Consider the following 72,089-nt stretch of genomic DNA (forward strand, 5'->3'; position numbering starts at 1 on the left):
CGCAGGACAGACAGCACAGGATCACCTTCAAATCGTAGGCCCCAGTCAGGACAACTGGGCCTACCTGGCAGGAACGCAGCCTCGGGCCAACATGGCCCCGAGGACAAAAATCATGCAGCACATACCTCACGCCAGGAGGGCCACAAGGCGAAAAAGGACCCCTGAAAATGGCGTCTGCCCCTTAAGTATCCTTCCCCAGCATGCCCAGCGGGAAGACCACTCCCACTGGGCTGTTCCCGGAGAAAGACACCCAATACACCCTGACCTGCTTGATTTCCAACATTGGCCTGTGGTGGTAACGCCACCTATAGGCAAACAAAGGGAAATCCCTCCAAGCACAGCCAAAGCCGGAACAGAGGCTCATTTAGCCTTAATTAACAAAGTCTGAGCTAATTATCAGCTCAGACACCCCCTAAATTTGAACATTGCGCCTGGTCATAAGGAGCAGGGCGCTACACAACATGCAATAGAAATCAATAAACACCCCAAATAAATGAAAAAAATAAATAAAATAATGCCTTCCCTCCGAATGGATCTCAAACCTGAAGGATTCACTGTGAACTCATGGTAGAGGAAAACATGAACCTCATAAGCAGGGGCGGACTGAAAACTCATGGGGCTCTCGGGCAATAGGAGATTATGGGGCCCCCTGGGCAATAGGGGATTATGGGGCCCACAGGCAATAGGAGGTTATGGGGCCCCCGGGCAATTGGAGATTATGGGACAACACAGTACTGTATACACACACATACAGTATACATACACAGTATACACACACAAGAAAAATATACACACACAGTATACATACACACATAATACACATCAAGACACACACAGTATAAATACACACACTGAGAAGGTACTGGAGAGGAGGGGCAGCTATAATCTTGGTATTTTTAGACCAAAAGGATGTCGGTAAGGGATATTTCAGAGACAGATGTAAAAAAACACAGATTTTTACATACTGTCCCTGGTTTTACTGAGGCTGGCAACCCTGATGGGGCCCCCTAGTGGCATGAGGCCTTTGGGCAGTGCCTGAGTGCCCAAATAGTCAATCCGCCCCCTGCTTATTAGTATTTGTAGCACCTAGTCTGTATCCTCATGAGATATGATGGAAAAATAATAATAATAATAATAATAATACTAATAATAATAATATGTGATTTCAGGTTCTGGTATCTCGATGTTCAGATCCCTGTTTACCCGGCAGCAGAAAAAAGTTTGGATCTTCAACACATAAATGCTGCTATGATTGTGTCCCATGTTCAGAAGGAGAGATCTCCAACGTTTCCGGTACAGTTTGTATTTATTAGTAAATTATTGTTGGACTGGGAAAATGTTGCCACTGTGGTTAAAGTGTATGACTAAGACATATGAAGTACATCTCTAAAATGTGTGCACATTGCTCCATGTTTTATCCTTTTAACCGCTTGCCGACCGCCGACCGCACTTTTACGTCAACAGATTGGCACGGCTGCGCAAACAGACGTATATATACGTCCCCTTTAAATTGCCGCCGTGTGGTCACGTGCGTGACCCTGCCGCGAGCTCCGTGACCGTGCCCGCGGGACCCGCGGACTCTATGTCCGCTGGTGTACCGCGATCGTGTCACGGAGCTGAAGAACGGGGAGATGTCAGTGTAAACACAACTGGAGAGATCTACAAAGAGAGTACGCTGGCGTATCTAGTGATACGCCGGCGTACTTTCAAATTTCCCACGTCGTATCTTTGTTTTGAATCCTCAAAACAAGATACAAGGGCATCTGGGTTAGATTCGACAGGCGTACGTCTTCGTACGCCTTCAGATCTACGATGCAATTCTTCCGGGTCTTCGGCGTCCGATGTGGCTGCCATAATGTCGCAGTGATAATAAAAATCGCTGATCGCCGCCCTTACTAGTAAAAAAAAAATAATAAAAATGCCATAAAATGACCACCTATTTTGTAGACGCTATAACTTTTGCGCAAACCAATCAATAAACACTTATTGCGATTTTTTTTCCAAAAATATGTAGAAGAATTTGTATTGGCCTAAACTGAGGATTTTTTTTTTTATTTTTTTATATATTTTTTGGGGATATTTATTATAGCAAAATTGACGCTCTATTTTTGTTTATAGCACAAAAAATATAAAATGCAGAGGTGATCAAATACCACCAAAAGAAAGCTCTATTTGTGGGGAAAAGGCTCCCCCTGAAAAATGTCAAATGTGACACTGGGGGGGGGGGGGGGATTTCGGAAAAGCGGAAGTTCCATTTTTGGGTGGAACACCGCTTTAAGGTTTTATTAGAAGGAAAGTATAGTAATTTTTGATTTATCTTATTTTATTTATAGGTTTCTATGTTTTATAAGCAGGTGTGCTTTATATACCCTGATCAACCATAACTTTATAGCTACCTATCTAATATTGAGTAGGTCCCCCATTTTCCATCAAAACTGACCCTTTAGCCAATAGCCACCATAACAGCCCTGACCCAAGGCATGGACTCCACTAGATCTCTGAATGTATGTTGTGGTGGTAACTTGAACCAAACCATAAATAGCAGATCTTTTAAGTCCTGTAAATTGGGAGGTGTGGCCTCCATGGATCGTACTTGTTTTTTAAGCACATCCCACAGATGCTCAATTGGATTGAGAAGTGGCGAATTTGGGGCAAGTCAACACATGAAACTTATTGTTGTGTTCTTCAAAATATTCTTGAGCTATTTTTGCAGTGTGGCATGGTGCATTATCCTGCTAAAAGAGGCCACTGACATCAAAGAACAACGTGTACATGAAGGGAGGGTACATGGTCAGCAACAATGTTTGGGTAGGTGATGTGTCAAGTAACATCCACATGAAACATGAATAGAAGGATCTGAGGATTCCCAGAAGAACATTGCCCATAGCATCACAAGCCTCCACCATCTTGCCCTTTCCCATACTGAATCCTGGTACCATCTCTTCCCCAAGAAGCCAATGCACACACACCCGCCAATCCACAAGATGTAAAAAAAAATGTGGTGCATCAGACCCAACCATCTTCTTCCCACATAACCCACATAAGCTGACTGCATTGTTCACCCTGCAGTCACAGTAACAAAGGCAAGATAGCGCCGGCACCACTATGTCTCAGGCAGGCAAAATCGCAGCATAGTGCTGCTCCACACTTCTCCTCCCCATGCCCTCATACTCTTTACTCAGGGAGCACAGAGAAGGAAGGTTTCTGGCTGGATGATCAGAACAGCTCACCATATGAGGTAATATCCATGCATGGCTCTCAGAAAGATATCAGGGATCAGCCAGACTCCATTAACTCTTCCCCCACCATGAACCAACCAGTCCTAGACACAACATGGAAGCACGTGCTGGTTTCCCTCAGGAGCTCATAACAAACAGACATAATGGCATGTAAGCGTGTATTTAGCTCAGAATTACATGCATTAGGGGATACAAGTGACCACATTGAATGCAAAATGATGGAATATGCTTTAACAATTAAGGATTTGATTGATGCTAAAGATGAGCGCAAGAATGAACAGAAGTGGATGAATGCAAAACTGGCTGATCTTGAGGACAGATCCAGGCTCAATGGCATCATAATCAGGAGAATATCTGAAACAGTGCAGCAATCAGATTTACGTAGACGTATTACTGAGTTGCTAACTCCCTTACTACTAATCCAATATCAGTAGAATATCAGGAGAATATCTGAAACAGTGCAGCAATCAGATTTACATAGAAGTGTTACTGAGTTGCTAACTGCCTTACTACTAATCCAATATCTCCTGAAACCGTCTCACTTACCAGATCACGTTCCTAGTAAAATGATCCTAAATATTTATTTCCAACACATAAAGAAGCAGCTTCTGCTCATAATACAGGGGGCCATCGATATTACCAATACCTTACGCAGACCTTCAGTTGTTCACTGAATTGTCACAATACCCTGTGCAAAAGTCTTAGAAAACCTCAACACCATCACCAAGACGATATGGAACCACGGTATCAACGACAAGTGGGGATGCCATCATAAAATTCTCATATATAATGATGATACCACTCATGTAATAGATTTTTTGTCCAAAGGATTACATCTGTTGAAAGATTGGAACACCCAGATAAACTGGATCCTGGATGGCACCACTTCTACCATAAATCTGCTCCCTGACCATGATGCCACTTCTGCAACTTACCATCAGTTTCCACATTATTCCCCTGGGCACACCAATGCCTTTGTTAGCTGGTCTTACACCCTTCTTTTCCTGAGTGGCACAGTGCTGCACGCGAGTCATAATGATCCACTTTTTCACATGCTTGTTGGCCTATCTTTCCCGGTCTTTCCCAGTGACCTACGAGGGTGCGTCAGAGGGGGCGGGGTCACGTTACGGGTGGCCGCTTCCCCTATATAAGAAATGTCACAGCTCCAGCGCGTCATTCCGCTGGGCTGTGTCCAGCGGAGAGTGGAGCTCGCCTGCTGCGCTCTGGACGGATGGATCTTCTCATCGCTGGACCGGACCGCTGATCACCCGTCGCTGGAGAGATCATCCGTCGCTGAATAGAAGACAACATTGGAGTGGGGGGCCGGGCCGAGAGTGGATTCACATCGCTGGATTTTTATTTTTATTAATAAAGGATTTTTTTCTACGGTGTGTGTGTGTGTGTGTGTTTTTAATAATTTACACTTCCTTCGTGAAATGGTAGAGGTACAGTGTACCCCATTACCAATTCACATAGGGGGGGCCAGGATCTGGGGGTCCCCTTTGTTAAAGGGGTCTTCCAGATTCTGATAAGCCCCCCGCCCGCAGACCCCCACAACCACCGGGCAAGGGTTGTGGGGATGAGGCCCTTGTCCCCATAAACATGGGGACATCCTCCCCATGTTGAGGGCATGTAGCCTGGTGTGGTTCAGGAGAGGGGGGGTGCACTCTGTCCCCCCCTCTTTTCTGCGGCCGGCCAGGTTAACGTGCTCGGATAAGGGTCTGGTGTGGATTTTTGGGGGAACTCCACGCCATTTTTTTTTATTTGGGGTGGAGTTCCCCTTAAAATCCACACCAGACCTGAAGGGTCTGGTATGGATATTTGGGGGAACCCCACATATTTTTTTTTTAAATTGATGGCGGGGTTCCCCTTAATATCCATATCAGACCTGAAGGGCCTGTTAATGGAATTTGGGGGGACCCCCAGCTTTTTTATTTTTATTTTTTATGAATGAATCATCTCTGTAATTGCCAGAGCCGACAATTCATTAGAGCCGCAAAGCCGGTTTTAAATGCCTTTTTTTCTTTTAGAAATGACACTTTGTGCAGGGACAGTTCTATGTACGGGAAACATGCGATATTTCACATGCTGACTTTACACCCCCCCTAGGTACGAAATTTAAAGTAATATTACACTTTTATTGTTTCACTTTTAGCATTATTAAATTCACTGCTCCTGAAAAAACAGAAGTTTTTAAAACTTTTTTTGCATTGATACATGTTTCCTGGGACAGGACCCAGGTCCCCAAACACTTTTTAGGACAATAACTTGCATATTAGCCTTTAAAATTAACACTTTAGATTTCAAATGTTCGAGTCCCATAGACTTTAACAGGGTTCTAAAGTTCACACGAACATTTGGTGTGTTCGCAAGTTCTGATGCGAACCGAACAGGGGGGTGTTGGGCTCATATTTAGTTAGAAGGAGTACGGTACAATCCACCACCCATTTGAAACTGATATACAATAGATAATTTCTTATAATTACTAGATCTTCCAAAATTATCTGCGTCTCAACACCAGGCTCTAAGGACCCCATTCTCTTTGGAAGAAATGCAAAAAAATGTTAATTCCCGGCCAAAATAACAAATCCCCCGACCCAGATGGCCTCACTGGAGAATATTTTAAGCAACGTAACCATGTACTTGTATGCCATCTCCAGAAGATGTATGTCGCTGCTGCTTCCTCCTCCTTTCCTTCAGAAATGTTGTAAGCCTTAAAAATCACATTACCAAAGCCAGGGAAAGAGCCTAACAAACCACAACACATTTGTCCTAGATCACTTCTCACTAATGATGTGAAACTTTATACTAAGCTTTTAGCTTCCAGATTGGTCAATGTCTTACCAGATCTGATACCACCTGACCAATCTGACTTTACCAGAAAGAGACAAACCTCCAAAGTCACCAGGCAACTTATTAATATCACTTATCTTGCGGCCCTCTCTAAAATGCCTTCTCTGCTCCTAGGCTTGGTTGCAGAGAAGGCATTTCACAGAGTCCACAGGACATTCCGAGCAAAGGTCCTCACAAAATTTTGGATCCCTGGGCTTTTCTTTTCAGCCATAATGGTGCTTTATTCATCACCATCTGCCTGTGTGTACTTGTCTGGTTTATTATCCTGATCCTTTCAAATATTGAATGTCATGGGCCAGGGCTGCCGGTTATCTCCCCTGATTTTTAAAATAGTAATGGAGCCCTTGACAGCTTTAATTAGAGTGCACCCTAAAATTATTTTATGTGAAGTACTAATGAGCTACTAGAAGTGTTAATGATTAAAATTAGTGAAAGATCAAAGTGTATAAAGCTGCTGAACTTCTAAAGTGTGACCAGCACCAGTAGATATGTATATAGTAAAGTGAAGCAGCGCTAAATACTGTAACCAGTACAAGTAATATAAAGTGTGTAAAGTTGGGGGTTGTCAGCTCAAGTGGGATATGCGGTTTTAAGTGATTCACGCCAGCCAGGAACTATGTTTAAGGGCCTGGTAGCCCATTTTTTTTAAAAAAAGGCAAAAATTAAAGTCCAAACAAAATAATGACTTCAGCCTCCTGGCTCACACATGCAAAAGAAAATGCCCAGCCACCTGGCTCTCTTCAACAGTAGCACCACTGCTCAGGCTCCAGCATGAAGCCCTCCTGACGCCTGTCAGCAACCTCAGATTTAGGTCTCTGGGTTTCAAAGTGCACACCTGCACTCTCCAGCTCTCTAGCTACTTCAGTGCTCACCTGCACTCTCTGGGTTCTCCCTTCCAAGCCTGGACTCCTCGGGAGGGTGGAGCCCAGAATGCTGGTCCTAAGTCTCCTATCAGGCCCACACACACCTGCACAATCAGTGTGCTGATCAGCTTTAAAGCCTGAACCCAGGACTGGGGATTTCATCCCACCCAGATCTCTACAAAATCCCCGGGCTCCAGGCCCCAAAGTGGATTTTAGTAAATACAGAGGAAACTGAAAAGCCAGTTTCCTCCCAACCCAGAAAATACTCTGGAGCCCCTCAACCTGCCTGGTAGATAATCCTGGGTCATTACGCTTTTGGGGTACCACACTACTACAAGTGCTAATAAATATTGCAAATGCAGATAAATGAATCGTATCTCAATGTCAGGTCACCTGAGGCCAGATGACAGATGGACACCATTGGGGTCAGGAGTGCACCGCTAAGGTAGTGGACCCTATGGATGACTGCTGCAAATGGAACTCTAGGTGGTTAAGGAAGGCAGGACCACTGGAGCACCGACACGGATCCCACTGGGAGCTAGAGCATAATATTCACCAGGGTGCGGAATCTAAGAGCCAGCAGGTGTTCACCAGAGCCTCTAGTGGTGAGGATGGACTGTGCTGCAACTGGCTCCAGGTTGCGGCCCCCAGATTCTCCCAGCTCATGCTCACAGTAGGCTACAGGAGGATAGAGAGGAAGCAGCAGCCCAGGATAACAAGGGATAGTAAGGGGATAAGCCAAAGGTCGGGGCGACTAGCAGACAAGGATAAACATAGAACACGCCAAAGGTCAGGGTCACAAGCAGGCAGGGATAGTCGAGAACAAGCCAAGATCGGTAACTGGAATCAGACGCAGAAGGCACAGCAAGTCACACACGAAAGCTAACACAAAATGTTGATCAGCAGGGCTGGCTTGCAGTGCACAGGTTAATATAGAGTTCTCTGATAGGGGCTGGGGTGGAGCCATGCTTTGAGGAGAGATTACTTAAGCAGCCAGGTGAGAGTGGCTGGCCTCTAAAGGTGAACACATGGAGGAGAGGTAAGCTGACATATAAATATTACTGCATATCCATGACACTTAATGTGCAAAAAGTGCAATCAAATTGCATCAAAAAAAGTCCAATAGTAGTAAAGTGCATCGAAATTCACAATGATGATAAGCCTCTTCAAAAAAAGTAAAGTAAGTGCAAAGAATCATGTGCAAAAAAAATTCAGAAGGGGAAAAGAGAAGGGAAATAAAGTGTCCAATTGCAGATCAATAGGATGAAATATGATGATAGCCTGTAGATAGCTTTCCACAATCCACACCCAGTGTGTTCTAGCCTCTCACACCAATGGCTCGAGTCATGCATCCAGATTTTAGATCCCGGTAAACTGTGCTGTCTTCCTCCTCAATTGAGATATCCTAGCAGGACAATGAACCACTGCAGCCTCAAGGGATAGATGGATATTTCCCCATGTAATCCAAGCTCCACGCTCCACGACAGACTCTTCCAATATTGTTTCCAGATCCAAGGTATTATATTTTAGCAAAAAAATTGATAAACATTACCCCAAATATCACAGGGCCTAAACAATTCAGTAGCACCTGCCTTTTATTCTAATGGTCCTATGCTTTTAGAAAATATAATTTTTTTTTTGGGGGGGGGGCATTCCACAAAAGCTGTAAGGGAAAAAAAAGCAATGGAAAAATTGAAAACATGAAAGTGGAGTGCAGGGCCTGGCAGCAAAAGGGTTACTATGATTGAAATGTATTCTCGCCACCATATCTTTGGGTAGCCTGACTGGCAGGAGTTCCCGTTTCAACAATCTGTGTATTTGGTCTAAAATCAACTCAGCTGGAGAGGAGTCGGAAAGAAAGTTGGAAAGTAGCTTAGTACAATAGTTTCTAAATTCCCCTGGCTAAACGGTTTCTGGAATGTCACAGGTGTTAACATTGTTACATCTAAAGCATTCCTCCAGGTCTGACAATTTTGCCTTGATCCACTCCATGTCCTCCTCTCTTTCAGTGTCTAAATCATGTAGTTCCCCCTTAAACTGGTGGACCAAAGAAGTGAGATCTACTAAAATAGAGCTGTGTAAAGACACTTATTGATAAAGCATGGGTAATACAGTCATGGAGGAATGAGTTGCACTAGAATCTCCAGAAGTACAGGCATGTGGCTTCATCTCAGTAGGTGCCATTCTGGGTCTACACTTGGCTGGGCTGGTAGAGGGAAAGGAGCCCTGTGAACCCTCCCTCCCCCAGGATGCTGGTATGCCATCCTTCTCCTCTCTCCCTTCCACACTGTGATGTGCTGCTGCCGATCCTGAGACGGCGCCATCTTGGGTGAATGAGTGGTAAGGAGGAGGGAGAAGCTCTGCAATTTTCCTAGGCTTCCCCTACTACTTTCTGTTCCTCGACATCTCCCTGTGTTGCTGCCACTTCAGTGAAGCAGGATCACTAGGGAGTCCTGGTCTCTCTGTCACATATCAGGTGAAACCAGACTGTGTGGACTGCACAGAGAGAACCAAAATTAATGTAAAGTGAATAGTGATTTTATTAAGGAAAGTGAATAATAATCAATACACCACCAATAACAAATAGAATACAATAAACCCACAATAAGACAGTGATTCAAAACAGCAACAGACAAACAAACAAGAATAATAGAAGGGGTATACCAGGATCATTAACGTTAGCCAGGCCAGGATCATCAATGGGAGATCAGTAGATGGGACAGGGAACAAACAGGGCCGAAAGAGAATGGATGGATCAGGCAGCAGGGTAGAGGTAAGGTAACAGGGTAACAGGAGGAACACTTTCAGGATAGGCTCAGAAACAGGTACAGGCTCAGATTCAGGATCAGGTACAGATAACAGGGTCGCAGGTCAGGGCACAAGGAACAACACCAAGGCAACTTGTGTGTGTTAGTTGCCAGGTATTTATACACACCTCCTGCAATCAGGCTCAGGTGACGCCTGACCACAGGAGGTAATGAATTAATGGAAATTAAATTGCTAGCTATGAGACAATTTCTTTTCTCAGAAGCTCTGACCCCGATGTTCATTGTGTTCGTATTGTTCTTCCTGCAGACAGTGAAAACTGCATGAAATGTCCTGATGAAGAATGGCCAAATGAGAAGAAGGATCGATGTGTTCCAAGAGTGGTGGAATTTCTCTCCTACACTGATGATCCCATTGTTGGAGTATTCTCAGCTGTCTCCATCCTCTGTTGTCTTCTGACTGGTTTAATATTGGGGATATTTATACATTACCAGGACACCCCCATTGTTAAAGCCAATAACCGGGACCTGAGCTTTCTTCTCCTGGTCTCCATCATGCTGAGCTTCCTCTGTGTCTTCTTGTTCCTCGACCATCCAGTAGATGTGACCTGCATGCTGCGTGTCACCTCTTTTGGTGTCATCTTCTCAGTTGCCGTCTCTTCTCTACTTGCCAAAAGTATCATGGTGTGTATTGCTTTTAAAGCCACCAAACCTGGGAGTCTCTGGAGGAAATGGATGGGAGCCAAACTGCCCAATTTTATCATTTGTGTCTCCTCATTGGTTCAAGTCATAATTTGTGTCACTTGGTTGTCTATTTCTCCCCCCTTCCAGGATCGGGACACTCACTCTTATCAGGGGAAGATCATCATTCAGTGTAATGAGGGTTCAGTTATCGGCTTCTACTCTGTCCTGGGATATATGGGGCTTCTGGCAGCTGTGAGTTTCATTGTCGCTTTTTTAGCCAGGACATTACCGGACAGTTTTAATGAGGCCAAGTACATCACCTTCAGCATGCTGGTGTTCTGCAGTGTCTGGATTGCCATGATCCCGGCCTATCTGAGCACCAGAGGGAAATACATGGTGGCTGTGGAGGTTTTTGCTATAATAGCCTCAAGTTCTGGACTTCTTGGCTGCATATTTTTCCAAAAATGTTACATAATTCTGTTCAGACCTGACCTGAATACAAAAACAGTTCTCCACTAATATGTATGGAGCAACACTGGGTTACCAGTTATAACGTTATCTCTTTTATTGTTAATGTTAGTATTTTGTTCTTGAGAATGAACATTGTTAAATTTAAACATTTGATACTTGCCTCTCTTTTGGACGGTGAGTTCATTTTTTTGCTCTGGACACCATTGGTATCGGAAACTTTGGGTTTGTTGGAAAGCTTGTCCCCTGCTGGGTGTAGTGGTTCCTCCCACCAGCCGTTCCATTAATACAGAACAATGTAGTCACTTAGTGAGGAGGAACCACAGTGACCAGAGGGGGACAAAGTATCCAAATCATCCTAAAGTGTTAGATATACCAGAGACACCCATCACTCTTCCAGAGAGGGAAGATTTCACTCACTGCCTTCCCGGGAAATAAATATTAAAAATATTCTTTTATAAGCTGCTTGTAATGTATTTTTAGTGTCAGGGCCACTTTAATTATATTGTATGTAGATGATTATGTCCATAACAATAAATACATTTTGTATAAAAAATTCTAAATTGGCCCTCCTATCTTAGCACAGCTCAGCGCTCAGGGGGTTAAGGTATGCATGATAAAATAAGTATAGTAAAAAAATGTGATATAAATTAACACTCTTAATCACACTTAAATGTGTAGCAGCCACTTAAAATGTAAAGGGATATATACAAAACAATAAGTAGAGAGCAATGAATGTCCAATAAATATTGTAGTAGCGCTTTTTGTTCGAGATGAAATGAAGAAAACTTCTTTGGCCCGGATTCACATACATTGGCGCATATTTATGCCGGTGTATCGCAGAAAGGCAAGCAACGAATTCACAAAGCACTTGCCTCCCAAACTGCGCTGGGTTCCCTTGACGTAAGCCGGCGTAGGTGGACGTGGGCGTGAGCCATGCTAATGAGGCATGACCCCATGCAAATGATAGCCCGAGTGCCATTTAAGTACTTAAAACGAACGGTGCATGCGCCGTCCTGTGGACGTATCCCAGTGTGCATGCTCAGAATCATGTCGGAACTACTCCCTAAGATACGACGGATCACTGCCTACGACGTGAACGTAACCTACGCCCAGCCCTATTCACGTACTACGTAAACTACGTAAAATACGTCGGCTTGTGTTCCCTTTGCATGGATGCTGCTGAGTTACACCTCCTTTATGGGGCATAACTTTGTGCCGGACATATTACTTTACGCGCACTGCGTCGAACGGACGTACGTTCGTGAATCGGCGTATCTCCCTCATTTGCATATGTGAATAGAAAATCAATGGGAGCGCCAAATACGACCAGCGTAAATATGCACCCACGATACGCCGGCGTAGACAAGTTACGTCGGTTGTAGGAAGCCTATTTTCAGGCGTATCTAGTTTTGTGGGCACGGCGCACAGATACGACGGCGCATATTTGCACTTGCGCGGCGTATCTTGAGATACATCGGCCTAAGTGCTTTGTGAATCCGGGGCTTTATGCATTAATCCTCATAAAGGAAATCAAGAGAAAATGAGATGAAAGTGAGAGGTGCTCAGAAAGTGAAGTTCATTAGTGAAAGCAATGCGAGGATCTTCTTCACAATCCACCTCGTGAGCACAGGAAGCCCCTCTCGGGGATGCACTTACCCCAAGGATAAGCGTATAATGGCTTGATATGACAAAAACCTTCCTTCTCCCCTTTGAACCACCTTACACCGTCATACAGGGCACATATATAAAAAGGGTCCAGTGGGCTCATGCAAACGACATCAGAATAAACACCATAGCTTAATATTGTAATATAGAGAGCGATACCCGGAAGTGGCGATTGGATCTATGTTTTTTTGCACAGACGGCTGCCCAAAACGGTATTTAAGTCTCTTGAACGATGAGCATCAAAGCACACACACTTTAATTATTGCTGCATTGAATATTGTATAAAGTACGTATATATTGAAAGGGGGCGCATGTGGGACATTAAAGTTTTAAACAAAATTACGCTATGGTGTTTATTCTGATGTCGTTTGCATGAGCCCACTGGATCCTATCTATATATGTGCCCTGTATGAGTGAGTGAGTGAGTGAGAAATTTATATAGCGCAACACAGGCAAACTGAATCGCCTCTGGGCGCTTAGTATCCGTTCTCTACTGTCCTTTTGCCTTCAGAAAATATGGGTTTTGAGTTTTTTTCTGAAGGCCAGGTGATTCACCTCCATTCAGATGTTGGTTGGTAGAGCGTTCCATAGTCTAGGTCCTTGGACTGCAAATCTTCGTTCTCCTTTGGACTTGTATCTGGCTTTGGGTATCTGGAGTAGATTTTGGTCGGTGGATCGGAGAACGTGATTGGGGTTGTGACTTTAAAAATTTTCGCATAGATATTGGGGGGCGTTTCCTTGAACACACTTATGCATCAGACAGAGTGCCTTACAAGTAATTCTGTCTTTTACTGGCAGCCAATGAAGGGCTCTCAGTGAAGGTGAGATTGATTCCCATGTTTTTTTCCCAGTCACGAGTCACACGGCCGTATTTTGAACGACTTGCAGATGAGAGATTTGGTATTTTGGGAGTCCGAGGTAAAGGGCATTTGCATAGTCGAGTCTGGAGTTGATAATTGTTTCCACCACGACTGCTATGTCTTTTTTCGGGATAAAGGGAACGAGTCTACGTAGTAGGCGCAGCAGATGGTGAGATCCGCTGACTACTGACCCTATTTGTGCGTCCATTGTCATGTGGGTGTCAAAAATGACTCTGAGACTTTTGACTTTGGTGCTAGGGGTGATGGTTTGTCCCTGAATGGGTGGCGGTGTCCATGTTGGTGCGGGAGATCTCTTTCAGTTGGCGTGAAACAGAAGAAGTTCTGTTTTTGAGCAGTTGAGTTTAAGGTAACTCTTCGTCATCCAATTTTCTATCAAAGTAAGGCATTTCTCTAGTCCGAGATAATGATCCTTATTGTTGCAGATGCGAAAATATAGTTGCGTGTCATCCGCGTAGGAGTGGTAGAGTAATTTCTGGTTACTGATGATTTCAAAAAGAGGGCGGAGATAGATATTGAACAATCCAGGCGACAGAGGGGATCCCTGAGGGACTCCGCATTACACCATGCGTTGTAAGGTGTAAGGTGGTTCAAAAGGGAGAAGGAAGGTCTTTGTGCTATCAAGGCATTATATGCTTATCCTTGGGGTAAGTGCATCCCCGAGAGGGGCTTCCTGTGCTCGCGAGGTGCTGTATGGGTGAATGGTGGATTGTGAAGAAGATCCTTGCATTGCTTTCACTAATGAACTGCACTTTCTGAGCACCTCTCACTTTCATCTCATTTTCTGTTGATTTCCTTTATGAGGATTAATGCATAAAGCAGTTTGTTCATTTCAACTCGAACAAAAATCGCTACTACAATATTTATTGGACATGTATTGCTCTCTGCTTATTGTTTTTTAAATAAATACATTTTGTTGGTATATTCAAAAATAATTTTTAACATTTATTAAAGTTTGATGAGAACACACGTTCCCAGGAAGTTCACATTTTAAGTGATAAGTTGATTTATTTGAATGGAGATTTTCATTAGAGGACCTAATTAAAAAATCCTTCTCCTTGTATAAATGTATTTGTAAACGGTTGCCACAAGGAAGTATTTGGCTTCCCCATACAATGCTGCAGAGACAACATGCCCCCCAATATCTATGCGAAAAAATTAAAAGCTCACAACCCCATTCGCGTTCTCTGATTCACCAACCAAAATCTACTCCAGATACCCAAAGCCAGATACAAGTCCAAAGGAGAATTCAGATTTGCAGTCCAAGGACCTAGACTATGGAACGCTCTACCAACCAGCATCCAAATGGAGGTGAATCACCCGGCCTTCAGAAAAAAAATCAAAACCCATCTTTTCTGAAGGCAAAAGGACAGTAGGGAACGGATACTAAGCGCCCAGAGGCAATTCAGTTTGCATGTGTTGCGCTATATAGGTTTCTCACTCACTCACCCCTACCCCACACCTTGCTAGATCCTGATAAGAACGTCCAAAGCTAAAAAAAAGGTTACATAGGTTTTATTCTGAAGAAGACATTAAACAATAGAATTATGTTGGCTTAATATGTTTAACCACTTGCCGACCGCCGCATTTACATTTATGTCAGCAGAATGGCACGGCTGCGCAAAGGGACGTACCTATACGTGAGCGTTCCCACAGGTCCCGCGGACCGGATGTCTGCCGGCTATCCGCAATCGTCTCACGGAGTTGCAGAATGGGCATTTCCTTGTTCTGCCTAGTGACATGACAGGAATCTACTGCTCCCTGTCATCGGGAGCAGTGATGGCTGTCATGTCAGTGATAGCCCATCCCCCCCACAAAGTTAGAATCACTCCCTAGGACACACTTAACCCCTTCATCGCCCCCTAGAGTTTAACCCATTCCCTGTCAGGCCTCGTACACATGATAGGTTGACCAGAGGACAACGGTCTGAAGGACCGTTGTCCTAGGTTAACCTATGAAGCTGACTCATGGTCAGTCGCGCCTACACACCATCAGTTAAAAAACGATTGTGTCAGAACGCGGTGACATAAAACACAACGACGTGCTGAAAATTCTTCCAAGCATGCGTCGACTTGATTCTGAGCATGCGTGGATTTTTAACTGATGGACGTACCTACTAACGATCGTTTTTTTCCCATCAGTTATGAATCCATAGGTAATTTCAAAGCAAGTTGGCTTTTTTTTAACCTAAGGTTAATTAAACCTATGGGGCCCACACACGATCGGTTTGGACCGATGAAAACGGTCCATCAGACCGTTGTCCTCTGGTTAACCTATCGTGTGTACGAGGCCTCAGTGTCATTTACACAGTAACCAGTGCATTTTTATAGCACTGATCACTGTATAAATGACAATGGTCCCAAAACAAAAGTCAAAAGTGTCCGATGTGTCCGCTGCAATGTCGCAGTCATGATAAAAATTGCTGATCGCCACCATTATTAATAAAAAATAAAAATGCCATAAAACTATTCCTTTTTTTGTAAACGCTATAACTTTTACGCAAACCAATCAATAAATGCTTATTGCGATTTTTTTACCAAAAATATGTAGAAGAATACGTATCGGCCTAAACTGAGAAAGAATTTTTTTTCGTTTTATATATTTTTGGGGGATATTTATTATAGCAAAAAGTAAAAAAAAATACGCTCCTTTTTTGCTTATACTGCAAAAAATAAAAACCGCAAAGGTGATCAAATACCACCAAAAGAAACTCTATTTGTGGGGAAAAAAACACATACATTTTGTTTGGGAGCCACGTCGCACGACCGTGCAATTGTCAGTTAAAGTAACGCAGTGCCAAATCGCAAAAAGTGGCCCCCGGTCTTTGATCTGCAAAATGGTCCGGGGCTGAAGTGGTTAAAATCAATGTTTTTACTCATAAGGGTCCCATAATAGGGTATTAAGAAGTAACAATCACCCCGATCCCTTCATATAAGTATTCTCATCCTACACACTAAGAAAAATGGTGCATAAAAAAAAAAAAAAAAAAATATATATATATATATATATATATATATATATACAGTATATATATATATATGTATATAAATTCCCCAAATATTATATATTATTTATCATTATTCCTCAAACAAATATAATTGTTCTTACACAAATCATATTAAATATAATAAAGTGCCAAACAGTGTAAGATGAATACATAGATCTCCAAAAATGTAACATACAAAATCTCATCCCACAATAAAAGTGCCAAAGAATGTGTAAAATGAACAAATTCCCCTAAATCATGTACAACATGTGATAATCAATTCCCCCCAATACTAAGCACAATCTGTCCTCTACTTAGGCCCCATACACACGGGAGGATTTATCCGCGGATACGGTCCAGCGGACCATTTCCACGGATAAATCCTCTCGAGGATTTCCGCGGATTTCTATGCGATGGAGTGTACTCACCATCGCATTGAAATCCGCGCCGAAATCCTCTGGCGATGACGTGTCGCGCCGTCGCCGCGATTATGATGCGGCGACGTGCGCGACGCTGTCATATAAGGAATTCCATGCATGCGTCGAATCATTACGACGCATGCGGGGGATCCCTTCGGACGGATGGATTCGGTGAGTCTATACAGACCAGCGGATCCATCCGTTGGGATGGATTCCAGCAGATGGATTTGTTTAGCATGTCAGCAAATATTTATCTGCTGGAATCCATCCCAGGGGAGAAATATCCGCGGAAACAGATCCGCTGGAACGTACACACCATAGGATCTATCCGCTGAAACCCATTTGCTGGGATTTTTCAGCGGATGGATTCTATCGTGTGTATGGGGCCTTAGGCCTCGTACACACGACAGAGTTTCTCGGCAGAATTCGGCGAGAAACTCGGTCGGAGCTGGATTCTGCCGAGAAACTCTGTCGTGTGTACACTTTCGGCCCGATGGAGCCGCCGAGGAACTCGTCGAGAAAATAGAGAACATGTTCTCTATTTTCTCGTTGTTCTATGGGAGCTCTCGGCCCGCCGAGCTCCTCGGCGGCTTCAGGGCTGAACTGGCTGAGGAACTCGATGTGTTTGGCACGTCGAGTTCCTCGGCCGTGTGTACGAGGCCTCAGAGACATGGAAGGAGCTCCTTTGTGTTCTTAAATCTCTTCATGAACCCCCCCAATCCGTCATCCACTCACCTTATAAGTCTGACCTCTTCAATGAATTTTTTGGTCAATAAAGAGGGGAGACACTCACACTGCCAAATCCGTAAATAGGAGAGGAAACACAAAAATGGTACTCAATAGTAACCATGGGTCGGACTTTAACCACTTCATTACTGGGCACTTAAACCCCCTTCGTGCACAGACCAATTTTCAGCTTTCAGTGCTGACGCAATTTGAATGACAATTGCGCGGTCATACAAAACGGTACCCAAATTATATTTTTATAATTTTTTTTTCACAAATAGAGCTTTCTTTTGGTGGTATTTGATCATCTCTGCGATTTTTATTTTTTGCGCTATAAACAAAAAAAGACAGAAAACTTTGAAAAAAAACCACAATATTTTTTACTTTTTGTTATAATACTTCTTACTCCCCCCTCCCCCTCTCACCCAGGTGTCCCCATCAGAGCCCACCCCACAGCAGATATTCCCATCACAGCCCCCCCCACAGCAGGTGTCCCCATCAGAGCCCACCCCACAGCAGGTGTCCCCATCACAGTCCCCCCAACAGCAGATGGTGTCCCCATCAGAGTCCCCCCCACAGCAGGTGATGTCCCCATCAGAGTCCCCCCCAAAGCAGGTGTCCCCATCAGAGTCCCCCCCCACAGCAGGTGTCCCCATCAGCGTCCCCCCCACAGCAGGTGTCCCCATCAGCGTCCCCCCCACAGCAGGTGTCCCCATCAGAGTCCCCTCCACAGCAGTTGGTGTCCCCATCAGAGTCCCCCCACAGCAGGTGTCCCCAGCAGAGTTGGGGATGAGTGGCTGTGTTGATGGGGGGTGGAATGAGTGTCAGTGGTGGGGGTAGGGATGAGTGGCAGTGGCGGGGGGTAGGAATGAGTGTCTGTGGTGGGGGTAGGAATGAGTGGCTGTGCTGGTGGGGGGTGGGATGAGCGTCAGTGCTGGGGGGGTAGGGATGAGTGGCTGTGGTGGGGGGGACTGACTGGATGGAATCAGCGGTGGTGGTGGTGGGGACTGACTGGGTACTTTGGCAGCGCTGGGTTCCGGGATCAGAGACACTAACTTTCTGTCAGTGTCCTCTCGGTTTCCCCTGCATGGCTCCATGTCTCTCTTGGCTCCCTCTGCTCCACATGTCTCTGCAGCTCCTCCCCCACGACCTACTCTCACTTTGTGTCAGCAGTGTCTGCCCACAGTCTCAGGCTGCTTCTGCCTTCTCTCTCTCTCTCCCCTCAGCAAGTGAAAGCCCAAATCCCCACGGCGGAACAAACCAACACAAATGCCGCCCTTGCAACAGCAGCCAGAGTGGATGGGTGAACGGGCGTGCAGGCTCCTGCTTGGGGGCCCCAGGCCAGCTCGGGGCCCAAAGCAGTTGCTTGTTTTGCCTGTCTTGTTCCAAACGGGCCTGACTGGGAGTGAGGTGGCAAAGAAATTCTGGACTGGTGGAGTTGGCATGGGCTCCGCGGTGTCCCTCCTAAATGCAATATACAGAAATGTGTGAAGTAACACAGGACAGCACTCTACGGAAGGACTTTGTAGTTCATTACTGCACACAGTGTACAGCTCATCTTTAAGTCGTGGAGCCCCCATAATGTTCAATCCTCACATGAACTTGCCCGGCCTCTGGGATTGATGATGGCACACATGTGAGAAGGTACCCCCTCGTGCAGGGCGAGTGGCCCCGCCCACATATACACTTACAACCCTTCCATGTAAAAATTGCATTTACCCAGAATTACCCAGCATGTTATTTTTGTGTGGTTTATATGGAAAATGAGCATCTTTATCATACAACTTAAACTGAACCGAACATGAAATATAAGAATAAATCATCTTTATTAGTCACAATGCCCATTATAAATTTTATTTTCTGAGATTGATGTTACCATTACGGAATCAGTTCTTTGTTCTGCAGCTGAGTCTGTAGATGTAAATCAGTGTCACTTCATGTATATAAAGTGCTGGTGACTCCGTCTCTTCTCCGGTGCTGAGGATGTGAGGAGCTGCCGGTGACCACACTGTGTGAAGCCATAATCTGGTGTCTGCCATGGATTGGTCTCCTGCCCACTCCGCCTGTTACCTTCTGATTGTCCCCCTTCTAGTCATATATAATGGAGTGAGGATGTCCTGGAGCTCAGACTCCCAATGTAGACTCGACACCACAAAGCTTGTTTTTGAGTATGAGTATTACCAAGAGGGAGACGTCATTATCTGAGGATTGATCTCTGCTCACTCTTTAGCCGGATTAACTGATCATAATTCAAGGTCTTATTACTGTTATGAGTAAGTCTTTGTTATTCGTTTTTTTTCTCTCCACATACATTTCTGAATTAGAGGGGACTTGTCAAGGTATCTTTATACCTGGCAGAGATCAGGGTCTCATCCGGGGCTGGAGGCTGTGATTGCCCCACTTCAGGAAGCCGAGACGGTGTTGGGGCAGAGCACATTTATGGGGCATATATGTCTGTCCTGAGGCTAGCATTGCTTTTGGGGCAGAGCTGAAGGATCCTGCAACCCTGATTGTAGGGTTGCCACTTTTTCTTCAAGCCAAACCCGAACACTTTAGCAGCGCACCAAAGATATTTTTTTTTATATACACTATAGGATAACAGACCTGGGACATCTTTGGGTGCGCCAAAGACAATAGTAATGCAGCTCACATAGTGCCCCCTCACCCTTCTGTAAGGCCCTGTTCTGAGCTACATTCATGTATGAATAATGTGTCTGGGTTTCAGGGGGGCTGAAACCCGGGACTGTCTGGGTGAATTCCAGACAGGTGGCAACCCTACCTGGATGAGAAGCCCACCACTAAGGCCTCGTGCACACGATAGGTTAAACAGAGGACAACGGTCTGATGGACCATTTTCATCGGTCAAAACCAATCGTGTGTGGGCCCCATAGGTTGTTAACCATCGGTTTAAAAAAAGCCAACTTGCTTTAAATTTAACCGATAGATTCATAACCGATGGGAAAAAAAACGATCGTTAGTAGGCACAACCATTGGTTAAAAATCCACACATGCTCAGAATCAAGTCGACGCATGCTTGGAAGCATTGAACTTCGTTTTTTTCAGCACGTCGTTGTATTTTATATCACCGCGTTCTGACACGATCGTTTTTTTAACCGATGGTGTGTAGGCGCGACGGACCATCAGTCAGCTTCATCGGTTAACCGATGAAAACGGTCCATCGGCCCGTTCTCATCGGATGGACTGATCGTGTGTACGCGGCATAACAGGATAGAGGGCTCACAGGTTATGTATTTAAAAAAAAGCCCAAGCAAAGCATAATCTATATATCTATACAGTGGAACATAATCCATTCCAGGAGAATGCTCGTAATCCAAAGTACCCGCATATTAAAGCGAGTTTCCCCATTGAAGTCAATGGAAATGAAAATAATTTGTTCCACATTGAATTCAATGGCATGCAATACCGCATGCGGCCAGAGGTTGGGGGGGGCACCGGAGAGCCTCAGAAAGGGCTGGAAAGGCTGACCTCGGCAAACCTCAGAAAGGCTCGGGAACTAAGTATTTCCGTGTCTTTCCAAGCATTACCGAACGGTGCCGCCCCACCTCAGGCAAAACGTGGTACTGCACACCACTTTGGCCTGAATCCTGCTTGTTTTGCGAGACAACCCTAGGATTTTTTTTAAATACAGCGCTCGTATTGCGAAACGCTCGTTAACCGCATTACTCGCAATCCGAGGTTCCACTGTATATGGTAGGAGGAAGCAAATAATATTTATCAAGTTTTAGAAATAGTAATGAATATTGAAATAAAGGCTGTCTAAGCCATCATGCATTTTCTGTGTTGTCATGCCCTTCCACAAATAAAACCTTAGCTACAAGGATCATACAGCTCTTATAGAAAGTCAATGGCAATTTATTTATTTTTTAACATTTCAGAGTTTATTAAGCTTCAAAAACAGTACAGAGAAGTTTACAGTCAAGTATCCAAAGTTGACATATGCGACAGTTACAGTTTTTCGACAAGCATAGTATTCCTGCAACCAATTTGTTAAACAGTAGATTCACGTGTCAAGGTAAGGAACCTGATCTCTAATGCCGCGTACACACGATCATTTTTCGGCATTAAAAAAACGTTGTTTTTCCAACTTCATCATTAAAAACGATGTTGCCCACACACGATCATTTTAAATGACGTTTTAAAAAACGTTGTTTTTTTTTTTCATGCCGAAAAACGACCGTGTGTACGCAGCATAAGTCTCAGTAAAATAACATCTCTTAGTTATTCAGAGATGAAGATGTCTGTATCGGAATCACAAGATATTATAGTACTCAAAACGTATCTAGAACTTGTGGTAGATACTCAAACAAATCTATTAGCCATATTCACAAAGAGTTAAGCCGGCGTATCAGTAGATACGCCGTCGTAACTCGGAATCTGCGCCGTCGTACATTTAAGTGTATTCTCAAATTGAGATACACTTAAATGTAGCTAAGATACGACTGCCTGCGCCGTCGTATCTTAGCTGTCTAGTTCCGCCGGCCACTAGGGGCGTGAACGCTGATTTATGCCTAGAATGCGTAAATCAGCGAGATACGCCTATTCACGAACGTACGCTTGCCCGTCGCAGTAAAGATACGCCGTTTACGTAAGGCGTTTTCAGGTGTAAAGTTAGTCGAACAAATAGCTGGCCTAGCCAATGTTAAGTATGGCCGTCGTTCCTGCGTCAAAATTTTGAAAATTTTACGTTGTTTGTGTAAGTCGTCCGTGAATGGGGCTGGCCGTAATTTACATTCACGTCGATAAGTCCTTGCGGCGTACTTTGGAGCAATGTACACTGGGATATGTCCACAGACGGTGCATGCGCCGTTCGTTAAAAACGTCAATCACGTCGGGTCATGGTTTATTTACATAAAACACGCCCACCTATTCACAATTTGAATTCAGCGCGCTTACGCTACGCTGCCGTAACTTAGGAGGCAAGTGCTTTGTGAATACAGCACTTGCCTCTCTGACTTATGGCGGCGTAGCGTAAAGACGATACGCTACGCCGGCTCAAAAATACGCCGCCCTACGTGAATCCACCTATATACCACTATACTTAAGCTTACCAGAGTAAAAAAAAAAAAAACATTATGGAAAGGGTGTCAGTAATGAGAGGATATTAGGAAAGGCCTCTGGTTCAGACGATCGATAAAGCTTTGTGCTCAGCTACGTGACATTTATCTTAACCCCTTCCATACCAGGCACTTACGCACCTTCCTGCCCAAGCCAATTTTCAGCTTTCAGCGCTGTCGCAATTTGAATGACAATTGTGCGGTCATGCTACACTGTACCCAAATGAAATGTTTATCATTTTGTTCCCAAAAATAGAGCTTTCTTTTGGTGGTATTTGATCACATCTGCGATTCTTATTTTTTGCGCAACAACTAAAAAAAGACCGAAATCTTTGAAAGAAATGAATAGCTAGATTCATGAAAGGGCGGCGTATGTTTCAGCCGGCGTAGCGTATCGTATTTACGCTACGCCACCGTAAGTTAGAGAGGCAAGTGCTGTATTCACAAAGCACTTGCGTCCTAAGTTACGGCGGCGTAGCGTAAATGTGCCGGCCTAATTCAAATTGTGAAGAGGTGGGCGTGTTTTATGCAAATGAATCGTGACCCGACGTGATTGACGTTTTTTACGAATGGCGCAATAAACAATGCAATTTAAATGCATTTTTTGCTGTGAAAATTACAATGGTCCCAAAAATGTGTCAAAATTGTTCGAAGTGTCCGCCATAATGTCGCAGTCACGAAAAAAATCGCGATCGCCGCCATTACAAGTAAAAAAATAATAATTAATAAAAATGCAATAAAACTATCCCCTATATTGTAAACGCTATACATTTTGCGCAAACCAACCGATAAACGTTTATTGCGATTTTTTTTACCAAAAATATGTAGAAGAATACGTATCGTCTGAAACTGAGGAAAAAAAATGTTTTTTTATATATTTTTGGGGGATATTTATTATAGAAAAAAGTAAAAAATATTGAATTTTTTTCAAAACTGTCGCTCTATTTTTGTTTATAGCGCAAAAAATAAAAACCACAGAGGTGATCAAATACCACCAAAAGAAAACTCTATTTGTGGGAAAAAAAGGACGTAAATTTTTTTGGGAGCCACATCGCACGACCGCACAATTGTCTGTTAAAGCGACGCAGTGCCAAATCGCAAAACCTGGCCGGGGCCTTTAGCTGCATTTTGGTCCGGGGCTTAAGTGGTTAAACACAATTTTTTTTTATTTAAGAATATGTCTGTGAAGGTTCTCATTTGTCCAAGTCATCGAATATCTAGTGGTAGAAAGTCACATTCAAGTGGACTTGTTCTGTAATGGTAAAGACATTTCACAAATGTTATGCCCCGTACACACGAGCGGTTTTCCCGTGGGGAAAAACTGCGATGAGAGCTTTTTGGTCAGGAATCCCGACCGCGTGTATGCTCCATCGGACTTTTTCCCACAAGGAAAACTATCGGGGAAAAAAAGAGCAGGATCTCTTTTTTCCCATCAGGAAAAAATCCTAGCAAGAAAAACGTTTGTCTGTATGCTTTTCCGACAGGAAAAAAAAAAAAACCTGCATGCTCAGAATCAAGTCGACGCATGCTCAGAAGCATTGAACTTCACTTTCTTGGTTTGTCGTAGTGTTGTACGTCACCGCGAACTTGGCAGTCAAAAGTTCACAGAACCTTTGTGTGACCGTGTGTGTGCAAGGCAGGCTTGAGAGGAATTCCGTCAGGAAAACCATTGTTTTGTTTCTTTTCGATGAGAAAACAGCTTGGGGCAGATCCACAAAGATCTGCCCCGGCGCATCGTATCTGAGATACGCTATGCCGCCGTACCTTTCCTGGCTTTGGTTTGAATCCATAAAGATTTTGCGCCGTAAGTTACGGCGGCGTAGTGTATCTCAAGCGGCGTAGCAGCGCGGAATTCAAATTGGGCGGGTAGGGGGCGTGTTTCATTTAAATGAAGCGCGTCCCCGCACCGAACGAACTGCGCATGTGCCGTCCCTAAATTTCCTGCCATGCATTGCGCAAAATGACGTCGCAAGGACATCATTGGTTTTGACCTGGATGTAAATTACGTCCATCCCGATTCACGAACGGCTTACGCAAAAAAAAAATTGAAATTATACGCGGGAACGACGGCCATACTTAACATTGAGTACGCCGCAAAACACCAGCTTTAACTATACGCCGAAAAAAGCCAACTAGAGACGACGTAAAGGAATGCGCCGGCCGCTCGTACGTTCGTGGATCGTCGGAAATAGCTCATTTGCATACTCGATGCGGAAAACGAAGGGAACGCCACCCAGCGGACGCCAAAGTATTGCATCTAAGATCCGAAGGCGTACAAAGATGTACACCTGTCGGATCTAACCCAGAAGCCGTTGTATCTTGTTTTGAGGATTCAAAACAAAGATACGACGCGGGAAATTTGAAAGTACGCCGGCGTATCAGTAGATACGTCGGCGTACTCTCTCTGTGGATCTGCCCCCTTGTGTTTACTTGTTTCTATTCATCTGTTAGGCTCCATTCACACTTCAAAGTTGCGCCGACTTTTGAGTTCAATTTTAATGCAACTTAGATAACGCATTGGCTTTGACCAGTGATAAAGGACAACTGTTGCACTGTATAACATTCAGGTACGACTTTAACCGGTTAAGACCCGGAACAATATGCAGGTAAAGGACCTGGCTGCTTTTTGCGATTCGGCACTGCGTCGCTTTAACTGACAATTGCGACGTCGTGCGACGTGGGCTCCCAAATTGGCGTCCTTTTTTCCCACAAATAGAGCTTTCTTTTGGTGGTATTTGATCACCTCTGCGGTTTTTATTTTTAAACAAAAATAGAGCGACAATTTTGAAAAAATGCAATATTTTTTATTTTTTGCTATAATAAATATCCCCAAAAAAGATATAAAAAAAAAACATTTTTTTTCCTCAGTTTAGGCCGATACATATTCATCTTCATATTTTTGGTAAAAAAAAATCACAATAAGCGTTTATCGATTGGTTTGCGCAAAATTTATAGCGTTTACAAAATAGGGGATAGTTTTATGGAATTTTTATAAAAAAAAAAATTCTGCTGTGTTCCCTCTCTCATCCCGGAAGGACCTGAAATAGAACGTCAATGATTGCCGGTGTGAGTAGCACACAATAGAGGGGAGGGGGAGAAGGGGGAGCAGTGAGATCAGCTGTGTTCCCTCTCTCATCCCGGACGGACGGGAAATAGAACGTCAATGATTGCCGGTGTGAGTAGCACACAATAGAGGGGAGGGGGAGAAGGGGGAGCAGTGAGATCAGCTGTGTTCCCTCTCTCATCCCGGATGGATGGGAAATAGAACGTCAATGATTGCCGGTGTGAGTAGCACACAATAGAGGGGAGGGGGAGAAGGGGGAGCAGTGAGATCAGCTGTGTTCCCTCTCTCATCCCGGATGGATGGGAAATAGAACGTCAATGATTGCCGGTGTGAGTAGCACACAATAGAGGGGAGGGGGAGAAGGGGGAGCAGTGAGATCAGCTGTGTTCCCTCTTTCATCCCGGATGGATGGGAAATAGAACGTCAATGATTTCCGGTGTGAGTAGCACACAATAGAGGGGAGGGGGAGAAGGGGGAGCAGTGAGATCAGCTGTGTTCCCTCTCTCATCCCGGAAGGACCTGAAATAGAACGTCAATGATTGCCGGTGTGAGTAGCACACAATAGAGGGGAGGGGGAGAAGGGGGAGCAGTGAGATCAGCTGTGTTCCCTCTCTCATCCCGGATGGATGGGAAATAGAACGTCAATGATTGCCGGTGTGAGTCAGTGTTCAGCCTGACGAGGAGGAGGAGGCGGCGCTTGGTTACACTGCACGGCCACCGATCACACTGAATGTAACCCAGCGCCGGGGGATTAGGCTACAGACACAGACTCGAGTATAAGCTGAGAAGGGAATTGTCAGCACAAAAAAATGTGCTGAAAAACTTGGCTTATACTCGAGTATATACAGTATATTTTTTCAATTTCCTCTTTATTTATTTTTTCATTTCATACTCATTTGCTCAATGTTACTATTGTATCTGCAAAACTTATTTGTATCTCTTTTTCACATAAAGCTTCAAATCAGACAGCTAAACTTCCGGTACCTGTGTTCCTTAAAGGGTTTGTAAAGGATTATTTTTTATCTTAATAGCTTCCTTTACCTTAATGCAGTGCTGTTTTCATGTCCTCATTGTTCGTTTTTGCTCTCAATTTGCTGTAATTCTTCTCTGATCTCCACACTTCCTGGTTGTCTGTTTCCTGATAACCACAGTGCTGGGAGCTTTATCTCTGTGGTCACTAATCAAGGAGGTGTGATTACTGTGCGTCTAAAACCCCACAGCACCAATCAGTTTTGTTTTCCAAACTATCACCTCCCTTTATTGGCTCTGTACATCACAGAAGCAGGAAACAACATGCAAAAACGAAACTAGAAACTGCAGGTACATTATATGATTGATGTTTATCTATTTTTAATCATTTTTAAAAGGAATCAGTTAACCACTTAAGGACAGAAGGTGTTTTTCAGATTCAGTGTTTACAAGACTAAAACATTTTTTTTGGTAGAAAATTACTTAAAACCCCCAAAAATTATATATATTTTTTTATAACACCCTAGAGAATAAAATGGCGGTCATTGCAATACTTTTTGTCACACCGTATTTGCGCAGCGGTCTTACAAGCGCACTTTTTTTTTAATAAATTCACTTGTTTGAATTAAAAAATATGACAACAATAAATTTGGCCCAATTTTGTTATATATTGTGAAATATAATGTTACGCTGAGTAAAATGATACCCAACATGTCACGCTTAAAAATTGCGCCCGCTCGTGGCATGGCGTCAAACTTTTACCCATAAAAATCTCGATAGGCGACGTTTAAAAAATTCTATAGGTTGCATTTTTGAGCTACAGAGGAGGTCTAGGGCTAGAATTATTGCTCTCGCTCTAACGATCGCGGCGATACCTCACTTGTGTGGTTTGAACACCGTTTTCATATGCGGGCGCTACTCGCGTATGCATTCGCTTCTGCGCGCGAGCTCGTCGGGACGGGGCGTTTTCTAAATATTTTTTTTTGTTTTCTTATTTATTATTATTGATTTTATAATTTTTTACACTGAAATAATAAAATAAAAAAATTATCACTTTTATTCCTATTATAAGGAATGTAAACATCCCTTGTAATAGAAAAAAGCATGACAGGTCCTCTTAAATATGAGATCTGGGGTCAAAAAGACCTCAGATCTCATATTTGGGCTTAAATGCAAGAAAAAAAAATGGAAAATGTTGTCATTTAAAAAAATGACAACAAAAAAATTGTCTCTTTAAGACGCTGGGCGGGACTGATGTTTTGACGTCACATTCCACCCAGCAAAGCTATGAGGACGGGTGGGGGCCATCTTGCCCTCACTTGAGTCCTCACTGATCAGGCAGCAGCACCCGATCTCCTCCGCCGCTACCGACGGCTCCGGTAAGCGGCGGAGGGCACAGGAGAGCGGCGGGAGTGGGGGGCCCTCTCTCGCCACCGATAACGGCAATCTCGCGGCGAATCCTCCGCGGAGACCGCCGTTATCGTTTACCGGACCGCCCACTGAAAAGATGGATACCTGGGTTGTGGCAGCAGCTGCTGCTGTTACCGAGATATCCATCTTTAAAAAGAGGACGTACATATACAGTGGGCGGTCGGTAACTGGTTAACTATAATGGCCCGGATTCACAAAGCACTTGCGCTGACGTATCTCGATATACGCCGCGTAAGTGTAACTATGCGTCGTCGTATCTGTGCGCCGTGTCCACAGAACTAGATACGCCTGAAAATAGGCTTCATCCGACCGATGTAACTTTCCTACTCCAGCGTATTGTGGGTGCATATTTACGCTGGCCGCCTCATTGCAAATATGCAAATGAGGGAGATATGTCGATTCACAAATGTAGTTGCACCCGGCGCATAATATACACGGTTTGCGTAAGGCTTACGTCCGGCGTATAGTTATTCCCCATCTATGAGGCGCAACTCATGCAAAGGTATGGACCAGGGAACACAGCCATCGTATTTTACACCGTTTACTTAGTAGTACGTGAATAGGGCTGGGCGTAGATTACGTTCACGTCTTAGGCAGTGATTCTACGTATCTTAGGGAGTAGTTTTGACGTGATTCTGAGCATGCGCACTGGGTTGCACCCCTGGGACGGCGCATGCGCCGTTCATTTTAAGTACTTTTCTGTCACTGGGCCCATCATTTGCATGGCTCACGCCCACTTCCACTTAGGCCCCGTACACACGAGAGGATCTATCCGCTGGTATTTATCCGCGGATCAGTTCCAGCGGATAGATCCTGTGGTGTGTACGGCCCAGCGGATATCTATCCGCGGATATTTTTCGGGCCGATGGATTTCCAGCGGATAAAAATTTCTTAGCATGCTAAGAAATCTATCCGCTGGAATCCTGTCCAGCGGATTGATCCGGTGGTCTGTACAGACTCACCGGATCAATCCGTCCGATCCCCTCCCTCGCATGCGTCGTAATGATTCGACGCATGCGTGGGAAGTCTTTACCTTCCAGCGTCGCGCACATCGCGTCATCATCGCGGCGACGGTGCGACACGTCACCGCGGATGGATTCCGCGCGGATTTCGATCTGATGGTTAGTACAACCATCAGATCAAAATCCGCCAGAGGATTTATCCGCGGGAACGGTCTGGAGGACCGTTTCCAGCGGATAATCCTCTTGTGTGTACGGGGCCTTTACGCTGGCTTACGCCGAGGAAACCCAGCGTAGATTTGGGGGCGAGTGCTTTGTGAATCCAGTGCTTGCATCTGTGCGCTGCGTCGGCGTAGCGTACATTAGATACGCTACACCCGCATAAATATGCGCCGATGTCTGTGAATCTGGGCCTATGTCTCTATACCCTGTAAACAGTCATTTCAGCAAAAAAAAATCCTTTACAACTCCTTTAAATTGATAAAACGGGAAAAATACTTTGAAAAGGGAAAACCGGTGCTCTCCACGGTACCAAGACCATTCCATTGTCGTTTGTAATAGTTCTTCATTCCCCACAGCCTTGACATTGAAGAGTACAAGAGCATCTTGGTGATGATCTTTGCTGTTGATGAAATAAACAAGGACCCCGATTTTCTACCCAACGTTACTCTGGGTTATCATATATTTGATACTTGTGGACACCCAAAGAGAACCTTGGGATGTGTCCTGAAGATATTGTCTGGAAAAACCAAGGAGGCTCCTAATTATTCCTGTAGGAGACACGGGGAAGTGGCTGGTTTTATTGGTGACTCCAGTCTACATTCAAGTCAAGCCATGGCCCAGCTACTTAGTCTGTATCGGTACACACAGGTAAGTGGTCCATTCATTTTTTTTTGAAGGTTTACCATCAATCTGTTTTTTTAACCACTTCAGCTCCGGACCATTTCTCTGGCCAAAGACCAGAGCACCTTTTGCAATTCGGCACTGCGCCAATTTATATGGGAATTGCGTGGTCGTGCGACGTGGCTCCCAAACAAAATTGGCGTCCTTTTTTTCCCATAAATAGAGCTTTCTTTTGGTGGTATTTGATCATGTCTACGGTTTTTATTTTTTGCGCTATAAACAAAAATAGAGCGACAATTTTGAAAAAAAAAACAATATTTCTTACTTTTTGCTATAATAAATATCCCCCAAAAATATATAAAAAAACGTTTTTTTCCTCAGTTTAGGCCGATACGTATTCTTCTACATATTTTTCGTAAAAAAAATCACAATAAGCATTTATTGATTGGTTTGCACAAAAGTTATAGCGTTTACAAAATAGGGGATAGTTTTATGGCATTTTTATTAATCTTTTTTTTTTACTAGTAATGGCGGCGATTAACGATTTTTATAGTGACTGCGACATTATGGCGGACACTTTTTGCGCTATTTTGGGACAATTCACATTTACACAGCGATCAGTGTTATAAACAGGGCTTTTTTTAAGGGGAAACTTGGTGGAACTCAGTTCCACCACCTCTGGCTCAGACCCTTTGGTGCCTGCTCACCACAATCACTTGTAAACACAGAAGTCCGGTTTTTGTGTTTACAAGTGACAGCTCTGAACTCTGCACTCTGTATATAATTCAATCCTGGTATTTAATGCCCCTGTAAGACCCTCCTACTGATCGTGAAATTTGACTGACCACACCCACTATTTGATGTGATTTGGTGTGTGTGTGTAGGGGAGGGGTTTTGTGGGGTCTTGGTTAAGTACCAGCACCTATTGTTTAAGAAAAGAATCCCCGGCTATAAATATTAAATATGCACTTATTACTGTGTAAATGTGACTGGCAGTGAAGGGGTTAACCAGGAGGGGGCGCTGAAGGGGTTAAGTGTGTCCTAGGGATATGTTCTAACTGTAGGGGGGGGCTACATGTGACACAACACTTATCACCGCTCCTGATTTGATTACAGGGAGCGGTGATCAGTGTCCTGTCACTAGGAAGAATGGGGGAAATGCTTGTTTACATTAGCATTTCCCCCTTCTTCTTCTCCGTGAGACGATCGCGGGTATCCTCGTGGACATCGAGTCTGCAGGACCCGCGATCACACTCACGGAGCACGCGGTGGGCGAGCGCGTGCCCACAACGCTGCTCCTTATAGGCGACGTACCGGTACGTTAATGTGCCTGTACGTGCGTGCCAGTCTGCCGACGTATATCGGTGTGACCCGTTTGGCAAGTGGTTAACATCTTCTCCAGTAGAAATGCAAAAGTGGAAGTGGCGGCACTACAAGAATATAACAGCTTCTTTATTAAGCTATTCCATGAATTGCAAAAAGAAAAAAACATACACACAGTCCACAGATGGCCACTAAACGTGTTTTACATGTCTGTGCTTATTCATTGTGGATCTCTCTCACAGACTGCCTCAGAGCAATGTGTGCCCTGTGTGCTTTTCATTTACACCTGCCCATCCAGCCTATAGTAAAATTACATCCTATCAGAACACGAATCTGGCGCCACTGCGCAGCGGCACAGTCTGTCACAGCCAATGACTGATCGCTACACCTGCCAGCTGCAAGTGTCACGTGATTGCTGTGACCAGTCACGGCAGATCACATTAGAATTGTAAACAATAGATGGCCTCTCTTTCATGCCACTGATTGTATACAATTGTGTTGCTAGCTGTGATTGGTCACAGTGATCACATGGTACAGGGCCAATCACAGCCCATCTGTACCATGTGATTAGATTTGACCAATCACAGCTAATCACAACAAAAGACACTGAATGAACCAGGTTTATTCAGTAAAAAATGGTTGCTTATAACAATAAAAATGTATTCCAGGCTGGAAGTAAACAATGGCCCGGATTCACAGACATCGGCGCATATTTATGCCGCCGTAGCGTATCTTTTGTACGCTTCACCGACGCAGCGCAGAGAGGCAAGCACCGAATTCACAAAGCACTTGCTCTCAAATCTGCGCTGGGTTTCTAAGGCGTAAGCCGGCGTAGGTGGAAGTGGGCGTGAGACATGCAAATGAGGCATGACCCCATGCAAATGGTGGGCCGAGTGCCAGACAGATACATCTAACGAACGGCGCATGCGCCGTCCTGTGGACGCATCCCAGTGCGCATTCTCACAATCACGTCGGAACAACTGCCTAAGATATGCCGGATCACTGCCTACGGCGTGAACGTAACCTACGCCCAGCCATATTCACGTCCAACGTACACTACGTAAAATACGTTGGCTTATGTTCCCTGGTCCATACCTTTGCATGGGTTGCGACTCGTATATGGGGAATAACTTTACCCTGGACGTACGACTGAGGCCCCGTACACACGATAGAATCTATCCGCAGATAAATCCCAGCAAATGGGTTTCTGCGGATAGATCCTATGGTGTGTACACGCCAGCGGATCTGTTTCCGCGGAGAAATCTCCTCTGGGATGGATTCCAGCAGATCGAATATTTGTTGTGCTGCACAACATATCCATCTGCTGGAATCCATTCCAACGGATGGATCCGCTCGTCTGTACAGACTTACCGGATCCATCCGTCCAAAGGGATTCCCCGCACGCGTCGTAATGATTTGACGCATGCGTGGAATTCCTTATATGACAGCGTCGCGCCCGTCGCCGCGTCATAATCGCGGCGACGGCGCGACACGTCATCGGCAGAGGATTTCCGCGCGGATTTCAATGGGATGGTGTGTACACTCCATCCCATCGAAATCAGCGGATTTCTTTGAGAGGATTTATCCGTGGAAACGGTCCGCTGGACCGTATCTGCGGATAAATCCTCTCGTGTGTATGGGGCCTTACGCAAACCGTGTATATTATGTGCCGGGTGCAAATACTTTCGTGAATCTGCGTATCTCCCTCATTTGCATATGTGAATAGAAAATCTATGGGAGCGCCAAATACGTCCAGTGTAAATATGCGCCCACTCTACGCCGGCGTAGGATTGTAGGGGGACCCCCTACGTCGATTTTTCGGCGTAGGGGGGTCTCCTTACAACCCATACCAGACCTAAGGGCCTGGTATGCTCCTGGGGGGGAACCCATGCCGGTTTTGTTTTTACAAATTGCCGTGGAGTTCTCCCTCAGGAATGCATACCAAATGCCGTCGCTGGAATGGGCTTTTACATGGTGTGACTAGTTTACACTTTGTAACACCAACCCTAGTTTTACACTTGCAAAATAAAACTTACGGCGAAAAAACGAAGCTGGAAAGCTTTGTGGATCGCCTTAAGTGCTAATTTGCATACTAGAAACGGCATTTCGACTCGAAATGCCCCCAGCGGCGGATGCGGTACTGCATCCTAAGATTCGGCAGTGTAATTCAATTACACATGCCGGATCTTCTGCCTAACTTTGGAAAACTGCTTCTGTGGATCAGTTCCAAAGTTAGGACAAGGGATACGATGGAGTAACAGCAGTTACTCCGCCGTATCTCTTTTGTGGATCTGGCCCATAGTTTTTCAAAAAACGTCATTTAAAATGATCATGTGTGGGCTGCACATAATTTTTCAGGTTCTGAAAAACGCCGATTTTTTTTTTAACATGCTGCATTTTTTAACCACTTAACCCCCGGACCATATTGCTGGTCAAAGACCAGAGCACTTTTTGCGATTCGGCACTGCGTCGCTTTAACTGGCAATTGCGCGGTCGTGCGACGTGGCTCCCAAACAAAATTGGTGTTCTTTTTCCCACAAATAGAGATTTCTTTTGGTGGTATTTGATCACCACATCGCAATAAACGTTCATTGATAGGTTTGCGCAAAAGTTATAGCGTCTACAAAATAGGGGATAGTTTTATCGTATTTTTATTAATATTTTTTTTTTACTAGTAATGGCGGCGATCAGCGATTTTTTTTCCGGTACTGCGACATTATGGCAGACACTTCGGACACTTTTGACACATTTTTGGGACCATTGGATTACTATAAAAATGCCACTGGCAGGGAAGGGGTTAACACTAGGGGGTGGGGAAGGGGTTAAGTATGTTCCCTGGGTTCTAACTATAGGGGGGGGTGGCCTCACTAGGGGAAATGACTGATCGCTGTTCATACATTTACACACACAGCTCCCGGTCCTCGCTCTGTAACGAGCAATCGCGGGTGCCCGCCGCGCACAGGAGTCAGGGACGAGTGGGGGGTGCGCCTCCGGCGGAACGCACGCGCCCCTAGTGGCCACTTCGAGAGCCCGACGTATAGCTACGGGCTCTCGCGCAGGGTAGCCGACCTGCCACCGTATAACTGCGGCGGCTGGTCAGCAAGTAGTTGACGTTGTTTTAAACAATGTTGTTTTTTGGGTTGTAAAAAATTATTGTGTGTGGGCTAAAACAACATAAAAAACCTGTGCATGCTCAGAAGCAAGTTATGAGATGGGAGCGCTCGTTCTGGTAAAACTACCGTTCATAATGAAGTAAGCACAGTCATCATGCTGTACCCGACAGAAAAGGGCAAATCGTCTTTAACTAACACGGAATCAGCTAAAACAGCCCAAAGGCGAATGGAACTTCCCCTTTATAGTGCCGTCGTACGTGTTGTATGTCACCGCGCTTTGCTAGAGCATTTTTTAAAAATGATGGTGTGTGGGCAACGTCGTTTTAATGATGAAGTTGGGAAAACTTCATTTTTTGGACATGCTGAAAAACAAAGTTTTTTTTTTCATGCTGATAAATGATCGTGTGTATAAGAAGCTTTGATGGTAAGGGCGTCTCTGTCTCATGCCGCGCCACGGCGAGAGAGATAGAGAGCAAAATGTATATGTCAATTAAGATAAGTAATGATTAACTAAACTAAACTAAACATAAGTAATAGTTGGCCTGTAGGGATAAGCCCGATGTTCGAGTAGAACTTAAGACTTAGAACATTATGGGGCGTTCTCTGGAAATTTGCGGGAAATTTGACGGTGCAAATTTGACAGCTGCTGATTGGCCAAACCATGCACCTGACCTGCATGCTTTGGCCAATCACAGCATGCTTTGCTTTGAGAGTCATGTTTGGCCAAAGGCAGGGTGCCTTTGGCCAATCATGGCTCAGGGGGCTGAGTCCACGGACCACACTATGTAAGGTTGAAATGAATGAGAGCAGCAAAATTACATTTCTAAAGGGAAAAATGTAATTTAAAACTGCTTGTGGTTGTAATGTATTGCCGGATCCCGGTAATATACAGAAATATAATTGAAAAGAATGGCATGAGTTCCTCCTCCCCAGTACATTACAAGGTCATTCAGATCTGATATGGATATTAAGGGGAACCCTGTGCCAAATTAAAAAAAATGGTCCCCCCAAAATCCATACCAGACCCTTATCCGAGCACGTACCCTGGCAGGTCGCAGGAAAAGCGGGGATGAGAGAGCGCCCCTCCCCTTCTTAACCTGCCTTCAACATGGGGAGGGTGCTTTGAAGTCCCCCCCAAAACACTCTGTCCCCATGTTGATGGGGACAAGGGCCTCTTCCCCACAACCCTTGCCCAGTGGTTGTGGGGTCTATGTGTGGGGGGCTTATCGGAATCTGGAAGCACTCAGATGCGGCCCTCCCCCGCCTATGTGAATGGGTATCGGGTACATTGTACACCTTACCCATTCGCCAAAAATAGTCTGCAGTCGCAGGGACGCCTCCCATCGAGGCAGAGTTTTTCCTCTTTTTTTTTTCGGTCGTCGGCGAAGTGATTGAAGATGGATTTACATCACGGGACACTTTTTTTTTTAATAAAGGAATTGTCAAAAACGTACTCCTGTCATTATATTTTTTTTTACAATTTTTTGGGTGAATGAGTAGGGGTACAATGTACCCGATACCCATTCACATAGGGGGGGCCGGGATCTGGGGATTCCAATAAGCCCTTAAGATTTTCACATCAAAAGCATGTCGGTTTCAGACATATCGGGGACATATCTAAAAAAAAAACATATAGCCAGATTCAGAAAGACTGGCTTAAGTTTTTGCGGGCATAGCGTAGCGTATATCAGATACACTACGCCGCCATAACTTAGAGAGGCAGGTACCGTATTCACAAAGAACTTGTGTCCTAAGTTACGGCGGCGTAGTGTAAATGGGCCGGCATAAGCCCGTGTAATTCAAAGTAGGCTGGTAGTGGGCGTGTTGTATGGTAATGAATCGTGACCCCACATAAATGACGCGCCTAACGAACGGCGCATGCGCCGTTCGTGGACGTATCCCAATGCGCATGCTCAAAATCACGTCGCAAATAGTCAATGCTTTCGACGTGAGCGTAACCTACGCCCAGCCCCATTCACGTACGACTTACGCAAACGACGTGAAATTCGACGGCTGTTCCAACGTCCATACTTTGGTGGTTTATCTTTACGCCTGAAAACGCCTGACGTAAACGTTGTATCGTACTGCGACGGGCGTACGTACGTTTGTGAATCGGCATATGTTGCTCATTTACATATTCTAGGCGTAAATCCACGTACACCCGCCTAGCGGCCAGCGTAAATAGGCAGCTAAGATACGACGGCATAGGAGACTTATGCCGGTCGTATCTTAGCAACTGAGAAGCGTATCTCATTTTGAGAATACACTTAAAGATACGACGGCACGGATTCGGACTTACGACGGCGTATCTACTGATACGCCATTGTAAGTCTTTCTGAATGCGGCTAATAGATTTTTACATACTGTCCCTGGTTTTACTGAGCCTGGCAACCCTGATGGGGCCCCCTAGTGGCATGGGGCCCTCGGGCAGTGCCGGAGTGACTCAATGGTCAGTCCGCCCCTGGGTCAAGGACAATGTTTTTCCCCTGATCAGAGAGGCAGTATCAGGAGGTGATGTGTAGCTGAATAGGCAAAGTATAGGATCCTTAGGTAATCTCAGGTTGGTGATTGGCAACTCGTTTTTAATTTACAGATTATTTATCAAGTCACTGACCCTCTCCTGAGTGACAGAAAATTGTATCCAACTTTATACAGGATGACATCAAATAATCGTGTTTTTTATGCTGCCATCATAAACTGTTTGCTGCACTTCGGATGGAATTGGGTTGGGTTGGTGGCACCAATCGATGGCAGTGGTGACCAGGAGATAGAAGAACTGAGTAAGATGATGAGCCAGCATGGGATCTGTATTGAGTATACAATATTATTTGCTGATCACCTGGATAATACGATAGAGATAATGAAAAATATTCAGAAATCATCAGCTAAGGTTGTAATCGTAATTGGCCATTTATCAAATTTCTTTTTTTTATTTGATAAACTGCAGATTATTAAGGAAAACATTACTTTAGTTCTCCATGAGTCCTGGAATAATATAAGATATGGATTAGAGTTCTACTTTTCAGCAATAAACTGCAGCTTAATTTTTCTATGGCCCCAGAAATTAATCCCGGGGGTGAATGCTTTCATTAATGGAGTCACTTCATTTACCCGTCCAACTGACCCCATACAGGAAGAGCTCTTGTTTTACGTATTTAACTGTCTAACGAAGAACCCCACCAAAAATGGGTTTTTAGAAAGCTTCCAGAATGTTGCCGCAGTAAACTGCACAGAAGAACTCAATATTTGGTCTACCCTTTTCGGAATACAGGACAGGAAACCTTCCCTTGCCTACACATCGGTGTATGTTCTGAGTAACGCCCTGCATAGCTTGATGGAAGTTAAGTCTGAGGCCTTGTACTCACGGCAGGACATGTCCGATGAAAACGGTCTGCAGACCGTTTCCATCGGACATGTCTGGCCGGGGACTGCCCGGGGACTTCTGTTCGATGGCTATACACACCATCGAACAGAAGCCCGCGCGTAAACATTACGCGGGGCGTGTCCGCGGTGTCGCCGCGTCGATGACGCGGTGTCGCCGCGACAATGACGCGGCGACGTGGGCGGGCCGCCTTAAATATGCTTCCACGCATGCGTCGAAGTCATTCGACGCATGCGAGGGATGCGGGCGGCAGGACATGTACGGTAGGTCTGTACAGACGACCGTACATGTCCGGGCGGACAGGTTTCCAGCGGACTGTTTTAAAACAAGTCCGGGAAACAGTTGTCCGCTGGAAACCTGTCCGATCCGTCCCAAAATGGTCCGCTCGGGCCAACACACGGCCAAACATGTCTGCTGAAACTGGTCTGCGGACCAGTTTCAGCAGACATGTTTGGTCGTGAGTACGGGGCCTGGGAGTTTTGGAATAAGTCCAGTAGTAAGTTGTATTTTTATCATTAGAGATGAGCAGAGCTTTTTTTCTCAGAAAATAGGTGCAGGAACTCAACCACGACCCCATTCAGATTTCACAAACAGTAGAAGGGTCTTAAAGGGGCATTAAATACCACGATTGCATTACATACAGAATGCTGAGTTCAGGGGGCTACACACAGGGGCAGATTCACGTACATCTGCGCATATTTGCGTCGGGCGTAGCGTATCTAAGATACGCTACGCCGCCGTAACTTACTTTTTTTTCCGAGTCCTCAAAGAATCCGCGCCGTAAGTTACGGCGGCGTAGTGTATCTTTGGCGGCGTAAGGGCGCGCAATTCAATTCGATGTGATGGGGGTGTGTTTTATGTAAATACGTTGTGACCCGATGTAAACAATGGGCCATATTCTCATACATTTCAGGCGGCGGAACGTATGTACTTTACGTTACGCCGCCGCAAGTTTAAGTGGCAAGTGCCGGATTCCCAAACCACTTACCTGTAAACTTGCGGCGGCATCGCGTAAAGTCCACCCGCGTAAGCCATCCTAATTCAAATGATCCAGGCAGGGGGCGTGGATCATTTAAATTAGGCGCGCTCCCGCGCCGATCGTAATGCGCATGCTCCGTCGGGTAAATTACCCGACTTGCATTGCGCTAAATGACGTCTCACGGACGTCATTTGTTTTGACTGTAACGTAAATGGCGTCCAGCGCCATTCACGGACGACTTACGTAAACGACGTTTAATTTTGAAATTTCGACGCGGGATCGACGGCCATACTTAACATTGAGTACGCCACCTAGGGGGCATCTTTATCTTTACGCCGCGTATCGCTTACGGAAACGACGTTAAAACACTACGGCGGGCAAGCGTACGTTCGAGAATCGGCGTGACTAGTCATTTGCATATTCTACGCTGACCGCCACCTAGCGGTCAGCGTAAATATTGCAGCCTAAGATACAACGGCGCAAGCTGTCGTATCTTAGGCATGTTTAAGTGTATCTCAGTTTGAGAATACACTTAAACATAGGAAACGGACTTACGTAGGCGTATCTGTTGATACGCCTACGTAACTTGTTTGAGAATATGGCCCAATGTTTTTTTTGAATGGCGCATGCGCCGTCCGTGGGGGTACCCCAGTGCACATGCTCAAAATTAAACCGGAACAAGCCAATGCTTACGACGGTGACGTCATTCTACGCAAATCCCTATTCGCGAACAACTTACGCAAACGATGCAACATTTTTTAAATTCGACGCGGGAACGATGGCCATACTTAACATTGGCTGCGCCTCATATAGCAGGGGTAACTGTACGCCGGAGAAAGCCGAACGCAAACGACGTAAAAAAAATCCGCCGGCCGGACGTACGTTCGTGGATCGCCCTATCTAGCTAATTTGCATACTCGACGCGGATTTCGACGGAAACGCCACCTATCGGCCAGCGGAAAAATGCACCTAAGATCCGACGGCGTACTAAGACGTACGCCTGTCGGATCTAGCCCAGATGCAGTCGTATCTTGTTTTGTGGATACAAAACAAAGATAAAACGCGGGAACTTTCAAAATTATGCGGCGTATCAATAAATACACCGGCATAATTTGTTTGCGGATCCGGGCCACCGAGTGCAGAGCTATCACTTGTAAACACAGAAACCAGACTTCTGTGTTTACAAGTGATTGTGGTGAGCAGGCACCAAAGGGTCTGAGCCAGAGGTGGTGGAACTGAGTTCCCCTAAGTTCCCCCTGAAAAAAAGCCCTGGAGATGAGTGAATTGATCTGCCAAGTTGCCTAATAGCTAGTGTTGAGGGCCACCTGGGATGGGGAGCAGGCAGTAGGATTAAGGCTGCATTCACACCTTGGTGTACCTAATCGCGGCGTTTTGTCCCGCAAATTGTGGCGACAAATTGCGGCGTTTTGTACCGCGATTGTGAATGCAGCTGTACCCCCTCTATGGAGATGGTTCACATCTCCTATGCCGAATGCTGAAAGCCGCCTGAAAAAAAGGTCTGGGACTTGTTTTCAGGCGGCAGGCGTACGGCGTTCGGCGTGGAGATGTGAACCATCTCCATAGAGGGCAATGTGAAATCATCCCTCCAGCGTCTCAGGGGCTGCTGCGGCGTCGCACTACAGGCATATATACGCCTAGGTGTGAACAGAGCTTTAGGGAACGAGAAGAAAACATTTTTTAGTAAGGGAAGATTTCATCTTACTGATGGTACATCCTGAGGATGAGGCTTGGCATTGAGGTATGAGGCTACAGAATTTTGCAGCCTTATGCCGCGTACACACGATCAGATTTTCCGTCGGAAAAACCTTGGGTGTTTTTTCCCGACGGAATTCCGCTCAAGCTTGGCTTGCATACACACGGTCACACAAAAGTTCTGTGAACTTTCGTCCGTCAGGCCCCATACAGACGACCAAACATGTCTGCTGAAACTGGACTGCGGGCCAGTTTCAGCAGACATGTTCGGTCGTGTGTAGGCCCGAGCGGGCAGGATTCCAGCAAACATTTGCCCGCCGGGCCATTTTCCAGCAGACAAATATTCCTGGACTTGTTTTAAAACAGTCCGCTGGAATCCTGCCCGCTCGGACATGTTCGGTCGTCTGTACAGACCTACCGTACATGTCCGAGCGCCCGCCATCCCTCGCATGCGTCGAATGACTTTGACGCATGTGTGGAAGCATTTAACTGGCAGGCCCGCCCACGTCGCCGCGTCATTGTCGCGGCGACACCGCGTCATTGTTGCGGCGACACCGTGGACACGCCCCGCGTATTGTTTACGCGCGGATTTCTGTACGATGGTTAGTACAGCCATCGTACAGAAATCCCCGGGCAGACATGTACGGTGAAAACGGTCCGGCCTCAAGTTCGCGGTGACTTACAACACTACGATGAGCCGAGAAAATTAAGTTCAATGCCTCTGAGAATGCGTCAAATTGTTTCCGAGCATGCGTCGGACTTTTGCGCTTCGGGATTGCTACAGACGATTGGATTTTCCGTCGGAAAATTTCAGAACCAGCTCTCAATCTTTTCTTGGCGGAAATTCCAACAGAAAAAGTCAGATGGAGCCTACACACGATCGGAATTTTCACTCAAAAGCTCACATCGGACTTTTGCTGTCGGAATTTCCGATCGTGTGTATGGGGCATTAGGCTCAAACAGCTTGGTTGCCAAAATTAATTCTTGCTTGTGTTTAGAACAAGAAGCAGTGACGGATGATGCTCCAGCTGTGGGAGGGGGGGTCGTTGTGGCAAACAAACCATCAAACCCCCCCGGACCCACCCGCAGTTGGTACTTACGCAGTCGGGCTCTCAATTGGCGCCAATGCAGAGCACTGATAGATCGCTCTGGGTGGCCATCTCCCAAGTCCCGAATCTTGACTGTACATCCTCCCCCCTGCCCGGCCAATATGATCGCTTCTCATCTCAGCCAATCACACTTCTCCAGCTTCCTGATTGGCCATGGGGAGAAGCAGGAAGAAATGGTGAATATTAATTTGCTATTGTCACACAAATGTATGGACTCAGGCTCAGTGCTCTGTGCCCCAAGCCCACTCTATTTTAAGCAAATTAGAGCATCAGGCTCTAATCCCATGCTTCAAAAAAAAACAAAAAACATTGGAATCCATGGCCTGGATTCAAGAAGCAATTGTGCCTGTGTAACCATAGTTACACAGCGCAATTGCTTACTTGCCCCGGCGTAACGAATGCTCCTGATTCAGGAACCTTGTTACGCCGACTGCAGCCTAAGATATGCGCGGCATAAGTCTCTTATGCCCGCATATCTTAGGCTGCATTCTTGCGATGGCTGCTAGGTGGCGTTCCCGTTGTGCTCAGCGTATAGTATGCAAATTGCATACTAACGCCGATTCACAACGTTGCGCGAGCCCTGCGTACGCAATTTACGTTGTTTCCGTACGATGTTTTTTGCGTAAGGCTAATAGCAGGGGCAGCCAATGTTACGTATAACCGTCGTTCCCGCATCGCGAAATTTGAAATTTACGTAATTTGCGTAAGTGAATCGTGAATGGCGCTGGACGCCATTCACGTTCACTTTGAAGCAAATGACGTCCTTGCAACGTCATTTGCCGCAATGCACGTCGGGAAAGTTTCCCGACGGAGCATGCGCTCTACGATCGGCGCGGGAACGCGCCTAATTTAAATGATTCCAGCCCCCTACGGGATCATTTAAATTGCGCAGGGGTGGGGCCGGGCATTTTACAGGCGCGCCCACGCAATTTACGGAGCTACTGCTCCGTGAATCAAGGGCAGCGCAGAAAATTTGCGGGGGCGCAGGGCAAAAACGTTGCCCTGCGCCTCCGTAAAAAATGTGCAATTCTACCTGAATCCAGCCCCATGTGTTTGGCATTAGGGGGGTGTCACCCCTGCGTCCCATATGGAGCGTCCCCCACTGATAAGAGTATAACAATGCCTAAGACTGTTGCCTAAAAACCAAACAGCAAAACATAGACACAAGATTGGTGTTGTGTGGCAACTGATCAGTTTTCACATTTTATTGCTTCCTCCATTTTTCAAGGAATAGTCCCTCCTTACCGACATGTAGCAAGTCCAAGGAGCTGCTTGATATCTTATCTGGGCTTATCTCTGTTATATTTCAGTACATTTTACAGGTTTATTGCTTTGACAGTCTGTGGATCTGAGGCAAGAGAAATACACAGAGCAGCTATGCCGTCCCTCCCCTCTGCTGCCCATTCACAGAAGCCTTGGTATTTTGTAAATGTGTTCACATAATACCAAGGCTTCTGTGATTGGGCAGGATGAGAGGAGGGACAGGCATAGTAGCTGTAGCGACTCCAGTGTTTAAGATGGAGAGCTCAGAAGGTTCAGGGTCGCTCTTCCAGAACTACAGCGATAGCTGTCTTCCAGGAGTACTATAAAGCTGTTTGTAACGGCCACCACCGTTTACGATATTCCCATTCCATCGCCCTACGACAGCTTATCCGATAGTCCGACATACATCAGACACGACCCATTTCATTTCCCAGAATAAACGAGACATACGCTCTGTTCTCTGGTTTCAAAATGTATGAATGAATCTTTAATGGTACATAGGGTTGAGCGATCCCGAACTGTAAAGTAATAATTTGCTGAAAGTTCGGGTTCGGGTTCGGAGTTCGGCTATGTAATGGCACTGCACAAAGTGTCATTTCTGAAAGGAAAAAAAGTCATTTAAAACCGGCTTTGCGGCTATAATGAATTGTCGGCTTTGTGGCTATAATGAATTGTCGGCTTTGCGGCTATAATGAATTTTCGGCTTTGGCAATTCAGACAGGATTCATTCATAAAAAATAAAAAAAATAGCGTGGGGGTTCCCCTAAATTCTATTACCAGGCCCTTCAGGTCTGAAATGGATATTAAGGGGAACCCCGCCGTCAATTTAAAAGAAAAATGACGCGGGGTTCCCCCCAAATATCCATTCCAGACCCTTCAGGTCTGGTGTGGATTTTAAGGGGAACTCCACCCCAAATAAAAAAAAAAATGGCGTGGAGTTCCCCCCAAAATCCACACCAGACCCTTATCCGAGCACCTTAACCTGGCCGGCCGCAGAAAAGAGGGGGGGACAGAGTGCGGCCCCCCCTCTCCTGAACCGCACCAGGCCACATGCCCTCAACATGGGGAGGATGTCCCCATGTTGATGGGGACAAGGGCCTCATCCCCACAACCCTTGCCCGGTGGTTGTGGGGGTCTGCGGGTGGGGGGCTTATCAGAATCTGGAAGACCCCTTTAACAAAGGGTACCACCAGATCCTGCCCCCCCATGTGAATTGGTAATGGGGTACACTGTACCCCTACCATCTCACGAAGGAAGTGTAAATTCTTGTAAAAAAAACCACACAGACACTGTAGAAAAAAGTCCTTTATTAATAAAAAGAAAAAAACTCCAGCTGTGATAATCCACTCATTCCCGGCTTCCTGCTCCAACGTTGTCCTGATCCAGCGACGGGTGCAGGTGATCTCCGGTCCAGCGACGGATGCGGGTGTATCCAGCGACGGGTGCGGGTGATCTCCGGTCCAGCGACGGATGCGGGTGTATCCAGCGACGGGTGTGGGTGATCTCCGGTCCAGCGATGAGAAGATCCATCCATCCAGAGCGCAGCATCACCGACCTCCTCTCACCGCTGGACACAGCCCAGCGAATGACGCGACTGAAGCTGTGACATTACTTATATAGGGGAGACAGGGCCACCCGTCACATGACCCCGCCCCCTCTGACGCACCCTCTGCTACGTCACTGGGTAAGCCCAGTCTTCCCCCTTCCTGGGCTTCCCCAGTGACCTGCGAAGCCAGACGTTATGACTCTCACCTGCTATTCACAAAACACATTCCTTTACTAAACATAATTGACATGCTAATTCCCTACCCCTGAAAGGAGACATCTGACCTTCCAGACTTAATCAGCACAATAGACACAACACAGTATTAGCATCACACAATGGAATGTCTAGGAGCAGACGCAATTAACACCTCAAAAGCATGTGTCCCCCATTGAATGAAAACACTCCATTTGGAGTCAGACTTTAACAACTTGTAATATTCCAAGATATCCTGCAAAACATGAATTATCAGTAATGTCCCATCTCATGTAATTTATAATTAATATTTCTCAGTCCCCCTACTGTATGCCCAAAAGGGGCACAGGATGACTCTAGATCCAAGAGTCATTAGTGACGCTGGCACAGGAGTACCCCCCATCCTTCAAAAGTCTCTGGGTGTCACAGGCCATTCCGTTACACTGTTGTTATATATAAATAACAGAGCTAAGCCCAAGAAATGTCATGCACCTCGTTGGACTTAACTCATAGTGTGCCTGAACCTTTTTTTAAGAAGGAGCTGGGTTCTCGGAATTCCGCATTAATATTGCTTTTAAGAACTATTGTAACTGTTTATATGTGTCTCCACCCTCCTTGGAAAGCTGCGCCATTTTATGAAAAACATTCATTACACCGACCCAACCGGAGAAGAAATCTTCTTTACCAATGAGGGAGAAGTCCAATCCTGGTTGACTTTAGCCAACTGGATCATTCATAAAACAGGAGAAAGTTATGAATCTGCTTTCCAACCGCTGGCCAGCTTTGATGACGGTAAAGGCGTAGATGAAATATTTAACATTAACCCAGAAGACATCGCCTGGAAGGGCGGCAGAGTAAGAAATTCTAAAACATTTTTGTTTTTGTATGCACAGAGAAATAAATTAAAGAAGAAAGTTTTTTTATGTATTTTTACACAATTGTGTACATTTGTCAGCTTATAAATAAAAATGTATGCCTTATATATTCTTTAAAAACATGTAAATATTATTTAGGCAATCTATTGTGATCCTTTGTTTGTAATAACCTTAAGGGGTCCTTAAGTTTAACCACTTAAGGACCCCTTCACGCCGATATACGTTGGCAGAATGGCACAGCTGGGCACAGGCACGTACCTGTACGTCGCCTTTAAGAGCCCAGCCGTGGGTCGCGCTCGCCGCCGGCAGCGTGCTCGCGACCAGGCCCTAAGCACCGTGACCGCGCAAGCGGGACGCGCGGACCCGATCGCCGCCGGTGTCCCGCGATCGGGTCACAGGAGCTGAAGAACGGGGAGAGCTGTGTGTAAACACATCTTCCCCGTTCTTCTCTGTGGCTCGTCACTGATCGTCTGTTCCCTGTTATAGGGAACGAGGATCAGTGATGTCACACCTACAGCCATGCCCCCCTACAGATAGAATCACTCCCTAAGGGCAATCCCTACAGCGCCCCTAGTGGTTAACCCCTTCACTGCCATTGTCATTTTCACAGTAACCATGCATTTTTATAGCACTTTTCGCTGTGAAAATGACAATGGTCCCAAAAATGTGTCAAAAGTGTCCGATGTGTCCGCCATAATGTCGCAGTCATGAAAAAAATCACTAATCGCCGCTATTAGTAGTAAAAAAAAAATATTAATAAAAATGACATAAAACCATCCCCTAATTTGTAAACGGTATAACTTTTGCGCAAACCAATCAATAAACACTTATTGCCATTTTTTTAACCAAAAATAAGTAGAAGAATACGTATCGGCCTAAACTGAGGGAATTTTTTTTTTTATATATATATATTTTTGGGAGATATTTATTATAGCAAAAAGTAAAAAATATTGAATTTTTTTCAAAATTGTCGCTCTATTTTTGTTTATATCGCAAAAAATAAAAACCGCAGAGGTGATCAAATACCACCGAAGGAAAGCTCTATTTGTGGGAAAAAAAGGACGCAAATTTTGTTTGGGAGCCACGTCACACGACCGCACAATTGTCAGTTAAAGCGACGAAGTGCCAAATCGCAAAAAAGGGGCCCGGTCCTTAACCTGCATAATGGTCCGGGGCTTAAGTGGTTAAAAGTAAAAATGATTTAGGCAGGCAAATTAGTCACAAAGGGCCAGATCCACAGCCAGCGGGCGCAACTTAAATATTCCGATTTAAGTTACACCGCCGCAAAATTTCTACCTAAGTGCCCGATCCACAAAGCACTTACCTAGAAATTTGCAGCGGTGTAACTTAAATCCGTCCGGCGCAAGGCGGGCCCAATCTAATGGGGCGAGTCCCATTTAAATTAGGCGCGCTCCCGCGCCAGACGTACTGCGCATGCTCCTGACGCGATTTTCCCGACGTGCTTTGAGTTACGTTACGTTGCGCCGAGTTTTGTGAATCGCGATGGGTAAAAAAGAGATGCGGCGGAAAAAAAAATGTAAAAAAAAATTTGACAGCGATGCGGGAAAGAAGGGTCTACTTTTACATGGTGTACTAAGTTTACACTTTGTAAAAGCAGCCCTAATTTTGCGACGGCAAACTAACACTTACGGAGACTTAACGAAGGGAAAAACCTTTGTGGATCTCCGTAAGTGCTAATTTGCATACCCAACGCGGAATTTCGACGAGAAATGCCCCCAGCGGCGGCCGCGGTATTGCATCCTAAGATCCGACAGTGTAAAACAATTACACCTGCCGGATCTTAGGAATATCTATGCGTAACTGATTCTATGAATCAGCCGCATAGATAGAAACAGGGATTCAACGGCGTATCAGCAGATACGCCGTCGTATCCCTTTTGTGGATCTGGCCCAAAGTTTCATTCATATTAACCAACAAATGCTGACAATGCTAAATTTGGTCTTGGCATCGCGACACGAATGGAGCTCACAGTGGGAGACTTTGAGCAACAGAGGCAGTGCTGTCGATTAGATATGTGCAATTAGTTTTGTTCCAAATAATTTTTTGGGTAAAATTCTGCATATTCGTTACTTTGGAAAAATCTGAATTAACGAAAGACCATTTAATACATTTTTTAGAAAACTCAGTTTTTAAAAGAACGAAAATCCAAAATTCGAAAATTCGAAAGTTTGAAATTCAAAAATCTGAAAATTTGAAAATCCAAAAATCGGAAAGAACGAAAATTGGAAAATAAGAAAGAAAATAAGAACGGAAATCCAAAAAATCTGAAGATCCGAATAAACAAATACCCGAAATGAAGAAGGAAAATCTGAAAGAACAAAAAAAAAACACTTTTGGATAATTTTTATTATAATTAAAATATTACGTTTATTAACCACTTAAGACCCAGACCTTTAGGCAGATAAAAGAACCTGGCTAGTTTTTGCGATTCCGCACTGCGTCGCTTTAACTGACAGTTGCGCGGTCGCGCGACGTGGCTCCCAAACAAAATTGGCATCCTTTTTTTTCCCACAAATAGAGCTTTCTTTTGGTGGTATTTGATCACCTCTGCGGTTTTTATTTTTTGCGCTACAAACAAAAATAGAGCGACAATTTTAAAAAAAAATCTATATTTTTTACTTGTTGCTATAATAAATATCCCCCAAAAATATATAAAACATTTTTTCCCTCAGTTTAGGCCGATACGTATTCTTCTACCTATTTTTGGTAAAAAAAATTGCAATAAGCGTTTAAGGATTGGTTTGCGCAAAAATTATAGCGTTTACAAAATAGGGGATAGTTTTATGGCATTTTATTAAACTTTTTTTTTACTAGTCGCAGTCAGCGATTTTTTTCGTGACTGCGACATTATAGCGGACACTTCGGACAATTTTGACACATTTTTGGAACCATTTACATTTTCACAGCAAAAAATGCATTAAAATTGCATTGTTTATTGTGAAAATGACAATTGCAGTTTGGGAGTTAACCACAAGGGGTTAGGTGTGACCTCATATTTGTTTCTAACTGTAGGGGGGTGTGGCTGTAGGTGTGACGTCATTGATTGTGTTTCCCTATAAAAGGGAACACATGATCAATGACGGCGCCACAGTGAAGAACGGGGAAGCTGTGTTTACACACAGCTCTCCCCGTTCTTCAGCTCCGGGAACCGATCGCGGGACTCCATCGGCGATCGGGTCTACGGGTCCCGCGATTAAGGAGCTTCGGACCGGGTGGCGGGCTGAAAGAGGACGTACCTTTACGTGCTTGTGCCCAGCCGTGCCATTCTGCCGACGTATGTGTGCAGGAAGCGGTCCTTAAGTGGTTAACTAGTATTATATTTTTTATTATTATTATTTAATAATAAATAACAACAATAATAATAATAATAATAATAATAAAACCTTTTTATTTTTAATATTATTTATTAATAATTTGTTCCATTCCATTTGTTTAGATGTAACATTCATTATTTCGTATAATTCATAACTTTGGATAAATTCATATTTGTTACGTTCACTAACAGCCAAAGAAATTGAAAGGAAATTCCAATCCCTATAATTTAATAGTTAGTTATTATTAGTTAGTAAGTGAGGGCCAGATTCACGTAGGTGAGCGGCGGCGTAACGTATCGTAGATACGTTACACCGCCGCAAGTTTTCATTGCAAGTGCCTGATTCACAGAGCACTTGCGATAAAAACTACGCCGGCGGCCTCCGGCGCAAGGCGGGCCAATTCAAATGGGCATGTGCAAATTAAATTAGGCGCGCTCCCGCGCCGGACCTACTGCGCATGCTCCGTTTCGAAATTCCCGCCGTGCTTTGCGTGCCGTGACGTAATTTTTTCGAACGGCGACGCGCGTAGCATAATTCCGTATTCCTGGACGGCTTACGCAAACGACGTGAATTTTTAAATTTCGACGCAGGAACGACGGCCATACTTTATACAGCAATACGATTGCTGTGTAAAGTTAAGGCACCAAAAACGACGACTAACTTTGCGACGGGAAACTAGACTAGCAGCGACGTAGCGAACGCGAAAATCCATTGTGGATCGCCGTAACTCCTAATTTTCATACCCGACGCTGGTTTACGACGCAAACTCCCCCCAGCGGCAGCCGCGGTACTGCATCCTAAGATACGACAGTGTAAAACAATTACACCTGTCGGATCTTAGGGATATCTATGCGTAACTGATTCTATGAATCAGCCGCATAGATAGAACAAGAGATACGACGGCGTATCCCTTTTGTGAATCTGGCCCCTAGTTAGTTAGTTAGTTAGTTAGTTAGTTAGTTAGTTAGTTATTCTTAAAAATTTGGGGATTTTCTTTCTTATTTTCAGACATTCAAATTTTCAAATTTAGGTATTTCCGAATTTTCCAAATGTTATGAATTTTCTAATTTATGAATTTACGAATTTACGCATTTACGAATTGCGATCATAACGAATGACCTGACATTTTTTAAATAAATAAATTAATAAAATGAAAATGAAAACAAACACATTTTTCTGTCTACTGGCAACCACAGTCCTGGGCGTCTTTTATTGGTGGCAGTAGTAATGAAAGTAGGCGGGTGATTCATTTGTTTATTGAAATGTGAAGAGTTAGAATTGGGGCCAAAACCTGCATCGCCCCAAACTCGAACCCCACCCCCACCAGAGTATTGGAGCTGACACCAGCTTATCAATGGAAGCAATAAAAGCAATGGAAGAACATTTTGTAAAATGATTAACCACTTAAGACCCGGACCATTATGCAGGTTAAGGACCTGGCCCATTTTTGCGATTCGCCACTGCGTCGATTTAACTGACAATTGCGCGGTCGTGCGACGTGGCTCCCAAACAAAACTGGCGTCCTTCTTTCCCCACAATTAGAGATTTCTTTTGGTGGTATTTGATCACCTCTGCGGTTTTTATTTGTTGCGCTATAAACAAAAATAAAGCGACATTTTTGAAAAAAATGAATATTTTTAACTTTTTGCTATAATAAATATTCCACAAAAAAAAAATTTCCTCAGTTTAGGCCGATACGTATTCTTCTACAGATTTTTGGTAAAAAAAAATCGCAATGAGCATTTATTGATTGGTTTGCGCAAAAGTTATAGGGCCAGATTCACCTAGAAGTGCGGCGGCGTAACATATCGTAGATACGTTACACCGCCGCAAGTTTTCATCGCAAGTGCCTGATTCACAAAGTACTTGCAATGAAAACCTACGCCGGCGGCCTCCGGCGTAAGCCCGCGTAATTCAAAGGGGCGTGTGCCATTTAAATTAGGCGCGCTCCCGCGCCGGACCTACTGCGCATGCTCCCTTTTGAATTTCCCGCCGTGCTTTGCGCGAAGTAACGTCATTTTTTCGAGCGGCGACGTGCGTAGCGTACTTTCGTATTTCCAGACGTCTTTCAGAAGAAGGAAAATGTTTTAAATTTTGACGCGGGAACGACGGCCATACTTTATACAGCACATACGTGTGCTGTGTAAAGTTAAGGCACCAAAAACGACGACTAACTTTGCAACGGGAAACTAGACTAGCGGCGACGTATCGAACACAAAAATCCGTCGTGGATCGCCGTAACTACTAATTTGCATACCCGACGCTGGTTTACGTCGCGAACTCCCCCCAGCGGCGGCCGCGGTATTGCATCCTAAGATCCGACAGTGTAAAACAATTACACCTGTCGGATCTTAGGGATATCTATGCGTAACTGATTCTATGAATCAGTCGCATAGATACTCTGAGAGATACGACGGAGTATCTGAGATACCCCGTCGTATCTCTGCTGTGAATCTGGGCCCTGGCGTCTACAAATTAGGGGGTAGTTTTATGGCATTTTTTATTAATAATTTTTCTTTACTAGTAATGGCGGCGATCAGCGTTTTTTTTGTGACTGCGACATTGTGGCGGACACATCGGACACTTTTGACACATTTTTGGGACCATTGTCATTTTCACAGCAAAAAATGCATTTAAAATGCATGGTTTACTGTGAAAATGACAATTGCAGTTTGTGAGTTAACCACAAGGGGGAACTGAAGGGGTTATGTATGACCTAATATGTGTTTCTAACTGTAGAGGGGTGTGGCTGTAGGTGTGACGTCATCAATTGTGTATCCTTATAAAAGTGCTATAAAAATGCACTGATTACTGTGAAAATGACACTGGCAGTTAAGGGGTTAACCACTAGGGGGCGCTACGGGGTTAAGTGTTCCCTAAGATAGTGATTCTTACTGTAGGGGGGCGTGGCTGGACGTGTGATGTCACTGATTGTCGTTCCCTATAACAGGGAACAGACGATCAGTGACAACACCACAGAGAAGAACGGGGAAGGTGTGTTTACACACAGCTCTCGCCATTCTTTAGCTCCTGTGACCGATAGCCGGACACCAGCGGCGATCGGGTCCGCGGGTCCCGCAGGCGCCATCACGGAGCTTCGGACCGGGTCGCGAGCGTGCTCGACCCACGGCTGGGCTCTTAAAGGCGACGTACCTGTACGTGCCTGTGCCCAGCCGTGCCATTCTGCCAACATATATTGGCGTTAGGCCGTCCTTAAGTGGTTAATCAGTTGTTCTCTCCCAACATCGGGCAGCTAGCTGGGTCATGTGACACCCACAGGCCGGAGATTATCTCTGTTTACACCTTCTGTAAGGAAAACTGCTAGAGGGCAGATTTATCAATCTGTATATAAAGTATGAATCTAAAATCATGAAACAACAAGCAGGTGCAAATGTAAAGTATATAATATAAATATGAAGCTTCTCTACGGTAAACATTTTAGTAATAGCCCAGGAAGGTCTGATAGGGTCTCTTAAATATGTGACTGTACACCTGACTGTGATTGTATGTACCAGATGCCGATATCCCGATGTAATGACCGATGTCCTCCTGGATACAGAAAAGCTCCCAAGGGGAGTGTCCATGTCTGCTGCTATGACTGTGTCCCATGTTCCGAGGGGGCGGTATCCAATGAAACAGGTAGGAGTGGCTAAGAGAAAGTAAAGAAAAATACAATACAGTTACATAGTCAGGTTGAAAAAAGACACAAGTACATCCAGTTCAACCATAAAAATAAATAAATACAATAACAAAATATCGTACAATCCCATACACCCACAGTTGATCCAGAGGAAGGCAAAAAAAAACAGCAAAGCATGATCCAATTTGCTACAGCAGGGGAAATAATTCATTCCTGATCCCAGAGAGGTAATCGGATTTTCCCCGGATCAACTTTACCTATAAATGTCAGTACCCAGTTATATTCTGTACATTTAGGAAATAATCCAGACTTTTCCTAACCACTTAAGGACCCCTTCACGCCGATATACGTCAGCAGAATGGCACGGCTGGGCACATCTACGTACATGTACGTGGCTCTTTAAGCCCAGCCGTGGGGTCGCGTGCACGTGCACGCGACCCGGTCCAAAGCTCCGTGACCGCGGGCGAAGGACTCACGGACCCGATCGCCGCTGGAGTCCCACGATCGGTCCCCGGAGCTGAAGAATGGGGAGAGCTGTGTGTAAACACAGCTTCCCTGTTCTTCACTGTGGCGCCGTCATCGATCGTGTGTTCCCTAATATAGGGACGCACAATCAATGATGTCAGACCTACAGCCACACCCCCCTACAGTTAGAAACACAGATGAGGTCAACCTTAACCCCTTCAGCACCCCCTTGTGGTTAACTCCCAAACTGCAATATTGATACAAAAAAATCACTGGCGCTCAATGGGAAATAACTAATATCCCATGAAATACTTGAAACCCTCGTATGGGCTGAGAACAGTCCGTGCTGCAGAGATACAGATACCCTGAAGTACCACAAATACACAAATACACCAAAAAGGAAAACTCTGCGCTCCTGAAAATTCACCAATTATAAATCCACTTAATGTTTGTGAAGAAAAAAACATACATTAACACTTTAATTTTCGGAAGATCCAGTCCTTTATATGGTTAAAAAAGGGAAAGTTTCCACAATGTACACAATATAATAAAAAAAGTATAAAAAAAACTTTCCAAATGTCTGCATCAGACCAGCACCCTCTTCAGACTTCAAATGGTTAAAGCTTGCGGTTTTAGTTTGTGGGCTGTCTAGCAAGACATCATTAGTGCAAATGGTGAGCACAGTACATTACCCAGCCAGATGTAAACATCGATCGAATGTCCTTCTCCTGGCTGATGTAACAATGTCCGGGATCCTAGGCTCTCTCCTATGCGGGTCTGGAAGCTTCACAGACCCGATAAATGTGACTGCTGGAGACATAGCGTGGATCAGCCTATCAGAAAGGACGCTCTCCCTGGGTGAACATGCAAGCGTCCCACTTCTGAGACGCTGTGTCAGTAAACCAGCTGTACTGCAGGGAGAAGTTTAGGCGCCCTCCAGTGGGCAAAATGCAGTATGCGCTTGTTGAAAAATCAACAGCGTTGCATGGCGATTAAAATAATCGGATATAAAAGTTCTTATGCATGAATAGGATCTTCCATCATAAAAGGGGGATATTAAGAGGTGTCCTAGACGACGCGTTTCGCCCTTACAAGAGCTTTGTCACAGTCTGCAATTGACATTTTCACAGTAATCAGTGCATTCTTAATGCATTTTTTTGCTGTGAAAATGACAATGATCCCAAAAATGTGTCAAAATTGTCCGAAGTGTCCGCCATAATGTCGCAGTCATGAAAAAAATCGCTGATCGCCGCCATTAGTAGTAAAACATTTTTTTTATAAAAATGCAATAAAACTATTCCCTATTTTGTAAACGCTATACATTTTGCGCAAACCAACCGATAAACGCTTATTGCGATTTTTTTTTACCAAAAATATGTAGAAGAATACGTATCGGCCTAAACTGAGGAAAAACATTTTTTTTGTATATATATTTTTTGGGGGATATTTATTACAGCAAAAAGTAAAAAATATTGAATTTTTTTCAAAATTGTCGCTCTATTTTTGTTTATAGAGCAAAAAAATTAAAACCGCAGAGGTGATCAAATACCACCAAAAGAAAGCTCTATTTATGGGGAAAAAAGGACGCCAATTTTGTTTGGGAGCCACGTCGCACGACCACGCAATTGTCAGTTAAATCGATGCAGTGCCGAATCGCAAAAACTGGCCCGGTCCTTTAGCTGCCTAAAGGTCCGGGTCTTAAGTGGTTAAAGCAGTCTACTGAGCTGGCCAGAACCACCTCTGGAGGGAGTCTGTTCCACATTTTTACAGCTCTAACTGTAAAGAAACCTTTCCGTATTTGGAGGTGAAAACTCAACACCAAGATCACTATATGGACCCCTTAAATATTTGTACATGTGGATCATATCCCCCCATATTCTCCTCTTCTCAAGAGAGAATAAATTCAGTTCCTCTAATCTTTCCTCATAGCTGAGCTCCTCCATTCCTCTTATCAGTTTGGTTGCTCTTCTCTGCACTTTCTCCAGTTCTCCGATATCCTTTTTAAGAACTGGGGCCCAAAACTGAACTGCATATTCCAGATGAGGTCTTACTAATGATTTGTACAGGGGGGCAAAATTATATCTCTCTCTCTGGAGTCCATACCTCTCTTAATACAAGAAAGGACTTTGCCCGCTATAGAATCCACCTTCATCAAGGAAGAAAGGAGGGGGAGGAGGAGATGTAATAGAGTCCCTGATTGAAGATCAATCCCACTCCATGGGCCGGATTCAGATACATTGGTGTATCTATCCGCGTGGCGTAACGTATCTCAGATACGTTACGCCGCCGTAAATTAGGGCGCAAGTTCCATATTCACTGTGACCCCATGTACCCCCGTTCGTGAAAAAATCCCAGTGCGCATGTTCGAAATTATGACGCAAATCGTCATTGCTTTAGACGTGAACGTAACTTACGTACAGCCCTATTCGCGAACGACTTACGCAAACGACGTAAACTTTTCAAAATTCGACGCTGGCCCGACGTCCATACTTAACATAGGATACCCCTCATATAGCAGGGGTAACTTTACGCCGGAAAACGCCTAACGTAAACGACATAAAAAAATGCGCCGGGCGGACGTACGTTTCTGAAGCGGCGTATCTACCTAATTAGCATATTCATTGCGTAAATATACGGAAGCGCCACCTAGCGGCCAGCGTATATATGCAGCCTAAGATACGACGGTGTAAGACACTTATGCCGGTAGGATCTGAGGGAAATTCCAGCGTATCTTGCTTTCTGAATACAGAAAGAAGATACGCTGGCGCTTCGTAGCACTTACGCGGCGTATCAATAGATACGCCGGCGTAAAGGCTATCTGAATCCGACCCTGTAAGTGAGTGCCCTTACCAAAAACGGTGGACCTTCTGGATAGCAAGGTCTTAAACGCAAGCCGATCCAGCCCTCTGTGGGGGCAGGTGGATCTCCTATATCACCGAAATCTCTGTGTTGTGTTCAGGTCTCCGTGGTACTCAGTGGTAGAGAAGCTGGAACTCCAATCTGGGGGTGTCACTCTCTGACCGAAAGGCTGTGAGTGTAAAAAGACAGGGAACTCCGATAGTGTAATATAGTAGATAAAAAAGCCTTTATTGCTTTAAAATTTAGCAAGTGGAAACAACCACATACATTAAAAAGTAGCTGGCAAGCTTAACTACTTGCTTACTGGGCAATTAAACCCCCCTCCTGCCCAGACCAATTTTCAGCTTTCTCAGGCCTCGTACACACGACCGAATTTCTAGGCAAAAAACAGCAAGAAACTTGCTGGAAGATATTTTTTTGCCAAGGAAACCGGATGTGTGTACATTTTCGTCGAGGAAACTGTCGAGAAACTCGACGAGCCAAAAAGAGAGCAAGTTCTCTATTTCCTCGACGAGAATGGAGAAACTTGCCTTGTCGAGTTCCTCGACAGCCTAACAAGGAACTTGACGAGGAAAACGATGTGTTTCGCCCGTCGAGTTCCTCGGTCGTGTGTACAAGGCTTCACTCTTTCAATGACAATTGCGCGGTCATACAAATGAAAATGTTGTCATTTTTTTCCCCACAAATAGAGATTTCTTTTGATGCTATTTGATCACCTCTAAAGTTTTTATTTTTTGTTAAAAAAAAATAAAAGTCCAAATTAAAAAAAAAAAATACAAAACCGTTTTATATGTGGGTATGAAGTTGGCTGTATGGGATTGTACTGTGTTTTTTATTTTGTTTGTTTATTTTTTGTGGTTGAACTGGATGGACTTGTGTGTTTTTTCAACCTGACTAACTATGTAACTATGTAACTATATTTTGTTATTAAATTTGCAAACAGGTAATTTTCCTCCTTCATTAAAGTGGAGGTTCACCCAAAAACTCAATTTTTAACATTAGATTGAGGCTCATTTTGTGAAGGGGAATCGGGTGTTTTTTTTAAATCGAAGCCGTACTTACCGTTTTAGAGATGCATCTTCTCCGCCGCTTCCGGGTATGGGCTGCGGGACTGGGCGTTCCTATTTGATTGACAGGCTTCCAACAGGCTTCCGACGGTCGCATACAGCGCCTCACGATTTTCCGAAAGTAGCCGAACGTCGGTGCGCAGGCGCCGTATAGAGCCGCACCAAGGTTCGGCTTCTTTCGGCTACTTGTGACGCGATGTATGCGACCGTCGGAAGCCTGTCGGAAGCCTGTCAATCAAATAGGAACGCCCAGTCCCAAAGACCATACCCGGAAGCGGTGGAGAAGATCTATCTCTAAAACGGTAAGTACGGCTTCGATTTCAAAAAAAAAAACACCCGATTCCCCTTCACAAAATGAGCCTCAATCTAGTGTTAAAAATTGTTTTTCGGGTGAACTCCCGCTTTAATGTACACTGATGAGGCTGCACTGATGGGCACTGATAGGCAGCACTGATGGGCTGCACTAATGGGCACCGAAAAGGCGGCACTGGTGGGCATCGATAGGCAGCACTGGTGGGCACTGATAGGCGGCACTGGTGGGCCTTGAGAAGTGTCATTGGTGGGCCTTGAGAAGTGTCATTGGTGGGCACTGAGAGGTGACACTGAGAGGTGGCACTGATGGGTGGCACTGAAGGGCATTGATAGATAGGACTGGTGGGCACTAAGAATTTGCACTAATAGGCAGTGATGGGCACTGATAGGTGGCAGCGATGGGCACTGATGGGTGGCAATGATGGGCACTGATCAGAACTGGTAGGTGACATTGATAGGCAGCACTAGGTGGCACTGACTGGCACCACTGATGGGCATTGTTAGGTGGCAGTGATGGACATTGATAGATGCTACTGAATGGCACTGACAGGTGGCACTGGTGGTCCCTGTGGGCACTGATAGGTGGCACTGGCAGGGGGCACTGGCAGACGGTACTTGTGTCCACTAATGAGGCAGAATTGCCTCTTTCACTGGGGACCGATGCCCCTTACTCAGCAGCCGGTGACCGGCATTTTTTTCTCCTCGCGCTGTCAGCACAAGGAAAGGGAAAAAACGATTACGAGCTTTGTTTTGATCATGTGATCAGCTGTCATTGGATGATAGCTGATCACGTGATAAGGGTCCAGGACCGGCCCCTTACTCGGATCCGTGATCACCCGAGTCTCAGTGTCTCTGTGATCACAGCGCGCGCAAAGGGGAGGACGTCTATTGATGTCCTCCTGGCAATTGGGGTCCGCGCTGTAGCCATCGTTAGACTATAGCGCGGGCCCCTAGTAGTTCAAAAGGAAAAGACGAACGCCCGTGTACCAGGGTCACGTGGGGCGTAATGGCGTCAGCACGTCGTAGCACGTAGTGTGAAAAGATAAAGATTCTACACTTTCCTTTATGTTAGGTAAATAATCAGCATTTCCCTCTTTTTGCCTTGCAGATAGTGACGGCTGTTTTCAATGTCCTGATGAAGAGTGGCCTGATGGCAAAAAAATTAAATGTTTACCCAAAACCTTCGATTTTCTGTCCTATGAAAATGATGCGATGGCTCTGACATTTTTATTGACATCCTTAACATTCTCAGCCGTGACATTATTTGTATTAGGAAACTTTATTTATTACCGGGACACTCCAATTGTGAAGGCCAATAACCGGACGGTGAGCTTCATCCTCCTGACCGCCATCTTGCTGAGCTTCCTCTGCGTCTTCTTCTTCCTTGGACGTCCTGTGGATATAACCTGCATGCTGAGACAAATGTCCTTTGGGATCTTCTTCTCCATTGCTGTGGCTTGTGTTCTGGCCAAGACTATCATTGTGTACATTGCTTTCAAGGCCACCAAACCCGGCAGTACATGGAAAAAATTGGTCACTGTTGAAGTATCTAATTCTTTGGTCCTGACCTGCTCTTCTGTCCAAGTTCTGATCTGTGTTGTTTGGTTGTCCATCTCTCCACCATTTCAGGAGTATGACATGGACTCCTATCCTGGGAAGATCCTCGTTCAGTGTAATGAAGGGTCAGTTATCGGCTTCTACTCTATGTTGGGTTATATGGGGTTTCTGGCAGCTGTGAGTTTTCTTCTGGCTTTCATGGTGAGGACATTACCGGACAGTTTTAATGAGGCCAAGTACATCACCTTCAGCATGCTGGTGTTCTGCAGTGTCTGGATTGCCATGATCCCGGCCTATCTGAGCACCAGAGGGAAATACATGGTGGCTGTGGAGATATTCGCCATACTGACCTCCAGTGCTGGAATATTAGGATGTATATTTTTCCCAAAATGTTATATTATCATTTTCAAACCTGAGCTGAACACCAGGAGAAAAACACCCCACAGAAAATAATTATGAAGTTTGGACACCCTGCAGAGTTAATATCTTGTACTGCCCCCTTTGCAAAGCTAAGACCTGCCATCCGGTGCTTCTCCGGGCTCTCCAGTGCCATCGGGGGCCCGGAGAAAGAATCGTCAGGCGCAGGCTAGGAAGCATAGAGATGACTGGTGACCAGACTGTCGGACTGTCGGAGGCCCGGGCGTGATGATGTCACGCCCGGGTACCCGGAAGTAAAAAAAGACGCGATTGCGGCTAAAAAGCATGAGATCAGAGATTTTTTTTCACAATCTCATTCTTTCCAGCCTGGAGGAGAGATGTGGGGTCTTAAAGAGGACCTGTCACACACATTTCCTATTACAAGGGATGTTTACATTCCCTGTAATAGGAATACAAGTGAAAAAAAATAAAAGTGTAAAAAAATAAACAAGTAAAATAAAAAAAATAATAATAAAAAAATTAAAGCGCCCCTGTCCCCGGTAGCTCTCGCGCAGAAGCGAACGCACACGTAAGTCCCACCCACATATGTAAACGCCGATGAAGCTGACTGATGGTCCGTCGCGCCTACACACCATCGGTTAAAAAAGCAATTGTGTCAGAACGCGGTGACGTAAAACACAACGACGTGCTGAAAAAAAAACGAAATTCAATGCTTCCAAGCATGCGTCGACTTGATTCTGAGCATGCGTTGGTTTTTAACCGATGGTTGTGTCTACTAACGATCGTTTTTTTTCCCATCGGTTAGGAATCCATCAGTTAAATTTAAAGCAAGTTGGCTTTTTTTTTAACCGATGGTTAAATAACCTATGGGGCCCACACACGATCGGTTTTGACCGATGAAAACGGTCCATCAGACAGCTGTCCTCTGTTTAACCTATCGTGTGTACAGGGCATTAGTATCTGCAAAAGACTTGAGACTGGGGTGGAGGTTCACCTCCCAGCAGGACAACAACACTAAAAAAACTGAGTAAAAAAAGGTGGATACCCTGCGCTGCCAATAATAAGTGAATGGAAGCTGCTAACACGGCTCATTTGAATAAAAAGCAAAACGTGAAAAGGAAAATAAATGTGTAGCGCTTAAACTGACTGTCAATAATGAAAATCAATTGCCAAAAAATGTGAAACACATAACAATTATAAACAGAATGTGCATCAACAACATACAAGTCCCATATTGCAGGAAATAAATATGGTGCCGCTGGGCACGTGGTGCAGTGTGAACTGTTGCGCCTGTTGGTTGGTGCCAAAGTGCAAAAAGTGATATAATCAACAATAGTTCAATGAAAATATTCACATAAACCAAAACAAAATCAATCTAGTGAAAAAGTGAATGGATGAGATGAGTGACTTCTCCAATACGTGATAAAACCACCACCGAAAGCAAAGCAGGCTTACCGGAGCGTGTTGACTTAAGATGACATATGCCACCGAAAGTCAAGGGAGGCTTATAATGACTGATGTCATATACGATCCAAGGCAGAGTAGTACATTAACCGATCATCGTATCCTCTATGAGATAGGTGGATGGAAAGAGACTGGATACTATGCCCACGATAGAGTCCCCAGGCTGGTTATTCCTCACAGTGTGTTAATGGTATATGGACATAGGAGAAAAGAGGCCACATAGCGTAATCCCGTTTAAAATGGAATTATTTAATTACAGCTATAAAACTTACATTTAGCTGGAGTTAAAAGCACTTTGTATACAAATGGGGCGGCAGTGGAGTCCTCCCGACGCATTTCGTGGTCATAGCACTTCGTCTGGGGTTATATCACTTTTTGCGCTTTGGCACCAACCAACAGGCGCAACAGTTCACGCTGCATCTCATCCATTCACTTTTTCACTAGATTGACTTTGTTTTGGTTTATGTGAATATTTTCATTGAACTATTGTTGATTATATCACTTTTTGCACTTTGGCACCAACCAACAGGCGCAACAGTTCACACTGCACCACGTGCCCAGCGGCACCATATTTATTTCCTGCAATATGGGACTTGTATGTTGTTGATGCACATTCTGTTTATAATTGTTATGTGTTTCACATTTTTTGGCAATTGATTTTCATTATTGACAGTCAGTTTAGACACTAAAAAAACAGCCAGAGCTACAATGGAATGGTTTAGATCAAAGCATTAGAATGCGTTAGAATGGCCCAGTCACAGTCCAGACCTAAATCCCATTGAGAATCTTTGGCAAGACTTGAAAATTGCTGATCACAGACGCTCTCCATCCAATCTGACAGAACTTGAGATATTTTACAAAGAAGAATGGTCAGAAATGTCCCTCTCTAGATGTGCAAAGCTGGTAGAGACACCCCCAAAAAGACTTGGAGCTGTAATTGTAGTGAAAGGGGGTTCTACAAAGTATTGACAAATGTAAACCCCACACTTTTCACATATTTACTTGTAAAAAAAATTGAAAACCATTTATCATTTTCCTTCCACTTCACAATTATGTGACACACTGGACCAGATTCAGAAAGGACTTACGACGGCGCAGCGCCATGTACGCCGTCGTAAGTCCTAATCCGACCCATCGGATCTATGCGACTGATTCTTAGAATCAGTTATGCATAGATATCCTTTAGATCCGACAGGCGTAAGTCTCTTACGCCGTCGGATCTAAACTGCAATTTTTTTTCCCCGCTAGGTGGCGCGTCCGTCGATTTCCGTGTTGAGTATGCAAATTAGCTAGATAAGCGAATTCCCAAACGTACGCGCGGCCGACGCAGTAAAGTTGCGACGTTTATGTTAGGCTTTTCCCGGCGTAAAGTTGCCCCTGCTATATGAGGCGCAGCCAATGTTAAGTATGGCCGTCCTTGCCGCGTCAAAATTTAAAAAAGTTAAGTTGTTTGCGTTAGTCGTCCGTTAATGGGGCTGGACGTCATTTACGTTCACGTCGAAACCAATGACGTCCTTGCGACGTCATTTGGAGCAATGCACACTGGGATATTTTAGGGACGGCGCATGCGCCGTTCGTTCGGCGTGGGGACGCGCTTCATTTAAATGATACACGCCCCCTACCCGCCGAATTTGAATTCTGCCGGGTGATTTACGCTACGCCGTCGCAACTTTACAGGCAAGTGCTTTGTGAATAAAGCACTTGCCTGAAAAACTTGCGGTGGCGTAACGTAAATTGGATACGTTACGCTGCCGCACAGATACGCCCGCTGTACCTGAATCTGGCCCTTTGTGTTGGTCTATCACATAAAATCCCAATAAAATACATTTACTTTTTTGGTTGTAACATGAGAAAATGTGAGGAATTTCAAGGGGTATGAATACTTTTTCAAGGCAATGTATACTATAGAATGAGTTTTATTAATTGTTACTGTAAGTAGAAATTATAAATAACAATTGATCAGTTGTACTAATTATTAAAATCCTTAAAGCTATTTGAAACAGTGGTCTTGCCTCATTATGTACACCATCTTATAATGGAAAATATTTTACTAATATAAAGCACTGCGTCGCTTTAACTGACAATTGCGCAGTCGTGCGACGTGGCTCCCAAACAAAATTGGCGTCCCTTTTTCCCCACAAATAGAGCTTTCTTTTGGTGGTATTTGATCACCTCTGCGGTTTTTATTTTTTGGGCTATAAACAAAAATAGAGCGACAATTTAGAAAAAAACACAATTAGCCGGATTCTGGTAGACTTACGACAACGTATCAGTAGATACGACGTCGTAAGTCCGAATGAGCGCCGTCGTATATTTAAGCGTATTCTGGAAACCAGAAACGCTTAAATTTGGCCAAGATACGACCGACGTAAGTGTCCTACGCCATCGTATCTTATGTGCATATTTACACTGGCCGCTAGGGGCGTGTACGTGGATTTACGTGTTGAATATGTAAATGAGCAAGATACGCTGATTCACGAACGTACGTACGCCTGTCGCAGTAAGATACGCCGTTTACGTAAGACATACGCCGGCGTAAAGATAAACCACCAAAAAGAAGGTGCAGCCCATGCAAGGTATAAACGACGGAACAGCCTGCGTATTTTACGTTGTTTGCGTAAGCGTACGTGAATTTGGCTGGGTGTAGGTTATGTTCACGTCGAAAGCATTGAGTATTTGCGACGTGATTCTGAGCATGCGCGTGCATGCGCCGTACGAACGGCCTTCATTTACATGGGGTCACGGTTCATTTAAATGTAGCCCGCCCACTACATGCCTACTTTGAATTAGGCGGGTTACGCCGGCCCATTTGCGCTACACCAACGTAACTTACGGAGCAAGTTCTTGGTGAATACTGTACTTGCCTCTCTATTTTACGTTGGCGTAGTGCAAATGAGGTGCGCTACGCCGGCTTAAACATACGCCAAACTACGTGAATCTGGGTAAATATTTTTTACTTTTTGCTATAATAAATATTCCATTTTTTAAAAAAAACATGTTTTATCTCAGTTTAGGCCGATACGTATTCTTCTACATATTTTTGGTAAAAAAAAAATTAAAAAAACGCAATAACCGTATAGTGACTGGTTTGCTCAAAAGTTATATTGCCTACAAAATAGGGGACATAATTATGATTTTTTTTTTTTTTTACTAGGAATGGTGGCGATCTGTGATTTTTTTCGGTACTGCGACATTATAGCGGACACATCGGACTCTTTTGACACATTTTTGGGACCATTCACATTCAACAGTGCTATAAATATGCATTGATTACTGTATAAATGTGACTGGCAGGGAAGGGGTTAACCACTAAGGGGTGGGGAAGGGGTTAAATGTGTAGCCTAGTGAGTGTTCTAAATGTAGGGGGAGGGGGGTGACTGGGGGAGGTGACCGATCTGTGTCCCTATGTACAAGGGACACAGCATCGGTCTCCTCTCCCTGACAGGACGTGGATCTCTGTGTTTACACACAGAGACCCATGGTCCTGGGCAATCACGGGTCCCCGGCGGCCATCACAGCCGCCGGGCATGCGTATTGTGTTCCCAGTAACGCGACAGGTGCGCCCCCTAGCGGCTTTAAATGACAGGACGTCATATGACGTCCTGTCAGAATAACTGAGCTACTTTGCCGCCGTCATTTGACGCTGGTAGTAGAGTGGTTAAAGTGATTGTAACCGATCACCTTGTAAAAAAAAAACATTCAGTTTAAAATAGAAATGAAAGGCAAAACTTTTGTGTTCAGAAAAACATTAAAATACCCTTTTCCCTTTTTTGTAAGTGATCACATTCCCTCTGATCTCAGCTGCATAAGAGTTGAGGGGAGGAGAAGCAGCAGTACACTGATCCTACCAGTGAATGGATGTGTAGCGGGGGGCGTGTCAGGACAAGTTTGATCATTGAAGGAGAGTACACTGAGTTCCCAGCATAGCTAGAGAACTGACCACGATGTGTTCTCCTGCTTGTGTGGTTTGAACACCGTTTTTATATGCGGGCGCTACTCACGTATGCGTTCGCTTCTGCGCGCAAGCTCGTCGGGACGGGGAGCTTTAAAAACGTTGTTTGTTTTCTTATTTATTGTACTTGATTTTATTTATTTTTACACTGTTTTAAAAAAAAAATGGGTAATTTTTATTCCTATTACAATGAATGTAAACATCCCTTGTAGTAGAAACAAGCATGACAGGTCCTCTTAAATATGAGATCTGGGGGTCAAAAAGACCTCAGATCTCATATTTACACTAAAATGCAATAATAAAAAAAACGTGCCTTTAAGGCCTCGTACACACGACCGAACATGTTTGCTGAAACTGGTCCGTCGGACCAGTTTCCGCGGACATGTTTGGTCGTGTGTAGGGCCGACCGGACAGTTTCCCGGCCTAGCGGACAGGTTTCCAGCGGACAAAAGTTTCTTAGCATGCTAAGAAACCTGTCCGCTGGAAGCCCTGTCCGTCAGACATGTCCGATGGTCAGTACGACTCATCGGACATGTCCGCTTGCCCGAGAAGCTGCGCATGGCGTCGAAGTGATTCGACGCATGCGTGGAAGCATTGAACTTCCGGGTTTGCGGACGTGACGGCGTCAACGTCACCGCCACGTCACCACGCTGTCTGTCCGCGGGGATTTAGGTTTGATGGTGTGTACAAGCGGACCGTTTTCATCGGACATGTTCGCTCGTCTGTACAAGGCCTAAGACGTATGGGCGGAAGCAACGTTTTGAAGTCGCTTCCGCCCTGCTATGGTATGGAGACGGGTGGGGGCCATCTTCCCCTCACTCGTATCCATACCACAGAGGAAGAAGGACCCGATCGCCTCCGCCGCTACCGACGGCTCCGGTAAGCGGCGAAGGGCTCGGGAGAGCGGCGGGAGGTGGGTCCCTCTCCCGCCACCGATAACAGTGATCTTGCAGTGAATCCGCCACGGAGACCACCGTTATCGTTTACAGGACCGCCACCTGAAGAGATGGATACCTCGGTTGTGTTAACAGATGTCCCACTCGTGACCATCACCCCCCCCCCCCAGAGGCGGCTCTTTAATTAGGCAAATTAGGCGGTCGGCTAAGGCCTCACACTCACAGGGGCCTGGCGTCCGCCTAACTTGCCCAATGCATTACCCCAGTTTTGAGGGACAGGGGACCTTAATGCTGCTTTGCTCAGGCAGCGTTAAGAGCCCCGACTCAGGAGCAGGCCCGCCAGCGTCCCCAACAACCAGTGAATATCGGTGACGCCACCCCTTGTGATGTCAATGACCCAGCATGCCCTCAGTCAATGATGTCACAAGGGGGCGGGTTCACCTGGTGACATCACCGTGTGGCCCCCGCCCATTAGTTATTAAAGAGCAGGATCTGGGGTCTGCCTTGTTAAAGGGGGCTTCCAGATTCTGATAAGCCCCCTGGCTGCAGATCCCCACAACCACCAACCAAGGTTGTGAGGAAGAGGCTATTGTCCTTGAATTGTTTTTTCCCCATCATAGGTGTGAGTGGGGCCCCATGTCAAGTTTTGCCTAAGGCCTCACAAAGCCTAGAGCCGCCTCTGCCCCCACCGCTTTGGAATTCAGGGCGGGGTAAACTGTCCTTTCAGCAAGGAGAGCCGTTGAAGGAACCTCCCCCCCCACAGCCAGGACAGAGACAATAAAACAATGGAATACAACCACACCCCAAAAAATCTCAGCAAAAGAGTCCAACAGCATGAGACAACACACAATATATAAATGTTACAAGGTTCCAGTGACTGGTACAGATCAGAATGGAGCTCTCGGGCACCCCACCCAAAGTGACTCAATAATGTTTGGGGGTTCTACGTCATTTTTCTAGCAAAAAATACTGATTTTATTTGTAGAAAATGGCTTAGGCATGAAGAGGTTAAACACCACTAAAGTGCCCCCTTCTAGGGCCATTTCCTTTATTTTATTATTATTATTATTATTATTATTATTATTATTATTATTATTGCTGAGCTAATAGGATTATAGCTGAAATGTGAAAATGGTCCTGGATCTGAACGGGTTAATAATAATGATATCAGTTTGATTAGAAATGTAATTTTCTGTAAACGTTGTCATGTACAATCACACAGGGATGTGTACTGTCATCTGTATAATCAGATCAGAGAATAGAATTGTGATAGCAGCTGGCAGCCTGCGCGCCCCCTCCCGTCATCCTCCCCCTCCCTCCATCCTCACCGGGATCCTTCTATCAGTACACAGCCGTTGTATGAAAACACAGAGGACGGTGTCACCTGGATACATAATTATAGAGGTGTCACCTTCATAGAAAGACAGATCACAGCTCCTCCCCCTCCCCGCCAAGACTCTCCTGGGGCCCCTCCCACATAACTGATCATTATTGATTACAATGAATGGCAATGGGATTGTTTTCATAGCAAAATACAACGATTGTATTATAACTTTATCCGTACCTTCCCGGGGGGACACTGACACTGAACAGACTCCCAGCACAGCGAGGAGCACATGAGAGACACAAGAATAGTACACTAAACTACAGAAACCTTCTACACGAGTTACGTCTGATCAAACACAACGACTTTCATAACACAATTTTATTTTTGATGCATTGATTGACGTGTCAAACATTCACAGATCCGAATGGAGTGCTTACAAAAAGAATTCTTGAAGTTCACCTGTGCCAATGACTAAGAGCATTAAACTGTTCCTGTATTCTTAAAGTGGCGTTCTGGGTTAACCCTAACTACTCCCAAAAATGTTCCCACCCCCTCCTAACAACTACAGTACACGAGTACAGAAAGTACACTTACTAAAGTGTGTAAGAAAGATTTAAAAAAATAATACAAATATAAATAATACAAATAAAATAATACTGACACCGTCCACTGCCCCACTGACGCCAACCTCTGCCCCACTGACACAAACCTCTGCCCTACTGACACCGTCCACTCCTCTATTAACACTGGGGCAGATTCAGGCAAATTATTTGCACTACGCTTCATTCACGAAGCAGTAGCCACGTAATTTGCGTGGGCGCTCCTCAAAAATGCCCGGCGTAAGGGCGCGTAATTTAAATGATCCCGTAGGGGGCGTGGATCATTTAAATTAGGCGCGTTCCCGCGCCGAACGTAGTGCACATGCTCCGTCGGGAAACTTTCCCGATGTGCATTGCGGCAAATGACGTCGCAAGGACGTCATTTGCTTCAAAGTGAACGTGAATGGCGTCCAGCGCCATTTACGATTCACTTACGCAAACGATGTAAAATTTAAACGTTGCAACGTGGGAACGACGGGTATACGTAGCATTGGCTGCCCCTGCTATTAGCAGGAGCAGCCTTACGCGAAACCCGACGTACGCAAACGATGTAAACTGCGTAAGCAGGGCTCGCGTAGGGTTGTGAATCGGCGTCAGGCCCCGTACACACGACAGAGGAACTCGACGTGCTTGGCACGTCGAGTTCCTCATCGAGTTTTGGGATGAAGCCGCCGAGGAGCTCGGCGGGCCGCCTTCTCCCATAGAACAACGCGGACAACGAGAAAATAGAGAACATGTTCTCTATTTTCTCGTCGAGTTCCTCGGCGGCTCCATCGAGCCAAAACTGTACAGACGACAGAGTTTCTCGGCAGAATCCGGGTTTTGACCGAGTTTCTCGGTGAATTCTGCCGAGAAACTCTGTCGTGTGTACGAGGCCTCAGTCTGCAATTTGCATACTATATGCTGACCACAACAGGAACGCCCCCTAGCGGCCAACGTAAGAATGCAGCCTTCGATATGACTGGCATAAGAGCCTTATGCTAGTCATATCTTAGGCTGCCGTCGGCGTAACGAGGTTCCTGAATCAGGAGCATTTGAAACGCCGGCGCAAGTAAGCAATTGCGCTGCGTAACTATGGTTACGCAGACACAATTGCTTCTTGAATCTGGGCCAATGTCTGCTGTCCTACCTTTACCATCCTCTGCCCCACTGACACCATCCTCTGCTCTACTGACACCAACCTCTGCTCTACTCACACTGTCCTCTGCTCTACTAATACCAACCTCTGCCCTACTGACACCATCCACTGCTCTACTGACTGACATTATCTTCTTTTCTAATGACACCGACCTCTGCCCTACTGACACCAACATCTGCCCTACTGACACTGTCCAGTGCTCTACTAATGCCATCCACTAATCTACTGACACCGGGGTAGATTCAGGTAGGGGCGCGCACTACTACGGAGGCGCAGCGTACCATTTTACGCAACGCTTCCGTAAATTACGTGCGCTACGCTTCATTCACGAACCAATAGCTCCGTAATTTGCGTGGGCGTTCCGTAAAAGTGGCCGGCGTAGGCGCGCATAATTTAAATGATCCACGCCCCCTATGGGATCATTTAAATTACGCGCGCTTACGCCGGCCACTTTTACGGTCCCGCGCCGAATGTAGTGCACATGCTCCGTCGGGAAACTTTCCCGACGTGCATTGCAGTAAATGACGTCGCAAGGACGTCATTTGCTTCAACGTGATTGTAAATGGCGTCCAGCGCCATTTACGATTCACTTACGCAAACAACGTAATTTTCAAAAATCGCCACAGGAACGACGGGTATACTTAGCATTGGTTGCGCCTGCTAATAGCAGGAGCAGCCTTACGCAGAAACCGACGAACGCAAACCACGTAAAATGTGAACGCCGGGCGCGCGTACGGTTGTGAATCGGCGTGAGTATGCAATTTTTTTTTTTTTAATCAAAAGTAGGTTTTATTGAAACAATAAAGTCATACAGTACTGTTAGGATGCATAAAAAAATAACGAAGATACAGTCAAGAGGATATAGAGACATACGAACCGATTCACTAAATAATGGACATTGATATTTAGCCAATCTTCTCTAAATCCATTTGGATTAATCAGTATGCATTACACCTAGGATGGGCCTATATCCTTGAATCTAGTCCCCTACTAAAAACCAATGCATCCTGTGCAACCGAAGTAAATAGCAAAAATACAAAAAATAAAGCAAAAGGTTCATGTGTACTTTACATATAAACATGTGGAACTTATCCTAGAGTGATCTCTGCCTCTCCACATCCTGACTTACGGTCATATTCAAGTAAGTCCATGCCTACCCCAGTGCCAAACACTCCTCCTGCACCCATTTAACAGCAAATTATCCCTGCAGTAGTCTCTCCATAATCAGCTTGCTAGGTCCCAATCCCGGCACATCCAGCCAGGGTTGCCACAATGAGTAGAATTTTTTAAGAGCATTCCTATGTTGGTACGTGATCTTTTCTCTTATCAGTGAGCTATTTACCATCTTAACCCATTGTCCCTCTGACGGTACCCTGGGGATAATCCAATGTCGAGCTATGGCCTTTCGTGCCGCATAGAGCAGCCGCAATACCGCAGTATGTCCATTAGGGGAGAGTGATGGTACCTCAAGGGCACCTAGTAAACAAATCACTGGATCATGAGGCAACGAAAAGCCATATACCTGAGATATAGTGTCAATGACATATTTCCAGTACCTGAAAAGTTTGGGACATTTCCACATCATATGCAGCAAGTCCTCCTCCTGTGCATTACATTTGGGGCATACGGGAGAGTCCCGTATGCCCCATTTGTGTAGGCGAGCGGGGGTTCTGTAGACTCTGTGGAGCAAGAATAGGTGGGATAGTCTATGCTGCGCCGATACCGAGACCAACGGAGCCGAGGTCAAACATAGTTCCCATGTGTCTCCATCAATGGGGCCCAGATCGGTAACCCACCCTTCCCTACATGGTAATGCTGACGGGTCGTGGGTAACATTCAGCAGCCTGGAATAGACTTGGGAAATCATGCCCTTTTTATCCTTGTTAAAAAGTACATCATTGTGGAGGGGGTGTTGCACTAGTGACATAGGAGAAAGCCTGACTTCCCTCTGAATAGCATGCCTTAATTGGAGGTACCTATAGAACTGTGTTCTATCCAGCCCAAACTCTTCCCGCAGATTTATGAAGGATTTGAGAATCGGGCCAACAAACAATTGTGCAATATACCGGATTCCTATATTGGCCCAAGGCCCAAAGCCCTCCAGTTTGAAAAGTTCCCTGAAGTAGGAGTTTTTCCAGATTGGGGTATATAAGCATACCCCCCTGACACTTAGACTAGATTGGATGTATTTCCATAGAGTGTTAAGTAACACTACCGTAGGTAAAGTCTGATCCAGGTGTGTGAATCCTGCCTCCAAGTGAGAAACCGCCGGGAGCACTGACTCTGGAGGAATCAGCGGGGCACGTACAGGGTCTCCCAGATCTACTTCCCCCCAATGTCCCAGATGTTGGATTTGCAATGCTATAAAGTAATAACGGGCATGAGGGACGGCCAAGCCACCTTGGTCTTTGGCTAGCTGTAATGTGGGGAGTTTTATGCGTGCTATCTTTCCCCCCCAGATCAGGTCTCTAAACTGTGCGTCGATCTGAGCGAACCATCTGTGTGGGATCCAGGTCAGGGCATTATGAAAGACATACAGAAGCTGAGGGGCCCACACCATTTTTATCAGGTTCGCTCTGCCTGCCACTGATAGGGGAAGTTTCTTCCAGGCTGCGCATTTTTGTCTAAATTTAAGTAACAGAGGAGCCAGGTTCAGAGAAAGATATTGGGCAGGGTCTGAAGTGACCTGTATACCTAGGTATTTGAATTCGTTTACCACCATTATGTCCTTAGCACAGTCAGGTAGTCGGTCGGTCAGGGGGTCCAAGGGCATGAGCACCAATTTGTTCCAATTGATGCTGAACCCTGATAATTCTCCGAAGTCTGCGATCAAAGCCATCACATTCCTCAGAGAATCTTGAGTGTCTCCCAAATATAACAGTGTGTCATCTGCAAACAAGGAAATAACATCCCGCCTAGTCCCCCTAAAAAATCCTGTAATGTCAGACGAGGATCTCATGTGTATAGCCAAGGGTTCAAGTGCTAGGGCAAACAGCAGGGGCGACAAAGGGCACCCCTCCGTGTGCCCCTGAAAAGTCGAAACGAGTCAGACACTTCCCCATTAATCCTCATTCTTGCTGTTGGAGAGCTATATAGCAGCTGCACCCATTTTAGGAAAGATGGACCCACCCCAAATCTACTCAGTGTCTCCCAGAGGTACGGCCATTCAACACTATCAAATGCCTTTGAGGCATCGAGGGAAAATATAGCTCTATTGCCTGGATTATCTACCGGAATTTGTATGTTTAGGAATAGCCTTCACAGATTCTGTGCTGTGGACCTAGCTGGTATGAAGCCGGACTGGTCCCTATGGACTATAAGATGTATGCATTTAGAGAGCCTAGTGGCCAGGACTCTAGCCAGAAGTTTAACATCAAATGTCAGAAGAGAAATGGGCCTATATGAGTCCGGGGAAAGAGGGTCCTTCCCCGGCTTCAGTAGGACCACAATCAGGGCCTCATTCATAGACGGTGGTAGTACCCCCGTTTCAAATGCTGCATTGTAGGTTTTCAATAGAATGGGGATAATCTGGTCAGAGTATCTGCTATATACCTCTGAGGGGAGACCGTCAGCTCCCGGCGCTTGCCCATTGTGTGCCTGCGCCAGTGCCTCCAGGAGTTCCTCGCTGGTGAGGGGAGCATTAAGTAAGGTAACCTCTGATACGGGAAGCCGTGGTAATTGATACTTATCTAGGAACGAGTTTAACTGTTCCGGG

General features: G+C 45.2%; 1 protein-coding gene across 1 annotated transcript; it reads left to right on the forward strand.

The window, feature by feature from the left end:
• Window positions 1–3,454: 3,454 nt before the first annotated feature.
• LOC120933169 (vomeronasal type-2 receptor 26-like) lies at window positions 3,455–59,073 on the forward strand. Its single transcript, XM_040346616.1, has 10 exons — window positions 3,455–3,626; window positions 10,031–10,404; window positions 10,552–10,656; window positions 26,643–26,668; window positions 29,626–29,917; window positions 36,887–37,683; window positions 42,978–43,089; window positions 45,134–45,364; window positions 52,236–52,359; window positions 58,172–59,073. Exons 1-10 carry the CDS (start codon window positions 3,455–3,457, stop codon window positions 59,071–59,073), a joined length of 3,135 nt encoding a protein of 1,044 aa, XP_040202550.1.
• The last annotated feature ends 13,016 nt before the right edge of the window (window positions 59,074–72,089 follow it).

This window comes from Rana temporaria, chromosome 1 (assembly GCF_905171775.1).
Source record: "Rana temporaria chromosome 1, aRanTem1.1, whole genome shotgun sequence".
In the NCBI taxonomy this organism is placed as follows: domain Eukaryota; kingdom Metazoa; phylum Chordata; class Amphibia; order Anura; family Ranidae; genus Rana; species Rana temporaria.

Bases quoted from the DNA above. Each gene is read 5' to 3' on its own strand.
- LOC120933169 (XM_040346616.1), top strand. From the start codon at position 3,455: ATGATGGAATATGCTTTAACAATTAAGGATTTGATTGATGCTAAAGAT. The intron at 37,684-42,977 runs GTACTCACGGCA...GTGATTGGGCAG, and splicing joins GAAGTTAAGTCTGAGGCCTT to GATGAGAGGAGGGACAGGCA. The intron at 43,090-45,133 runs GTACTATAAAGC...CTCCTTGGAAAG, and splicing joins GCGATAGCTGTCTTCCAGGA to CTGCGCCATTTTATGAAAAA.